General features: G+C 42.5%; 2 protein-coding genes and 1 long non-coding RNA gene across 6 annotated transcripts; 1 reads left to right on the plus strand and 2 right to left on the minus strand.

The window, feature by feature from the left end:
- The first annotated feature begins 16,337 nt into the window (after positions 1 to 16,337).
- Positions 16,338 to 55,840, plus strand: LOC129522055 (nucleoside diphosphate kinase 6). Of its 3 annotated transcripts, XM_055344134.1 has the most exons (8): positions 16,338 to 16,488; positions 22,964 to 23,010; positions 23,823 to 23,944; positions 50,818 to 50,914; positions 52,699 to 52,801; positions 53,974 to 54,013; positions 54,637 to 54,797; positions 55,075 to 55,840. In XM_055344134.1, the coding sequence occupies exons 1-8, from the start codon at positions 16,362 to 16,364 to the stop codon at positions 55,239 to 55,241; spliced, it is 864 nt and encodes a 287-aa protein (XP_055200109.1). In that variant the 5' UTR covers positions 16,338 to 16,361; the 3' UTR covers positions 55,242 to 55,840. The 3 variants fall into 3 exon arrangements, with proteins under 3 accessions (XP_055200109.1, XP_055200111.1, XP_055200110.1); XM_055344136.1 differs by lacking the exons at positions 16,338 to 16,488; positions 22,964 to 23,010; positions 23,823 to 23,944 and adding an exon at positions 48,628 to 48,747; XM_055344135.1 differs by lacking the exons at positions 16,338 to 16,488; positions 22,964 to 23,010; positions 23,823 to 23,944 and adding an exon at positions 48,666 to 48,803.
- LOC129522056 (uncharacterized) lies at positions 32,658 to 48,632 on the minus strand. Of its 2 annotated transcripts, XR_008666887.1 has the most exons (5): positions 48,594 to 48,632; positions 48,194 to 48,316; positions 33,936 to 34,000; positions 33,335 to 33,510; positions 32,658 to 33,080 (listed from the first exon to the last, which is right to left on the minus strand). It is a non-coding gene; the product is annotated as an uncharacterized LOC129522056 (long non-coding RNA). The 2 variants fall into 2 exon arrangements; XR_008666888.1 differs by lacking the exon at positions 33,335 to 33,510.
- A 13,363-nt stretch (positions 55,841 to 69,203) lies between the features above and the next one.
- CAMP (cathelicidin antimicrobial peptide) lies at positions 69,204 to 71,221 on the minus strand. Its single transcript, XM_055344463.1, has 4 exons — positions 70,965 to 71,221; positions 70,231 to 70,338; positions 70,022 to 70,093; positions 69,204 to 69,405 (listed from the first exon to the last, which is right to left on the minus strand). The coding sequence occupies exons 1-4, from the start codon at positions 71,160 to 71,162 to the stop codon at positions 69,265 to 69,267; spliced, it is 519 nt and encodes a 172-aa protein (XP_055200438.1). The 5' UTR covers positions 71,163 to 71,221; the 3' UTR covers positions 69,204 to 69,264.
- Between the last annotated feature and the right edge of the window lie 79 nt (positions 71,222 to 71,300).

A 71,300-nucleotide genomic window follows, 5' to 3' on the forward strand; every position in this document is an offset into this window, starting at 1 on the left:
CATGTGTGTCTGAACAGTATGTAGAATTGCCAAAGGATTGGGGTGGGCCCTCAAATGATCCTGGTGGAACAACAGGGCTGCCATGGACAGGCAGGAATCCTGGGAATGGGGAGTGAGGATCAAGGCCAAGAGTCATAGCAGAAGGGGAAGCAGATCTGTAGGCCCCAACACTTTTATGCAGAGCATTGGGTCCACAGAGAGGTCCATAGACAGAGGTGCTGAGGCTGGGCAGGTAGAAGGCGAGGTGATGAGATCAGATGTTCTGCAGGAGACATGGGTCTGAGGAATAGGAGGACATTGGTTCTGCACGCATTGAGTCTAGAAGCTGCACAGAGGGAGGTGCCTAGGTGGCTCCATCAGTTAAGTGTCTGCTTTTGGCTCAGGTCAAGATCCCAGGGTCCTGGGATCAAGTAACACATCAGGCTCCCTGCTGAGCAGGGAGTCTGCTTCTCCCTCTGACCTTCCCCACTGCTCGTGATATCTCTCTCTCTCTCTCTCTCTCTCTCTCAAATAAATAACAAATAAAATAATTTCTTTAAATAAAAAAATTTTAAATAAAAAAGAAGCCACATGGAGGGCTGTGAAAATGGAAACTTTCTGTGTTCATTTAAAAATCCTGTGTTTGGTGCCCTTGGGTGCGCTCAGGAAAAGGCATGTGACCCATGGACCTTGAGGTTCTCACATGTCCGAGCCCGTCTTGGGTGTGGTGCTGGGCAGGTGGAAGACAGGTGGCTCCTGTGGTATCTGCCATGCACACCCGGGCACCCAGTGCAGACCCAGGCAGGGAGAGAGACAACTGGGGGAGAGCTATGGTAGTCTAACAGGAAAGCTGAGGGCCCCAATGCCGGGCTGGGACTCTCCTGATTGGGAGAGTCTGGAATTGTGCAAAGAAAATACACAAAGACAGTTCATGGTTTGTCACTTTGTTCATCCACCAGATGTTTCAAGAGCTTTAACAGTTTTTTGAAACTTCCCACCTGACTGCCACTGTTCTAAGCATTAAATCTTACCAGTGACCAATAAAGGCATTTCTATTCTATTTTCTTCCTAGAAGAAGGATACATTGAGGCTCAGAGAGCTGAGGTATGTGGGATATTTAACCTGCTGATCCTCATGGTACAAGCCAACTAGGATCTGGGACTTTTGGGGGATATAATCCCTTTCCTCTTTTATCTTTTTTTAAGATTTTATTTATTCATGAAAGACCCAGAGAGAGTCAGAGACATAGGAGGGAGAAGCAAGCTCTATGCAGGGAGTCCGATGCAGGACTCGACCCTGGAACTCCAGGATCACGTCCTGATCTGAAGGCAGGCACTCAACTGCTAAGCCACCCAGGTGTCCCCCTTTCCTCTTTTAGTACAGCTAGCATTCTCTGCCCAAGACAGTGAATTCACCTGATTACCCCTACAACTGTATAACCACCACTATAATCAGGTACAGAACAGGTCCATTACTGCCCCAAATTCCCCTGTGCCCTTCAGTGCTGACTTTTGATCAACAGAAGCCCTTATTGAAGTCCAATTCATCAGTTATTTCTTTAATAAACTGTTCTTTTCCTTTTTCAGGTACATCTGCCTACCATAAAGTTACTTTTTTGCTTGAATCTTTGTTGTTTTGACCATTCATATTTAAGTCTATAGTTCATTGTGAAATAATGTTTCCATGCATCCGATTCCCATCTGACATAGCACCACATGTGGAAAAGGTGATTCTTTCTCTATTACATTTGATTGACACCTTTGTAGAAAATCAGGTGATTATATAATATATGTGGGTCTATTTCTGGATTCAGTATTATGTTCCATCAATCTATTTAAGCAATACATTTATTCACTTCCTCACAGAGCCAGGGGAAGATTATCCTAATCTGGTTAGGGACTGAGATGACAGGAGGCAGATTTGCCATATTTTAAGGCTCCATCTACTTCTGGATCACCTGGTGACTTGTGGAGTGCACCCTGAGATGTCCCAACTAAAAGTGTAGTGCATTTATAAGGGTCCCTATGCTTTGTTTGGTCTTGAAATTTGATGTTTTCCTCTTTAGTCTTGAGACATAGTGATCTATTTTAGAGGCCTTCTGTCCAATTTCTATTCCTCTACTCAATATAGTCCAAGAATTTGGCAAATGCCTCAAGAGGAAGGAGAACCCAAATCATATGTTGGGGTTTCATCCTCCTCCTCCTTTCCTTGGAATATTGGCCACCCGAATCCACAAATTGCCATCCACAAATTTCAATCTTGCCACTTTTTATGCTTATTCCCCTGACCCTTAGCAAAACACTGCCCAGACCTCTGTGCACCGGGGTTTTCAGGCTCCCTCATGCTATTAACAGCCTTGTGCCAATAGACAAAAATCAGATAAAGAGTTTTGGCTCTCATTCTGGTTCACTTCCTTTTGACATCTGCCCACTCAAAACCTAGTTCCCTAGGCGGCTTTCTGATGATGTCATACAAATTCATTTCTTAAAATCTTATTTCCTTTTTAATCTCGTTTTTGTGGGAGCATGAGCCTTCCACCAACCACTCTGTCATAGCCAGAAAAGGGTGTCTGGATTCCTGGTTTAAATGATGTCTATATACTCATGACTCCCATGTTTATATATCCTTCCCAGGCATCTATGTGAGTTTAAGACTATGTCACCTGTTGTCTTCTTAGCATTTATACTTTGATGTTTAAAGGCATCTCAAACTTCCAATGTACATTTTCCCTGTGTCCCCGTGTGTAACTGTCACTTACATTCATTCTCTTGCTCAGGCCAAAAATCTCAAAATTTTTCTCAATTTCCTTTGCTTGTGACTCTCACCTTCTCTTGTAGTACCCCATCTTTTTCTTCACATCACAGCTCAAATACTACCTCCACATGAAGTTTTTCCTAAAATTTAAAACAGAAGTTTTTCCTAAAATAACACTTCCCATCAAGTCTGGTCCTTTTTGCTATTTTGTTTTCATACCCTTAACAGCATCTATAATTCACTTGTAAATAAATTAAGTATATTTATTTGTTTATCTCTTTATTGTCTCTCTCCCTCAAAGGAATATAATTTCTTTGATAAAAGGAATCTGTCTAACTCACTTCTGAACCAACAAAGTCCAGGCTTGTTTCTGGAAACATAAGACTTAATTATAACCCGATGAATGAAGAAATGGATGAATCCATTTTAAGCTGATGAGAACTGCAAGTACTCTGAATACCACGGTTGCTAACAACCATGGCTAACACATGTCCTGATGTAAGGACAAATACAAATGAAAAACAAGGCTTAATTTTCCCTGTTGAAGATAAAGGAAGAGATTTCCTTCCCTTTCCTTTTAGAGCATTAACTTTAGAAATTTTGCAATTGTAAGTTCTTTCTCTGTCTCTCCAAGGTGTATAAAATCTTTTTAGAAGCTAAATAAGAATCTTGCTAGAGTACACGTACTGCGATGAGCACTGAGTAATGTATAAAATTGTTGAATCACTCTATTGTACATTTGAAATTAATATAGCACCATATGTTAACTATACTAGGAAACAAACAAACAAATAAATAAGACTCTTGCCAGCTTTATGACCCAGGAATGTCTTTTTCAAAGACCTGGGAGCCATCCCTTTAAAATGTAAATATTCAGAGAGATAGCACCCCTCTCTCTCAGTTTCTGTGGGAGGGCAGGAACCTACCTTTAGTGGGTACCTTGCTCCTGGTTGAAAAACCATCTCCTGTCATGAAGATAAGAGTTTATTTTTCCTTTGTATAAAACCAATGAACTGACACAGATGGTCACCCCATTATCAGATGAATTCAGGAAGAACTATGTAATAAATCATGCTGTCAATTCTTCTTGCCGGATGACTAATCATTTATTGTCTATCTTGGGAACATGTACAGAATGGGTTGTAGCTGCTTGATCATCTAAAACAGTGAGATTCCTTTCTGTCTGTAATCTCTCTGCAACTGCCTGTGATCTCTATCATATTCTGGCTTGATGCTTATTCAATAATGAAATTTCTTTTTCTTCTACCTTTGTGTAAAGGTTTCCTGGGTTGAGAGATTTTTTTTCTCTAAGATTTTATTTTGAAGAAATCTCTACACCCAGCATGGGGCTCAAACCCATGACCCCAAGATCAAGTGTCATATGCTCTTCTGACCCAGCCAGCCAAGCACCCTGGGAGATTTTGGTTTTAATTACATTTCTCTGATGCTGACAAAGCTAGGGAAAAATTACTCCTCTTGAGGGAATGTGAATTTTAGACATATTCCAAACACGCTCATTTTGTCTCAGAAGCAATCAGCCAAAAGGCAAGATAAACATGAGTCACATCCAACATAAATGAAGAATGAAGTAACAATCAGAGATCCATCTATAAGTTGGAAGAGGTTTAGTTGTGTTTCATATTTTCCTATCCTTTCATGAGAAAAACACAGTAGAATTAGATATTTTTTTCTTGATAGAATTAGACAAAATATCCAAGAATGTATAATATGTATTGCTGTGCAATCCCTACTTATTTCCTGTCTTTCTGAACAGATCTACATTTTCCAGAAAAATATTTGATGGAACATGGAGTTCAAGATGAGGCCTCCACAGGGCTTTCTCAAGTGACTACTGCCAGTTACTGAACAACTCTATGAAGAAAATCGACTTTTGCTATTCTGGGGTAAGATGGGCAAATTAGGAAAGGGCTTAATTATAGACAACTGGTAGAAATTTGAGTGTTAATGAGTGGTTGTTTCTGGGGAGAGAAAGGAAAAGCCTAAGGTTGGCAAAACAAGTCTGATTATTTATGCCTGGTGTAAGGGGGTACAGTGAGACTTGGTAGCCCCGCCCACCAAGATGGGCCAGTTTTTCAGGGCTTTGTGACTTCCTTTGGTTCACAGTCACACACAGGATGTGGTGTGTGTGGCAGCCCATGGGCATTTAGATGACCCTACCTAGGTGCAAAGGGAAGTGATACCTCTATGCTATGGAAGGGGAAGATGGTTTTGCCATATTTCTCCATATGGCATCTACTCCGCTGTTTTTTTTTTTTTTTAAGATTTTATTTATTCATGAGAGACAGAAAGAGAGACGCAGAGACACAGGCAGATGGAGAAGCAGGCTCCATGCAGGGAGCCCGACGTGGGATTTGATCCCAAGACCCCAGGATCACAACCTGAGCTGAAGGCGGAGCTAATCCCCTGAGCCACCCAAGCTGCCCTACTCCGCTGTGAAAATTTAATGTCACTGTTTTCCTGGTGGGAAATTCTGACAACCCATAACAAACTGATGTTTAAACTGTCTTTTGAGCAGCGCTTGGGTGGCTCAGTTGATTAAGCATCTGCCTTTGGCTCAGGTTATGATCCCAGAGTTCTGGGATGGAGTCTCACGTCCGGCTTCCTGCTCAGTGAGGAGCTGCCTCTCCCTCTCCCTTTGCACCCCACCCCCACCCCGGCTCATGTGCGTGCTCTCTTTCTCTCTCTCTCTCAAAATAAATCAACAAAATCTTCTTTAAAAACTGTCTTTTGGAGATGCCTGGGTGGCTCAGCAGTGAGCATCTGCCTTTGGCTCAGGGCGTGATCCCGATCCCGGGATCGAGTCCCACCTCGGGCTCCCTGCATGGAGCCTGCTTCTCTCTCTGCCTCTGTCTCTGCCTCTCTCTCTCTCTGTTTCTCATGAATAAATAAAATCTTTTTTTTTAATCTTTTTTGGAGCTACCTATGATATTCTTTTTTTCTTAATATCAGACTTTAAAAATTATAATTGTACTTTATGACTGATATACTTTCTTTCATATAGAAAAATAATTTGAGAACTCATAATTTTCTCTCCGTAATTAGATGTTTCCATCTATCTCAATTTGCTTAGCTTCACCCTCCTGGTAAAAGAAAATCAGCAATTCTTGCACCATATGGGTGGAAATGCCCACTGCTAATGTGTATGATCTCATAACCTTAAAGAGTCCTGTTAAACACGTTTCACCTTTCCTACCTTTCCTAAAATTAATAAGGATTTGGAGAAAACGTGACTCTCTGAACTTGCCCTAAGCAATTTGGCAAGTTTCTTAGGTCCCCAGTAAAAGGACTAGATTAGCTCCATTGATAGTCCTTTTGGAAATGGAACCTGTGATTCGTCTACTGACCGCATTGAGATGTGTATCATACATACACTGTTGTCTCCCCCTCTACACCCCCCATGGCCCACCCAAGTTCACCTGCGACTGTAAAGCAAGAGGGCTTCCCAATGTGCTGTTATCTTCATATCCCAGGCATGGGCATCTTTTCTCTGAGTAAGACTTTCTGGTACTCGAGAAGTACCACATGAACTTGCTTGGCTGCACAGACACGTAGCAGGGAGATGGGAGGAGTTTCTGAGGGTACCCCTGAAGTGCTGGGACATGGGAGTTGGTGGGTAAATGCTGCAGCCTCACATACTGAACTGGGATGATTCTGAGTTTGTTCCACACAGCTTCTCAGAGATTCCCTCAATGGGAGTGAGCATAAACCTGTTAGTTAATGCCACAGTGGATGGCTTTTCTACCTTTCTTGTCTCATTTCCCACTTCCTCTTTTTTCCCCCTGGTGGCCATCTTCAAAATCAAGCATGCTGTTTAAGTCCTTGTCTTGGGATCTCCTTTGGGGGAACCAATTCTAAGACCATTGGTATAGTAACGGGTCAAGTATAGGTCAGATAATAGTGAGGACTGTTTTGCTAGTGTGGAGTGCCATGCCGGGAATGTTAGAAAGATATGTGGTGAACTGGGATGAGGTACAGATGGAAAGTGAAGCACTGAGTTATGCATTAGTTCTAGATTTTGAACAGTAATGTGAAGAAAATTATTGGAAGGCCCTAGAGTTGAGTGAGTGGCCAATCACAACCTAAGGACATGCTCTGAGAACAAGAATCCCACCATGGCAGCATTTAAACAGAACTTTGTTTTCTTTCTTTCTTTCTTTCTTTTAAAAAAGATTTAAAAAAATAAAATAAAATTTAAAAAGATTTATTTATTTTGAGAAAGAGAGAGCACAAGCAGTGGGGAGAAACAGAGGGAAAGGGAGAAGCAGGCTCCCCACTGAGGGGGGAGCCCAACACAGGGCTTGATCCCAGGACTCTGAGATTACAACCTGAGCCAAAGGCAGACCCTTAACCAACTGAGCCACCCAGGTGCCCCTGGACCCTTCTTTCTTGTAGCAAGAAGGCAGACTGCTAAAATTAAGGCCAGGATTTAATTATAAGGGCAGTGGAATTAAAAGGATGTCAATGCACAGACCTTACAGGTCTTCTCTGCTAAATTAGGACACTAAAGCTGAAGGAGTAAGACCCTGATACCAAGCATAGGAACGTATATTTGGATCTTCCTGAGACCACTGAATTCTAGATTCCCCTTAAAAACTTCTAGGTCTAAAAAAAAAAAAAAAAAAAAAAAACTTCTAGGTCTATAGAAGCAGTCACCTTACCTTTATAAGAAGAGACCAGGCTCTCATTATCCTGAGGCTATACAAAGGCCTCCTGAAGTGGCTGCCTCATAAGATGATGTCTGCCCACCTCAAATTCCACTTCTGCACCCTTCATGACCCCTAGGCCAGTAAATAGGTTCAGATCTCAGCAGAGCCTTGGTGAGGAAATAGCTGATTTACCAAATGAGCTGTATGCTGTGTCTCATTTGTATTGATGGGCACTGGGGGAACAGGTGCAGAAGAGCATAGTGAAGGTTTTCACTTGCCATGGAAATGGCTGGGCACAGAAGTGTTTATGGATATGAGAGTACTCACAACGACTCAAGATAGTCATTGTAAAGACATATGACACTGGCCCTTGACCCCACTGGGAGAGCTCTTTGAAGATTTGACATGATGTTGCCACAGTAATGAGGCAGAAATGCTGGAATTACCTTGGCAAATCATGAAAGTCAGAGTTTCTGCAAAGGGATGTATAAGAATTGAAATATCAGAGGAGCCTAGGTGGCTCAGACAGAAGAGTGTGTGACTCTTGATCTTGAGGTTGGGAGTTTGAGCCCCACATTGGGTGTAGAGATTACTTAAATAAATAAAACTTCTTTTTACAAAAAGAACTGAATTATTGTGTAATTCCAGAGACCCACTAGAATGTTCCTGAAGCTGATTATGATTACTATAACCCACCTGAGTATGGTCCTGGAGAGGGTTCAGAGATCACTCCTCTACAAAAGCAATACAGAATGTGTTAGCAAAATAGGTATCAACATCACTGAGAAACTCAGTGGTGAGCTTTTGTCCTCTGAAGGTCCTGGTGAGGACAGGAAAGTGACCAAGAAAGTGGGCTCCCTAGTGTCAGTGGGGACAATAGAATTCCATATAATAGGAGCAGCTCACTGTCAAAGCAGTATGTCTGTCCTGTCTCCACCAGGAAAGAAGAGCAAAAGCAATTTTCAACTACCTGGATAAGAAAGCATTCACCTTCACTTTCTTTCCGTGAGGCTATGACAACTTTTCTGTTCTATGTCACAATATAATTGGAAGGGATTTTGATTATCATGACATGATGGCATCATGTTAATTGGTTCTCAGGAACAAGACACAGAAAATTCTCTGGATTATCAGGTAAGACAAATGGGCACCAGAGGATAGGATAAACCATCCCTCTTTTCATATCTAACATATTTAATAGGGCTGTCTACACAACAGTTTGCCTTCATTCCTAGATTCTTCAGAACCATAATTCCACCGAGGCTGCTGGAACTAGCAATCTCCCCAAAACTTCGTGTTTCCTTCAGGAGCTACTTTGATGTAGTAATATTAATTTTCCTCTAAACAGTTTTGGATTTCATCAAACATTATCTCTTTGTTAAGTTGACATGAGGAGGGGGATAAAAGCGTTCTTATTTACTTCTTCCTCCTTGGCAGTCCCATTATGCACTATTTTTTGGTGTTTCTATTTCATTCTTTATATCATAAATGCCTGAGTATCTAAAATTTGTGAAGAAAAGTATATGGAATTACACATTCAGGGAAATTGATTCCTCAAAGGAACCATAATTCTCTCTGGAAAGTGAAATTAGATTCTCTACACTCATTTACTGTGTCTGAGGATATCTGCTTCCCATCACTCTGGAAATCACTGGAAAGTTTCTCTTCTAGTTAATTTTGACTGTCTTATTGGGCATTTTCATTAACGGCTATTAATCATTTACAATAATACCTTGAACAAATCTTTGTTGGGGAATTAGCATGATATTCCCTTGAAGCCACTGTCATTCCTGCTGCAGGTGGCATGATAATCACAGCTCTGGAAAGAGATGAGGTCAGAGATTCCTGAAGTTACAATGCAGAGTTTAGCTGCTCCTTACCACACACCCTTTTGTCTATAAAGCTGATAATTTCTGGCTTCGTACCTGGGCTTTTATAATCACTCTTATCCCATTGCACATCCAAATCATCCCCTCATCATCTTCTCTAAGCTCAAAGGGATCTCAGACATTGCAACATTAAAAGTGCGGTATGAGTCATGCCAATCACGGCAGCCAGTGCTGTGTTGTTTACACAAGAGATTTGTCAAGTTTTGAAGAATGACAGTATATATAGATTTTAGAGAGACTGTCTCAATTTTTTAAAAAGATTTGATGTATTCATTAATGAGAGACACACAGAGAAAGGCAGAAACATAGGCAGAAGGAGAAGCAGGCTCCCTATGGGGAGCGTGACGCAGGACTTGATCCCAGGACCCCAAGATAACAATTGAGCCAAAGGCAGATGCTCAACCACTGAGCCACCCAGGTGCCCTGTATCCTCAATTTTTAATTAAGTCCAAAGACCTTATGGACAGCAACACATTCACCCAGACTTCACGTAGGCTGGTGTGTTCATGCTGCATTGTACTTTGTTTCAAGCAATCTGCCATCACCTTAGCGTTCAACATGCATTCAATGACTTACTGCCTTAGACAAATAACATGTTTTATATAATAAACACACACATGTCATTTCTCCTGGAGCACTTTTACCAAACCAATTCCTTTGGAAGTTAAACTTATATGCTGAGTCATTGTCTTTCATTTAATAATAATTTGATATTTTGTTATATTTCAATTTCTCAGTTTTGGATTCCTGGCTCTATATTTTTCTTGCATGTTTATTTATCTTCAGCTCCTTTTCTCTTATTCAGGGCTGCTACCCTGCTTTCCCTCCTCAATATAGATACTTCTGTAGGCTTCTCTTAAACTTTTGAGATATTCTTATCACTGTTTCATTATTTATCATGATTTATTACCTTGTCATTATTTATTACCTACTCTTTCATGTAGTGTTAGTGAAGCACTGATTCACTGGAAAAAACATCCTACAATAGAAACATAACAGGGCCACAGGATGCAAGAGCACCTGGCTTTAGGGTCTCAAACAGAACAGGTTTGGCCACTCACTGCTAGCAAAATCCAAAGGCAGAGAGACGGGTGGTGGTGAAACAAGAAAGGAACTTCTTTCAGTGAGACCTACACGGGGAAGACAGCAGATTAGCATCTCAGAGACTATCTCTAAAGTGCTGGAAACACTTCCAGGTTTATATTAGGGAAATGTGGGTCAATGGGTACTTGCAGGTGGCCAGTGAAGGTCAGGTCGATCACTATCTTGGGGTCAGTCACCATCATTGTTTTGCTGGCTCAGGGCAGTTCTTACTGCTTGCGGGGGTAGTTTCAGTTCCCATGGGGGATGCTTTGCACACAGCATCTTTGGCCTGAATTAAAAGATAGGCTGGAAAGAATTTTATCAATTAGAAAGTACAACTGAAGTCAAAATGGAGGTGCTTGAAATCCTCTTTCAGACACATATTACAAGTATCTCTCTTTGACAGAAAACCAAGACCTCTTCATATTCTGATTCTGTCTCTATTATTAGCAGCCTGTGCAGTTTTAACCATCATCCATCTGCTCACTTCTCTCTCTCCTCCCAACCTCTCATCCACTTCTTTGAAAAGCTTAAAAATTTGAATACCCACTGTCTTCAAATATCTTAAAATATACTATCATTTGGCAAAACCGAGGCTTCTTAGCTCTGTGCCTCGTGTTCTATGTCCCAAACTTCAACAATTTTCTGATTCAGAATCTCTCATCATGTTAAATATTCCATTAAATGTGTGCTTTGGACTGGGATAAATTCCTATCAATAAGCACACACATTTGGGCATTCCTGTCCTATCACTTTCTGAGAACACAGAGAGAATGGGATATTCTGCAGGATGGGTATACTCGGAAAGGGGTTCAGATATGCTGGACCCTTCTGCTCCTAACTACTTTGATTTCATTTAGGGTACTTTTCTAGGGATATCTGTTTTGTTTTGTTTTGTTTTAAAGATTTTAGGGATGCCTGGGTGGCTCAGCAGTTGAGCGTCTGCCTTTGACTGGGGGCAGGGGTGGGGGGGGTGGGGGGGGTGGGGGGGTTGATACTGGGATGGAGTCCCACGACTCCCTGCATGGAGCCTGCTTGTCTCTCTGCCTGTGTCTCTGCCCCCCCCCCCGTCTCTCATGAATAAAGAAATATAAAAAAATTAAAAATAAAGATTTTATTTACTTGAGAAAGCTTAAGAGAGAGAGAATGAGCAGGGGAGAGGGTTAGAGGGAGAGGGAGAAGTAGACTCCCTGCTGAACAGAGAGCTTGACTCCGGGCTTGATCCCAGGCCCCTGGGAACATGATCTGAGCCAAATGTAGACATTTAATCCACTGAGCCACCCAGGTGCCCCAGGGATACCTGTTTTATTTACTTTTTATTTTTTAAAAAAGATTTTATTTATTTTTTTTAAGATTTTATTTATTCATGAGAGACAGAGAGAGAGAGAGAGAGAGAGGCAGACACAGGCAGAGGGAGAAGCAGGCCCGGTGTGGGGAACCTGACGTGGACTCCATCCCGGGTGTCTAGGATCACGCCCTGGGCCGAAGGCGGGGCTAAACCGCTGAGCCACCCAGGGCCCCCTGGGATACCCGTTTCAAAAGTATTTTAGTGGCAGCCCGGTGGCTCAGGGGTTTAGCACCGCCTTGGCTCAGGGCATGATCCTGGAGACCCAGGATCGAATCCCGCGTTGGGCTCCCTGCGTGGAGACTGCTTCTCCCTCTGCCTGCTTCTCCCTCTGCCTGCGTCTCTGCCTCTCTCTCTCTCTCATGAATAAATAAATAAAATCTTTAAAAAAAAAGTATTTTAGAATTCTACATTTTCCTGTGTCATCTTTTACAAAAATGTCTGCTTTTATATACAAATATTAGAAACTTTATAATTTTTCTGCTCATATTAAAAGGAATAAAATCTTTGCGTTCTCATACTTCGATAGCATGTACTGGGAGATTCTTTTTTGTTCTCTCTGCCTCAGAGCCCGATAAATTAAGGATACAGTAAGTGTCTCTCACACTCAAAGTGCTTGTGATCAGCGAGAATCCACCCATTTTCTTTTCTTCAGTATATAATTGAACATGTAACGATGTAAGTTTGGAGGAACAGAGATTCAAATGATCCTTTTGGATAGTTTTTAATTGTTATTTCTGCCCCTAAATATAATTTCCTACCCCTGCTATTTTTTTTTTCCCTCTCTTCCCTATTCTTCATCAATTTCTTCAGGGTGTGGGTGGTTTGAATGAGTTAGCCGCTGAATGGAAGTGAAGAGGTGAGTTGGGTAGCTGTTGGGTGGGTGGTGACAAGGAAGTATTTAATGGTGACAATCACTTATCATGGAAAGAAGCCTGAAAGGAGAGGCTCTTTGTGACTCAGCTGAGAATTGGTCTCTTTCTAATGCTTGGTTTACTAGAAATAACTCACATATGGTTGTATCTGTTTTTTTGCATTTCTGGATATGTTAAAGCCTGTTTCTGTGCTTTGCTTGGACATCACTCATGTCTCCCTACTTCGTGGAAGTGCTGTGATTCAGCTTTTCCATCCTCTTCGCTTTGGTCTGGAGTTCCCTGTTTTGCCATCTGGTCTGGTGAAACAGCTTCCCTCCAGTGGACTTACATGTGTACCATCTGACACCATCTCCAGAGGAGACTAAGCAATCTGATTGCTTCCTTTTCTTAGAAGATAAAACTCCCAATATTGGCCTCTCACCTTTGTTTTATTGGTGTGTTTTCCTATTCCTTAATTCATTTTCAAAACTATTTGTTGGTTTATAAAGATCTATTTATTTCTTTTAAGAATTTTATTTTTAAGTAATCTCTACACCCTACGTGGGGCTCGAACTCACAATACCAAGATCAAGAATCACATGCTCTATGGACTGAGCTGGCCAGGTGACCTGATTTATTTCCTTATATTTACTCATGCTCTTATTGGACTCTATTAATTCTAGGAAATTTCATTTAATTTTGTCTTAAGACAACTATCGCTCATTAGTGAATGTTTTACTTGGTTTCTTTCTTTTTCTTTTTAGTTTCAAGTTTTTATTTAAATTCCAGTTAGCTAACACACATTGTAAATTTAGTTTCGAGTAGAATTTGGTGATTCATCACTTATGTACAACACCCAGTCTTCATCACAGCAAATGCCCTTCTTAATCCCCATCACTTATTTAGCCTACCCCCAACCCACCACCCCTCCAGCAACCCTCAGCCTGGTCTCTATAGTTAAGAGTCTGATTTATGGTTTGCCTCTGTCTCCTTTTTTCCCTTCACTGTTCATTTGTTCCCATGCAGGGAACCTGACGTGGGACTCGATCCTGGAACTCCAGGATCACGCCCTGGGCTGAAGGCAGACACTCAACCGCTGAGCCACCCAGGCATCCCAAATCCTTTTTTTTAAAAGAGAGAAAGTTAAAAAAAAAAAAGTCTAAGTGACGTGGGGGCACCTGGGTGGCTCAGTGGGTTGAGCATCAGGCTCTTGGTTTCAGCTCAAGTTGTTGTCTTAGCGTTATAGGATCAAGCCCCAAGTCAGACTCTATGCTCAATGCAGAGTCTGTTTGGGGTTCTTTCTCCTTCCTTTTCTCTCCCCCCCTGCTCCTTCCCTCTGTCAAATAAAATAAATAAAATATTTTTTAAAAAATCTAAGTGGGCACCAAATATAGAGGAATTGAAAGCAAAAATTTTGAAGACTATCATGGTAGACACTGTGGTCAATCAGAACAGTACTGAGAAAGTAGAGGCACCTGAGTGCTCTTGATTTCAGCTTGAGTCTTTATCTCAGGGTTGTGAATTCAAATCCCAGGTTGGGCTCCACATTGGGCTGCACACTTACTTAAAAAACAAAACAAAAAACCAATACTGAGAAAGTATACTCCACCTCCCAGAACTAGGTGGCATGTCCCTACTTAAGGCCATTCATTCAGGACTAGGACCTACAGAATAGTTTATGATAACCAGTAACCTCTGAACTTTTCCTGTAAAGCTGGTGTTTTGAGGGACTTTTGTTCCAAGTGGTAGAAAGAGTTGGCACTCCATCCTAAGATTCCTCAACTCCACTAAATAAGGCTGAACATGGCAGATTCCATATAAGGTAACTTTCCACTTTAAGATTCTGAGTCAGTATTAGAAACATTCTAAATTAAAGGTTTCAATAAAGTGAATACATAGTTTTGACTACTGATAAAATAAGTAACTGCATATGCAGATGTGGCAATTTTTAGTACTCTGTACATATCCAAAGCTGTCCTGAATACGATGATTGCCTACAGATAAAAATACAGGAATTCAAATTTGGGCAGGACACCTCTCTACACTGCTAGGTCCAGGTTTGGCAAAAACTAGATTTGGTGTGCCTGGGTGGCTCAGTTGGTTAAGCGTCTGCCTTCCGCTCATGTCATGATCCCAGGGTCCTGAGATTGAGCCCCGAACCCCTGTTGGGCTCCCTACTCAGCAGGGAGCTTTTTTCTCCCTCTCTCTGCCTACTGCTCCCCCTGCTTGTGCTCTCTCTCTCTCTCCCTCTGTCAAAGAAATAAATAAAATCTTAAAAAAAAAAAAAAAAAGAACAGCTAGATTCTGGAGTGGTAGTGGACAGTACTTACCACCCTCAAAAAATTAAAATAGAAACTGACCAGATTTAGGCATTACAGAACTTGGAGTTGGAAGAAATAGGTATGAGTTGTGACCACATTCCTAACTTCAGAGTCCCCTCTCTTCAGGGCACCTGGCTGGCTCAGTCGGTGGAGTGTGTTGACTTGATCTCCAGACTGTGGGTGTGAGCCTCACACTGGGCATAGAGTTAACTCTAAAATAATAAAAAAATCTTTAAAAACAGGGACGCCTGTCTCAGCTGTTGATCACCTTTGGCTCAGAGCGTGATCCTGGATCGGGATGGAGTCCTGCATCGGGCTTCTTGCTGGGAGCCTACTCCCCAACCCCCCCCCCCAAAACCACCACCACCCCATCTGTGTCTCTGCCTCTCTCTCTCTCTATCATGAATAAATAAAATATTTTTTTAAAAAATCTTAAAAAACAAAAAAGTTCATTCTCTTCTACTGCCAGGCATCTCAGTCTTGAAAAGACATTTACTCCCTCACCCACCCACCCCCACACAAATCATTTCATTATCAACAAATTGGAAATAAAAAATATCTCGTCCAGCCTGTTTTTCACAGCAACTAAGGGAGTCACAGCAGGTAAAGTGGACATACTAATTTGCAAACTTTTGAGTAGGAAATGGATTATATTAGTTCTTATTTGTTTTTACACAGGGAGGGTCTTGGGAAGAAATGACCTAAATATATAATTTGCCTGGAAAATGTATAGGAAAATGTATCAAAACCTGCAGACAAATAATGTCAACTGCCTTGTTTTATAATATTTTCAATAATGCAAGTAAGCTGTTGGTAAATACTCCATGGTTTTCTTTTCAGTACTGTTATTGATTATTAAATATTAACACCAAAGTAATAATATGGAAGATTAAGAAATGAAAGTGAGGGGATCCCTGGGTGGTGCAGCGGTTTGGCGCCTGCCTTTGGCCCAGGGCGCGATCCTGGAGACCCGGGATCGAATCCCACGTCGGGCTCCCGGTGCATGGAGCCTGCTTCTCCCTCTGCCTATGTCTCTGCCTTGTCTCTGCCTCTCTCTCTCTCTGTGTGACTATCATAAATAAATAATTAAAAAAAAAAAAAAGAAATGAAAGTGAGTATTGTTTTGTCCCTTCCTGTCTTTTGTTGTTTGTTGAATTAACACGTGACACCGAACTTCCTAGAGACTGCCCTTCTTACCTCAGAGATAAATATCAACTTTTAAACGTTTTTGATGCCTGTTCTTTACCAAATGATCCCCTACAGATAGCATTTACTAGCTCTTTTTCTGGCATCTTCTAAAATTCCTTTTTTTTTTTTAAGATTATTTTCTTCTAATGTCCAATCATTCTAGGGAAATAAATTAAGCAATTTAATTGCATCAGACAAAATTCATTCCAAATGACCTGAGGAAAGAACAAACTTGAAGGATTTAGACTTCACTTCCTGGTCAGTGAGGGATCTCTGTGAGAATGTGGCCTTCACACGGAACTTTCTCTATCCTACCATCTAAGGCTGCATATTTTCATAGCTCCTCTGCCACCATGAAGGAGGTCGTCCTTGTTTTGGTCATCTCCGTGTGGGCTGCCTTTGCAGTTGGTGAGTTACATATCCTTGCTCTGCTCACATTTTCTGTGGTATATCCAGGGTTACAGGAAAATCAGAGGTATCTGTGGAAGTGCTGTTCAGTTTTGTTTAATTCTAATCTCTTTCTGTTACACATGTACAAACTGAAATCCAGAGGAAGAAAGTATTCCCTCAATGTCATTGGTATCAAAGCTGGGAATCAAATCCAAACCTTCCAAACCCAGGACCACTGAACTTTCCAATACCTGATTACTATGGAAGCATTTAAACCAAAGGGCAGTCGTCACTCTGGAAACATTCATTTCCAGAGTCTGTATATTTACATTTCTCAAACCCAAAAGAATTTGATTAGGCTCTGTGGAAATAGAGTCAGATATTATTTTGGTCAATGGCTGGTTTTCGAGTAAACAGTGTTCATCCATAACTATGGGGAATCTCTGAGGGCCTCAGAGTAAACAGTATTCAGGCTTAACTGTGGGGAATCTCTGAGGGCCTCAATGTGGTACATTCTGATTGGGTGGGGGGCGAGGTACAAGTGGTGAAAGAGTTCAACGAAGGCAGAAAAAAAGACATCAAAGTTTATCAGATACACCTCAAGGAAGCATCAGGCAGACAGTGAAGGAGAGACTGCCAGGAGGTGGTGGTGAGGGGCTATAGTTACAGGGCAGAATGAGGAGGTATGGGGATATACCCTCCCTTTTTTGGTAATTTTAGGAACTGTGTCTGGTTGTAATTGGTCACTTAGGGCCTATGGCTATTTCAGGTGGATTGCTTAATGAGCCTGTTTGCGTCAGCTTGGTGGTCGGTGGTCACTATGGGCCCTCTTGCCTTCTTCAGATTTCCATTGCTCAAGCCTGTTGCCTAAGAGTGGCCTCTACACTCAATACACTCAACAGGTCCTTTTTCCATCTGGATTCTGAAACTCTCATTTACCTTCAATTTTTTACTTTTTATTGGTGCTTTCTCTCACTTACAACATTTTTTTCAAGCCTCTCTCGTCTTTTTTTTTTTTTTTAAGATTTTATTTATTTATTTACGAGAGATACAAAGAATGGCAGAGAAATAAGCAGAGGGAGAAGCAGGTTCCCTGAGGGGAGCCCAATGCAGGACTGGGTCCCAGGACCCTAAGATCATGACCTGGGCCAAAGGCAGACACTCAACCACTGAGCCACCCAGGTGCCTCCCAAGCCCCTCACATCCTAAGACGCTCTGTAACAAATTGAAAACTATTCTTCATGCCTCTCATATCTTATGGGGGAAAATATTTTTCTTTTTCTATTGAAGGAAAAGCTATTTCCTTCTATGCCAACACTTTTGACACCAAATATGTGGGTTTTCCACACCAAGCAATCCTCCCATTTTCTGTAGATACCAATTGGGTATTCCAAAATTTAATACAATTAGGACGCCACTACCTGGCATTCATCTAAACACCACAGGTTAAGAGACTCAGTCCTACAAGATTGCCCCTACTTCAGATAGCAGTCACAAGACTGGACCTCCAGTACTTCTAACTAACTAGCTATAAGTCAGGAGTTCCCTTGACCTCCTCTTCAAGTTCAATAATTTGCTAGAATGGCTCACAAAACTCAGGATAGTGCTTTACTTATTATCACCAATTTATTATAAAGGACACAACTCAGAAACAGCCAAATGGAAGAGATGCAATGAGCAAGGTGTGTGGGAAGGGGCACAGAGCTTCCATGCCCTCTGGGTGGTCACCCTCCCAGCACCTCAGTGTGTTCAACCTGGATGGGATACTCTCCAAACCTCTTGGTCTAGGATTTTTATGGAGGTTCCATTATGAAGGTGTCAACTGAGAAAAAGAGGGAAAACTGAAAAAGAACAAAGGCCTCCATCTGAGGTCTCAGAATTGCAATTTGGCAAGCACGGTTTCCAGAGTAACCAGAAAAGTGTCCTGCTCACATGGGAACATAAAAGGTTGTTGTGAGAAAGAAGGAGGGTAACTACTTGACATAGATACAGGCGAGAAAAGAAAAAAAAAAACTTAATTCAGTGCTAACTGGTTGAGCTGACTTTGATTACTACCTAGTTGATTATTTTATAGGTGTTATCAAACAAACTTCCTCTGGGGATGCACTAGTTAATGTTTGTCTTCATAAAGGTCATATAAACAGTTTTATGGTCCAAGGACCAGTTTGTTCTGTTGGTTTTATAAGCAACTGTTTGCAATACAATGACCACTTCTGGCTCAGTTCAAGAGTTCAGGAATTAGAAAGAAAAGGAGAGCTTCAAAATGGAGTGTCTCATGTCTAGAAATTTTATAGAATTCCACGAAGGCTCGACTGATTGAATCAATGGCCATTGGTGATTAATTCAGTCTCCAGCTCTTCTTGTCTCCAAAGGCTGAGGGGTGGGGCTGAAGGTTCCAATTCTCTAATCATGTTGTTTGCTTCTCTAGCAACAAGCCCCATCTTCTTTTTTTTAAAATTTTTTTAATTTTTATTTATTTATGATAGTCACATAGAATGAGAGAGAGAGAGGCAGAGACACAGGCAGAGGGAGAAGCAGGCTCCATGCACCGGGAGCCCGACGTGGGATTCGATCCCGGGTCTCCAGGATCACGCCCTGGGCCAAAGGCAGGCGCCAAACCGCTGCGCCACCCAGGGATCCCAACAAGCCCCATCTTCAAGAGCCACCTCATGAGCATAAACCCGATGTGGTGGAAAGGGGCTTATTATGAATAACAAAAGACACTCCTCTCCTCATCACTCAGGAAATTACAAGAGTTATTGGAGTTTTGTGCCAAGAATTGGAGACTGAGACCAAATATCTATTTCTTATTTTTTTTCTATTTCTTATTATATCACATCTCCTCTTTCCTATTACACTTAATCCTCTCTAAAGAAATCCAGATTTATTCTTATACTTTCTCATCTTTCACTTCATCTTCATTCCCACTGCTACTGAGAACACCACCCACTGGCATCAGCCCTCCTGCAGGCACACCATGTGACCTTCTGGCTAAGTGTTGGGCCGACCCTTTGTGAGGAACATACCATTACTCAACCAAGGTAGATCACTTCATCTTTCTTGAAAATAATTCTGTCCGTTCCCTCCCATTTTTATGGCCTTATATTTTCCCTCTGTTTCTAACCTGCGTACCCATATCACTCATGTTCAATTGATAAAACACTTCATACATCACGTAAATGCATGCCCTTCTCACAGAAATGACTCTTCCTTAGTGAAGGTTTTCATCATTGTTCCCTGAAAGAATGTTTATATTCTTCCTGTTTCCTTTGCCTCCAGCTTGACTTCCTTTAATCTGTCATCCATACTGCTTAAGAATTGTCCTTTTTTAGCACAAATCTTATCTTAAATCTGCTATAATAAACACAAAAATTAGGGTTTCCTAATGAGAGAGTAGGCAGTTAGTGATATATGAGCAGGGAACCAGACTTTCTGACCAGTAAAAAGATAAAAATCAAGAAACCACCAACCATCCCCAGAACACAAACAGCTAGAAAAAGACTCCAGGGATACGCATGCAGTCTTCCCCAAAACCGCTGCACTACAGTAACCTGTAGTTTCATTATTATTTACATTGCAGGCTTGACCCCCCCTTGTGGAGGATTGCTGTCAGAACAGATCTGACAAGGACTATATAGGACCCAAAACTCCCCCTGCTGACTGGTAGGAGGAGTCCCTTAGGTGATTGGACACAACCCCTGTGGGAGAGCTCCCTAGTTGACCCCTAACCTATGCAAACATAGAAAAAGAAGAAAAACACCCCTAACTCTGGTGCAGTTGTGACATCTGGGTTCGCCTGCTCTAGCATTTTGACAGCGTATTTAACCTTTAACTGCCATTCTACTCTTGCTTACTTGAGAGTTTGACTCTGAATTCTCTCTAGGCTGAATTTAAGACTTGAGGTTGGTGCTGAGTTAGGGAAGGGACCCGCTGATGACATTAGCAGCCACTTATTTACATCCAATAACTACATACCATCTGCTGAGAGTGGGCCAGAAACTGGGCTAGACCCTGGATATATGGCAGGCATGGTCCCTGGTCCTGCAGTGGGACAGAAATGTGGCTGGAGAGATCCATCAAGTGCTAATGCATTAGTATCCAGAATATATAAGGAACTCTTACAATGCAATAATAAAAAGACAAGGGCAGCCCCGGTGGCGCAGCGGTTTAGTGCCGCCTGCAGCACAGGGCGTGATCCTGGAGACCCCGGATCCAGTCCCGCATCAGGCTCTCTGTGTGATGCCTGCTTCTCCCTCTGCCTGCGTCTCTGCCTCTCTCTCTGTCTCTATGAATAAATAAATAAAATCTTTTAAAAAATAATAAAAAGACAAATAAGCCAATTTTTTTTTAAATAGGCAAAGTAAAAAAAAAAAAAAGCCAAAGCAACTGAACAGACATTTCTCCAAGGTAATGGTTAATAAGTGCACGGAAGGATGTTCAACATCATTGGTCATTAGGGAATATTATTCAAAACCACAGTGAGATACCACTTCATACCCACTGTGCTGGCTATAATAAAAAAGGGAGAAAACAAGGGTTGGCAAGAATGTGAAAAATTAGAACCCTCGTACATTGTCCCTGGGAATGCAAAATGGCTCGGGTTCTTTGGAAAATGGTCTAGTAGTTTCTCTAAAGGTAACCATATGACCCAAGAATTCCACTCTTAGGCGTATACGAAAGAGAAATAAAAACACATGACCACACAAAGAATGTGTATAAATAAATGTTCCTAGTAACCCTACCCATAATAGCCTAAAAATGAAAACAGTTTAAATGTCTATGAATTGATTAATGAATAAGTGAAATATGGTATATACATCCAATGGAATATGAAATTTAGCCATAAAAAAGAAGTACTGATGCATACTGTAACATGGATAAACCTTTCAAACATGGTGCTAAGTGAAAGATACAGAAGACTATGTATTGTATGATTCTATTTATATAAAGTGTCCAGAAAGGATGGAAAGTAGATTAGAGGTTATCTGGGATAGGGGAATGGAGGGGTTGTTGAGGGAAGAATGAAAAGTGACTGCTGATGGGTACAGGGTTTCTTTCTGGGGTGATGAAAATGATCTAAAACTGTGGTAATGCAGCCCAACTCTGTGAATATACTAGAAACTACTGTACACTTCAAATGGGTGAATTCTCTGGTATGTGAATTATATCTTAATAAAGCTGCTATATGTAAACAGCTGATAATGTATCATACATATTATATATAATAATCATGATATCAGGTAATTATATATAATAAAGTATTATATACATATACAGTTGATCCTTGAATAATGTGAGGCAAGGGTCACTCCCACATACAGTCAAATGTCTATGTATAATTTTTGGCCCCCCAAAACTTAACTACCAATAGCCTAATGTTGACTGGAAGCCTTACCAATAACATAAACAGTCGATTAATATAATATATATTTTGTATGTTATATGTATTATGTATTGTATTCTTTTTTTAAGATTTTATTTATTTATTTGAGAAAGAGCATGGGCAGTGGGGAGCAGAGGAAGAGGAACAAGCAGGCTCCCGGCTGAGCAGGGAGCCCCATGCGGGGCTTGATCCCCTGACCTGAGCCAAAGGCAGATGTTTAGCCAACTGAGCCAGCCAGGCGCCCCTATCTGTTATATTCTTAAAATAAAGTAAGCTAGAGAAAAGAAAATGTTATTAAGAAAATCATAAGGAAAATACATTTATAGTACAGTGCTGTATTTATTGGAAAAAATCCACACATAAGTGGACCTGTACAGTTCACACGTGTTGTTCAAGAGTCAACTGTATATGAATAATTGCAAAGACAGCTTTGGATCAAGAATATATATGCCCTTGAAATCAATATAACATTGTATGTTAATACACTACAATTTTAAAAAAGAAAGAAAATATATGGGGGCAGCTGGGTGGCTCTGCCTTTGGCTTAGGTCTGGTCCCCGAGGGTCCCAGGATGGAGTCCTGCATCAGGCTCCCTCTGCCTATGTCTCTGCCACTCTGTGTCTCTCATGAATAAATAAATAAGATCTAAAAAAGAAAGAAAGAAAAAGAAAGAAAGAAAGAAAGAAAAAAGAAAGAAAGAAGGAAAAGAAAAGAAGGAAGGAAAGAAAAGGAAGGAAAGAAAAAAGGAAAGAAAATATATGGAAGCCTTAATGAAACTCAGCATCTTCTAAAGTATTTCCATCTAACTATTTCATGGTAATTTGTCATTTAGAGAGTGTTTTCTAAAAACAACTAAGAAGGATTATAGAAGTTGTTATTTACCTGTGGAAGGGCAGGGATTAAGATCTCCATTTTACATGAGGGACAGGGCAGAAGTTTCCCATTTCTTCACTTCTTTAGAGGGCAGCATGCATCACAGAGGAACCACAGCCCCTCCTGATGGGATCTGATGCTTTCTTTGTACCAACCAGGGTTTCCCTCATCCTAGCTTTCCCCCCTAAGGTCAGAAGACAGAGGAGCAACTCTTGTGAATGTGTTTTTGTCTTCCAGATTTCCCTCTTCCTACAGGCGCAGGAGCTCGCCTCCAAGAGACAAAAGTAAGCTCTATCTCCTTGGTTCCCAAGAACAAGAATGTTCCTTGAAAGCCAGTTTCCTTGATAGCCCCAGATCTTTCTTTTGAGAGGTGGAGGCAGAGGGGGCTTGTATGGGAATAACACCACAATAAAATTTGGGTCATCAGTTACGTAGCACATTTCATATGTTCCTGAGCCCTCTTCCCATGCATTATCCCAATCAGCTCATACTCTCTTGTGGGATAGAAGCCGAGTATTTTTTTTTTTAATTTTTTTTGAAGCCGAGTATTTTGAATCATTAATGGGTGTTGAAGTCATGGCTCAACTTCACATCTGTCGTATGCTGGCAATGGACATTCTTTTAGTCAAGATATGCCAAAATGTCCATCCTGCCTCTCACATACTAATGCTTCACAAATAGTCTCTCTGTCCCCTTCCTTCTACATCCCACCTCTGCTGTGACAAGCTTGATGCCACTGTTGTGTGAAACACCACATACAAGTCACTCAGTAATGTTAATAAGAAAAGTCTAACCATAAAGATATTCTCCTTTCTGTAATCTAATGATCGCATTTTGTGGTTGCTTGGGCAGAGATTTTCATCCTAATGAGGAACTTAGAGCTCAGACTAGGGAGTTCACAGCTCACATGTTAGGTGATGATATATATTATATTCATATTGTTGCGTAAGTGCCAGGGGCCAAACACTGAAGCTGCTAAAGACTGTCCTCTAAATGCCTGATCTAGCATTCCTTCTTCAATTCCCCTACCCTACTACCAGTGACAATGGTCAGAGGACCTAGAGGAAGGCATCTCTAATCTGTGTCTCACCTTCAGGTGAAGTGCAGTGAGAATATAAATAAGTGCTGGATTTTCTCTTACATCAAGCCAAGTGAACCCATATGTGGCAGTGACCAGGTGACTTACAGCAGTGAATGCCATCTCTGCTCCGAAATTCTGTAAGTCTTGATTTTTATTCTCCCTTCTCTCAGTCAGGGGGCTGAAGGTAGCCAAGATAGGAGTAACCTCCTCAGAATGCTTCCTCCTGGTTAGATCTTCCCTCCAGGGACTCCTCCACTATTTGCTCCTCCATTTCTTCCATCCCTCCCTATACTCCCAGAAGTGATGCCATTCACACAATTGCAGAACAGACACCCACTGAGGGGAGAGTGTTCTTCCTGGCCTGGGCAAGTATTAGGTGGAAAGTTCTCAGTATCAAGTAGCCACAGCATTCAGATCACATGACCACAGATGAGGGTTACCCTCGGCCAAAGAACAAAAAGCCTGATGAGGAAGAGGAGGAAGGGGATGGGTGAAAAATCCTTCCAGCAGATGGCTTACTGATCCTTGAATGGGTATTATTCTCTCAAACAACTTTCTTTAGCTTCCAGCTTTCTTTTAGCTTTCATGCTTTAGCAATATGCTTAAATCTTTGGTCCCATTACATGTTAGAAGATTTGAGTGACACCCACGTGAAATGCCCAACCCTTCGTCTGAGAGGAACAGTGGGGCACAGAGCTTTTTATCAAGGAGGCTGACTTACAGAGGTTGAAGGAGGATTCCTCTGACATCTGCTTTCTCCTTTAAGGAGAAAAGCAACACCCTTGGGTAACTAAGATTTAGAGGTTAAGTCCAATATTTTAAGAGAGAGAAAAGCAAAGACATGAGAGTAGATAAAACTTTCATTCTGTCCTTCCTCTGGTCTTCTCCTTAAAAGAAGAAATGATAATTCTGGTCACAATAAGAGATGTCAAGCTGGGCAAGATTGGATTTTCTTGAATGCCTTGCTGCATAAATACCAAAATTTACATTAGAACTCACAAATTTACACTAGAATTAAATAACTTTAGTGTCAGCCCCAATCACCCTTACAGACAGCTGACAATCAGAATGCACAGTCTGGGGAACTTAGAACATCGGACTCGGGATCCCTGGGTGGCTCAGTGGTTTAGCGCCTGCCTTTGGCCCAGGGCGTGATCCTTGGGGTCCCAGGATTGAGTCCTGCTTCAGGCTCCCTGCACGGAGCCTGCTTCTCCCTCTGCCTGTGTCTCTGCCTCTCTCTGTGTCTCGCTCATGAATAAATAAAATCTTACAAACAAAAAACAAAAAACATCAGACTCATAGAATGCTAAAACCAGGAGATCCTTGAGAGATAGCTTCCAAAGAACTCACATTGACCAAATATTTGGAAATGTTTTCTTAGTAGTTAATATGGGAATTAAAAGATTTTAATGTATAATAACTTAGTTTGGATTGATACCACATTAATTACAAAAGTATTTTACAAGTTTTGTTCCTGGGGCACCTGGGTGGCTCAGTTGGTTAAGCATTTGCCTTGATCCCAGGGTCCTTGGATGGAGTCCCATATTGAGCTCCCTACTCAGCAGGGAGTCTGTGTCTGCCCCTTCCCTCTCTCCACTCATTTTCTCTCTCAAATAAAATCTTTTAAAAAAATAATTTTTTAAAAAATAAAAACTTTGATCCTAATAGCTCCTATTCATCCTTCTTTGCATATTATTATCATGCAAATTATACCTTAATATATGTATGCCCAACAACATAGATTCATAATTATCACTTTATGTGGTTGTCTCTTAGATAGGAAAAAATAATTACAGATAAAACACATTTATACTATTTTCCTATGTAGTTAACTTTGTTGGTTCTCTTTGTTTCTTCATGTGGATTTGAGGTTCTGTCTGGTATCCTTTCACTTCAGCCTGAAGGGACTGTCTGCAGTATTTTGAAACAACAAATTCCCTCATTTGGGTTGTTTCTTCATTTTAGCTGTTGTGAACATTTATGTAAAGGTATTCATTTGAGTACCTGTTCTCAATGTTTAGGGTATAAACCGTGGAGTGGAATTTTTCTGGGTCTTATAGTAATTATATATGTAACTTACTGAGAAACTACCAAATATTTTCCATAGGGACTGGACCATTTTACATTCTTGCCAGCAACATTAAGGGTTCCAATTTCTTTACTTTCTCCCCAACATTTTAAAATATCCATCCTTGTGGTTGTGAAATGGTATCTTATTATGGTTTTAATCTACTTTCCCTAATGACTAATGATGTAAGCATCTTTGCATGTACTTGGTGACATCTGTATACTTTCTCTGGAGACATGTCTGAATCTTTCGCTCCCCCCTTTTTTTTTTACTGCATTATTTGTCTTTTTAGTTTTGAGTTGTAAGAGCTCTATATATTCTGAATTCTAGATATAATTTGCAAATATATTCTCCCATTCTGTAGATTGTCTTCCACTTTCCTGATAATGTACTTTGATGCACAAAGTTTTGAATTTTAATCAAATCAATGTATCTTTTTTCCCCTGCTGCTACTGTTCTTGCTATTAGAGTCATACCTAAGGATCCACTGTAAAATCCAAGGCAGGAAAATTTACCCATATGTTTTCTTCTAAGAGTTTTATAGTTTTGGCTATTAAATTTAGGTTGTAGATCTATTTTTGAGCTAATTTTTGTTATGGTGTGAGGCAGAGGTCCAACTTCATTCTTTTGCATGTGATTATCTAGTTGTCCCAGCACCATTTGTTAAAAAGACTATTCCTTCTCTCACTGAAAGGCCTTGGCACCCTTGTCAAAAATCAATTTGTCATAGATATTTGAATTTATCCTGCATTCTCAGTTTCATTCCATTGTTCTATATGTCTATCCTAATTCCAACGCCACATAGTTACTGTATCTTAGTAGTAAGTTTTTGAAATTGGGATTTGGAGGTCCTCCAACTTTTTTTTCAATGGTTCTGGCCACTCAGGACCTTTTGCAACTCCATATGAATTTGAAAGACAACTTTTCTGTTTCTGGAAAAAAAAAAAGCCATTGGTATTTTAATAGGGATTACATAGACTCTGTAGATTGCTTTGGGTAGTATGGACATTTCAACAATACTAAGTCTTCCAATCCATGAGCATGGGAGAGCTTTCTATTTATCAAGACTTCATTAATTTCTTTCAGAAATGTTTTGTAGTTTTCAATGTACAAGTCTTTCACCTCCTGAGCTAAATTTACTCAGAGGTATTTTATTTTTTTGGATGCTATTGTAAAGTGAATTGTCATTGTTTATTAAGTAGGCTCCATGCCCAACGTGGGGCTTGAACTCACGACCTCAGGATCGAGAGTTGCATTCTCTACCAACTGAGCCAAACAGACACCACTATAAATGGAATTGTCCTATTAATTTTATTTTCAGATTGTTCACTGCTGCTAAATAGAAACAACTGATTTTCATGTTGTGTTTCATGTTTTCACTGAACCCTGAAACAGTGAATTTACTAGCTTTAGTAGCTTTTATATGAATTCTTTGGGATTTTCTATATGTAGAATTATGTCATTTTCAAATAGTTTTACTTCTTCCTTTCCAATTTGGATCTCTCTCCCTACTCCAATTTTATTGAGGTAAAATTGACAAATGAAATTTTGGATGCCTTTCTTATTTTTGCTCTGGCTAGAACTTTTGGCATAACGTTGAATATTAGTGGTGAAAGTGGGTATCCTTGTCTTGTTCCTAATCTTAGAAATTTTAGTCTTTCACCACTGAATATGATATTTGCTATGGGTTTTTCATAAATGTTCTTTATCATGTTGAGGAAGTTCCCTTCTATCCCTTGTTTTCTGAGAGTTTTTATTATGAAAAGGTGTCAAATGAGGGTTTTGTTTTTTTTTAATGTCAATTGAGATTAACATGTACTTTTTACCTCCTTCATTCAATTAATGTGATGGTATTGCATTGGTTGATATTTTGGGGTTGAACCACCCTGAGTTCTTGGGATAAATCCTGCTTGGTCGTAGTGTATAAATCTTTTAATATGCTGTTGGATTCAGTTTGCTATAACTTAGTTGAGAATTTTTACATCTATATTCATAAGGTACATTGGTCTATTGTTTCATGTGCATGTGTGTGTGATGTCTTTGTCTTTCCTATCATGATAATTCTAGCTTTACAGAATGATTAGAAAGTTTTTTTTTTCCTCTTCTATTATTTGGAAGAGTTTGAAAAGCATTGGTACTCACTCTTTAATGTTTGGTAGTATTCTAATGAAGATACCAGGTCAAACTTTTATTAAGAGGTTTTTTTTTTTTTAATTTTTATTTATTTATGATAGTCACACACACACACAGAGAGAGAGAGAGAGAGAGAAAGAGAGAGAGAGAGAGAGGCAGAGACACAGGCAGAGGGAGAAGCAGGCTCCATGCACCGGGAGCCCGATGTGGGACTCGATCCCGGGTCTCCAGGATCAGGCCCTGGGCCAAAGGCAGGCGCCAAACCGCTGTGCCACCCAGGGATCCCTGTTCATAGTATTCCTAATCATTTTTTATTTCCATAAGGTCATAGTAATGCCTCATCTCTCATAAAATTTATACTGTAATTTTATGGTATTATTTAATTGTATTATATGTACTCTGGATTTCTACTTAAATATTCAAGATTATTTTTTAATAATAAAAAATAAATTTTTTAAATTTTTTATATTCTAGAAAATACATAATTTTATATATCCAATATCTTTGACAAATACAGATCTCTAACAATAGGTATTTTAAAATATTTGTTATGTAAGAACTCACCATATGGGGATCCCTGGGTGGCTCAGCGGTTTAGCACCTGCCTTTGGCTCAGGGTGTGATCCTGGAGTTCCAGGATCGAGTTCCAGGATTGAGTCCCAGGATCGAGTCCAGTATCAGGCTCCCTGCATGGAGCCTGCTTCTCCCTCTGCCTGTGTCTGCCTCTCTTTCTCCATCTGTGTCTCTCATGAATAAATAAATAAAATCTAAAAAAAAAAAAAAAAGGGGGATCCCTGGGTGGCGCAGCGGTTTGGCGCCTGCCTTTGGCCCAGGGCGTGATCCTGGAGACCCAGGATCGAATCCCACATCGGGCTCCCGGTGCATGGAGCCTGCTTCTCCCTCTGCCTATGTCTCTGCCTCTCTCTCTTTCTCTCTCTGTGACTATCATAAATAAATAAAAATTTAAAAAAAAACTTTAAAAAAATAAAAAAAAATAAAAAAAGAACTCACCATAAGCAGAGTGTTTCCTTCTCAAATTTAATTAAAGATTATCAAGTGAAATTTATTATTTTTCATAAAGATTTTATTTACTCATTTGAGAGAGAAAGAGAGAGCACAAGCAGGAAGAGAGGTAAAGGGAGAGGAAGGGGGAGAAGCAGACTTCCACCAAGCTGGGAACCCGATGTGGGGCTCAATCCCAGGACCTGGAGATCATGAACTGAGCCAAAGGCAGATGCTTAGCCATCTGAGCCACCCAGGCACCCCTATCAAGTGAAATTTAGTTATAATTTATAATACGCCTTAAGAGAAAAATAATCATTTCAAAATATAATTTCTTTCAGATACAAAGGGCTTAATATAACTAAACTGTATGATGGACCATGTGTAAGTAAAGTCACTTTCATTTTTCATTTTTAGGAGTAAACCAAATATACTGATATTATAGAGTTTTAAATGCTTTGTTATAAAAAATTTCTAGTTTATAAATTTATAAACTAGATACAATAAAATATATGTCTATCATATCAATCCAATGAAGTATAAAGTGTCTGCCACATTTCCTTCATTTCTTTTTTCTTTTCCTAAGTATATTAACACATGTCTTGCACATCATGTCATATTACTAAGAAGTGTGGACATTTCCTTACATGCCCACAATGCTGTTATCACATCTAATTAGTTCCCTGTCATCTTCTAGTATGTATTTCACGTTTAAATTTTCCCAGCCATCTCAAAAATAGTATCCTCTGGGGGAAATAAAAGTATTTTAGCCTAATAATTTAGTAATAAAGAACAACCAGTACACCCTTTATGTTCCTTGCCATACCAAATTTCTGGGATATTGACAAAATATACTAGTTGGAACTAATAAAAGTTTATTTTGTGAGTGAATGGACCAGGTCTTGCTTAGCTCTTGCCTAGGTATTTTGTCTTTGACTCTAGGATAATAGGCCAAAGCAAGAACTCAGCTGATGCCATAGAGATCATTGTAGAGTTATGAGGCACAGAAATAAGACCAGGGAAAATCATTTTGGAACAAAATAAAAAGAATGTAGAAGGCAAATCAGGTAAAAGACTATTATATATTTTTGTAATAATTTTATGACAGTATTTTCTGATGCAATCTCAATGACAAGTTGACAAAGCTCAACTGATATACAGACCAGCATACACATTACTCACTTGGGGAAGGTCTATAACCTGAAAGTTCTCTAGTTGCACTAGAGGAAAATCGTACTTTTGGGCACTTCCATGATGGGGTAATAAAAGAGAACTCATGTTCCCTCTACCTCTGTCAGATTCCTTTGACCTGGGCTAATTCAGAAAAAACCCCAGATGAATCCCTTCCTCTTATATCTCAATCACAGTCCTCTCCATATAAACCTCTGGTCCTATGTCTTTTTCAAAATTGTAACTTCAAAGAGATGCTTTTAATCTTAAGGATATCAATTAGATGGTGTCTGAAAGCTGTCTGCTGGCAGAATTTCTTTTTGCTCAGAGAGATTGGTCTTCTGTTCCAAAAAGACCTTCAGCTGATTGGAGGCCCATCCACACTGTGGCAAGTAATCTGAGATTAAATGTTAAATGTTCTTTTAAATTAAGTGTTTTATTTTAATTCTAATGTAGTTAACATACAGTATTAAATTAGTTTTAGGTATACAATATAGTGATTCAACAATTCTATACATTGCTCAGTGCTCATCATAAGTGTATTCTTTAATCCCCATTAGCTATTTCACCCATCCTCCCCCCTCACCTCTTCTCTGGTAACCATCAATTTGTTCTCTATAGTTAAAAGTCTGTTTCTTAGTCTGTCTCTTTTTCCTTTGCTTTTTTGTTTCCTTAAATTCCACATATGAGTGAAATCATATGGGATTTGTCTTTCTCTGACTTATTTTGCTTAGCATTATGCTCTTTAGCTCCAATCATGTCACTGCAAGCAGCAAAATTTCATTCTTTTTATGGCTGAGTAATATTCCATTTTATATGTATACCACATCTTCTTTATCCATTCATCTATTGATGGACACTCAGGCTACTATAATTCAGCTATTATAAATTATGCTGCTATAAACAGAGGTCTGTGAATCCCCCTGAATTAGTGTTTGTGTATTTTTGGGGTAAATAGCAGTAGTGCAATTACTGGATCATAGAGTAGTTCTATTTTTTAATTAACTCTTTGAGGAACCTCCATTCTGTTTTCCACAGGGACCGAACCAGTTGGCATTCCCACCAACAGTGCACAAGGGTTCCTATTTGAATCCTTGCCACACTTGTTGTTTCTTGAGTTTTTTATGTTAGCCATTCCAACAGGTGTGAGGTGATATTTCACTGTAGTTTTGGTTTGCATTTCCCTGATGATGAGTGATGTTGAGCATCTTCCCATATGTCTGTTGGCCATGAGATTAAATACTAAATGTTAATCATACACAAAAATACTTTCCGAGAAATATTCAGAATAATGTTTGACCAAGTATCTGGGCACCATGGCCCAGCCAAGTTGACACATAAAATCAATCATCACAAAGCCTGTCTGTGAGGCACTGGTTGGAAAACAGCTGTTCTCCAATACAGAGCACCTGCCCCAGGGACCATTATGTGTATAAGCAATGAACTTTTTATTTTGTTCAAGTCTGTTTCATGTTTGTCTGTTTACTAAATGGCACTCAAGCCTGCCTAAGACAAAAATGAAGGCACTATAATCATCAATCCGAAGGCAGGCTTAATCACAAATTGTTAACACTATTAAGGGGATACTGCAATTGTGCTGGATGCAAGATCAGTCAACAATAACACATCACTCAAAATAGAAACAAAAGCTATGAAATATCTGAAAAATTAACTATATAAGAATAAAAATACTCGGGACTTCCAAAGAAAAAACTTTAAAACTCAAAGGATATTTGAAATCATATGAATAACAGAGAGGCAGTCCATACTCCTAGGTTATAACTTAAGTAATATGACTTCGTTTTTTCTAAACTATTCTAAAAATTCATTTCATTCCCAATCAATATTTTGTTGGGCTGATGATGTCTGATAAGTAAAGGACATTATGGTAAGTTAGTAGATAGCTGACAGAACTGGAGGATATTTGCCATTCCCAAAAACAACAATAAGTTAATATTGAGAATGTGTATGCAAATAAGCAGCAAGAAAATATAAGGTAAACCAAAAGGAAAATAGGCAAAGGCTATGGTTTTATACGAGAAAGATAAAGACTAATTAGCATAAGAAAGATGTTCAAAACCTCATGAGTAACCAAACAAGTTCAAATTGAAACAAGAGAACAATCTGTGGGCAGCCCCGGTGGCGCAGCGGTTTGGCGCCGCCTGCAGCCTGAGGTGTGATCCTGGAGACCCGGGATCGAGTGCCACATCGGGCTCCCTGCATGGAGTCTGCTTCTCCCTCTGCCTGTGTCTCTGCCTCTCTCTGTGTGTGTCTATGAATAAATAAATAAAATCTTTAAAAAAAAAAGAGAGAGAACAATTTGTACTTGTTATATTAGCAAACACCAGAAAGCTGGGTCATGTCCAATGCTATAGCTTCATAACATGTGTTAACAGAGAAGACTGTTATAGCCACTCTTTTTTTTTTTTTTATGATAGTCACAGAGAGAGAGAGAGGCAGAGACACAGGCAGAGGGAGAAGCAGCTCCGATGTGGGAACCCGACGTGGGATTCGATCCTGGGTCTCCAGGATCAAGCCCTGGGCCAAAGGCAGGCGCAAACCGCTGCACCACCCAGGGATCCCCTGTTATAGCCACTCTTGAGGACAAATCTACCACTTCTTAGGCAAAGTAAGAAATTAGATACATGCATATCTCCTGGGACAGCATTTCCAAACCTAGGAAATCACAAAGCAATTCTCTCATAACTTTGTAAAGTGACATACATGTTTACTGCAGTGTCATTCATGGTGGCAAGTGGCAGGTTTGGGGGGCAGCCTGGGTGAGACTAGTCCAGAAATAAACTAGTAAACTGTGGAAGGTGTCTTCATGGAGTTCCATGCAGCTCTCAGAATAAATCAGATGTACATTCAGCAGCATGAGTAGGTCTCAAAATATTGCACTGAGAGAAAAAGCAAGAGACAGAATAATTCAAGTAACTCAATAACATTATGTAGATTAAAAATAAACACAAACCATACATAGTTTATATAAACACATAAGCAAAAAAGAGACACTAAGCTCATTAAAATGGGTGGCTATAGTGTGAGGAGAAAGGGAATGAATGAATGAATGAACAATGGCCCCTCCCGAAGCCCTTTACCAAAGCGCAATGGAAACGGTTTTCAACGAGATTGTAAAGAAAATAACAATAACCTTAGGGGCAGCCTGGGTGGCTCAGTGGTTTAGCGCTGCCTTTGGCCCAAGGTGTGGTCCTGGAGACCGGGGATTGAGTCCCACGTCGGGCTCCCTGCATGGAATGGAGCCTGCTTTGCCCTCTGCCTATGTCTGTGCCTCTCTCTCTGTGTCTCTCATGAATAAATAAGTAAAATCTTAAAAAAACAAAAAACACAATATCCTTGATGGGAGGACTAACACTTATCATTGATTGACTGCCAATCAATACACTGATTAAGGTATGTGTACCTTGTACTGTGCCACATGCTTTGCCTGTATCTCCTCCGCCATGTTTCTACAGCCCCCACCATGAGTAAGGTGTTGCTATTAGCTACATTTCATACTGAAAGATGGAGAGCTCTACAGAGGGATGTGACTTGCCCAAGACCACACAGCTAGGAGCAGGCAGGGCTGAGTCTTGGACCTGGCTGGTCAGCCTTCAGACCATTCTTTAACACCTCTTTCTATGCTGCCCATGGCACCTCACATGGCTCTGACCAGACTCTGTTATACACCAACTTCAGTGCCTCTACCCTCCACCTTTTCTGCCTCATGGTTCTCCTGGGGTTCAAAGACTCACATAGGCATCTGCATCTTTAGCTCTCCTCTTCTCTTCCCAAGTCCACTCTGTGCTCTTGTTCTTCACTGAAATTAGAATGTCTCTAGTTTGCCTTCTCATTCATAGAATAATTGTTTAGCATTCCTCCAGCAGGACTATGGGTGTGGTTATCAATGTGGTGGGTTTTCTCTTAATTTTCCCAAATTTGATTTCTCTAAGCAGATAATTCCCTTGCAGGAAAACTCCTGAATTTACCATGAAGAATTATAGATCTGTCTGAATCCCCAGATGATTAAGGGAAACATAATGGTTGTCACTTCAAGTATCATCCTGTGGAGGAGAATGCTGATACTGTAAGAAACCAATGGTTAGATGATCAAACTCATTGAGATTTGCTTCTTCAATAAATGATTCTCAGTAGAAATTCTGGCTGGCAAACATTTCTCTTGGTTATTAAGAATCTCTTAAAAATATCAACTATTCTGTGTTCTCATCCCAAAACTACATAACTTATGCCACAGATTCCATCTGTTCTCATACAGATTGTGAGCAAATGACCCCAGAAATCTAAACAAGACAATGGGTGCCTTAAGAGCAGAGCAGCTATATTTACAACCTGAGGGCTCTGGTCATTATTGAGATGAATATGTGTCATGTGAGTAACATGGTTTTCAATACACCAGGATCTGATTTGAGTAATTTCAATCAGACCATAAAAGAGAGACTTTTATCCAAAGAAAATGTGTTAAGCACTTTACTTGAAGTACTGCCTGGCCACGGTAAGGTTTCCAAATAGTTTACAAGCACTAACTTATTTAAGCCTCACTACAAACTCAAGAAGTATATCCTCAGTTTATAGACAAAGGGATGGAGGCTTAGAAAGTTGCACACATGGGACACCTGGGTGGCTCAGCGATTGAGTGTCTGCCTTCAGCTCAGGTCATGATCCTGGGATCCTGGGATCAAGTCTTGCATTCAGGCTCTCTGTGGGGAGCCTGCTTCTCCCTCTGCCTATGTCTCTGCCTCTCTGTGTCTCTCATAAATAAATAAATAAAATCTTAAAAAAAAAACACTTATGATCCTAGGGAAACACATATAGTCACATGCACACATTAAACTGAGAAGGATGAGGAAATACATGCCTGTGTTAATATGTTTATTTCTTAACATGGTTTAATGCTTTTCTTCTTTCCCAAAATTATAAGCTGCAGACTAATGATACCACTTAGAATTTAGGACTAAGAACATTTACTCAACACAATCTAGAAGTTATAGTCATTTAATCCAATTTCTCCTCAATTCTTACGATAAAGCATAAAAAGAATAAAAAGAATAGAATGAGATTGTTATCAGAAGTTCTGAAATGAACCCCAGGCAACACCCAGTAAGAAAGAAAAGCCTCCCAAACTCAGAAATTCTGATGTGAAACTAGAATTAGGAACTATGTGACTGAATTATCTTCTTGAGGTCCCATGCAACAAGAGATCCTACAGTTCTAAGGAGAAAACTGTTTATATATGATGGCACTGGTTGGTCAGTGTGAATATGTCGTTTCCTCAGATATAAGAGATCTGAAAATGTCTATAGAAATAAAAGAAGTGGACAGAGATTTAATATGAGGATGAAATTTTTTTAAAAGATTTTATTTATTTATTCATGAGAGACACAGAAAGAGAGAAAGGTGGTGCTAAACCACTGAGCCACCCAGGCTGCCCAAGGATTAAATTGTTAAGGGGCAAAGAGGAGATGAGATTAAGGGGCAAAGTAGAAATCTCCACTGAACTCATGCTAGTGGGCTTGAATCTGTTCCTACATGACCTGCATACACGCATAAAATGACATTTGTATGATGATAATACCACAAAGGAAGAGGTGGGCAGAGTATTATATAGAAGCAGAGTTTTGTACAACATTAAAATTAAGTTGGAATTAATATGAACTAGAGAGGGATGCCTGGGTGGCTCAGCAGTTGAGCATCTGCCTTTCGTTCAGGTAGTGATCCTGGTCTGGGGATCAAGTCTCACATCAGGCTCCCTGTAAGGAGCCTGTTTCTCCCTCTGCCTGTGTCTCTGCCTCTCTCTCTTTTGGTGTCTCTCATGAATAAATAAATAAAATCTTAAAAAAAAAAAAGAATTAACATGAACTAGATTGTTATATGTTGTTAATTATAATCCCCAGGGTGATCACTAAGGAAATAACTAAAACATATAGTAAAAGAGGGGTGCCTAGGTAGCCTGGTCAGTTGAGCATCCAACTCTTGATTTCAGCTCAGGTCATGATCTCAGGGTCATGGGATTAAGCCCCATGTTGGGCTCCATGCTGAGTGTGGATCTGGCTTTTGAGATTTTCTCCTCCTGCCCCTCCTACTCGTGCATGCTATCTCTAAATAAATAAATAAGACAAGGGAATTAAAATAGTACTCTGAAAAATATTTAACATACAAGAAAAGGCAGCAATGGTGGAACAGAAGAACAAAAAAGACATAAGACAAATAGAAAACAAATTGCAGGGGATCCCTGGGTGGCTCGGCGGTTTAGTGCCTGCCTTCGACCCAGAGCGTGACCCTGGACTCCCAAGATCAAGTCCCACATCGGCCTCCCTGCATGGAGCCTGCTTCTCCCTCTGCCTGTGTCTCTGCCTCTCTCTCTCTCTCTCTCTCTCTCTCTCTCTCTCTCTCTGTGTGTGTGTCTCTCATGAATAAATAAATACAATTTTTTAAAATAAATAAATAAATAAAAATAAAAATATGTTAGGGAAGAACTTTAAAAAAAAAAAGAAAACAAATTGCAAAATGACCAGAGGACAATTCTACTTTATCCACAACTACATGCCTCTCTCTCTCTCTCTCTGTGACTATTATAAATAAATATTAAAAAAAAAAGAAACAAAAATTTGGGGATCCCTGGGTGGCGCAGCGGTTTAGCGCCTGCCTTTGGCCCAGGGCGTGATCCTGGTGACCCAGGATCGAATCCCACGTCGGGCTCCCGGTGCATGGAGCCAGCTTCTCCCTCTGCCTATGTCTCTGCCTCTCTCTCGTTCTGTGACTTCATAAATAAATAAAAATTTAAAAAAAAGAGAAACAATTCTACTTTATCCACAACTACAGAAATGGATTACACGTTAAAATCAAAAGCAGAAATTGAGGGATCCCTGGGTGGCGCAGCGGTTTAGCGCCTGCCTTTGGCCCAGGGCGTGATCCTGGAGACCCGGGATCGAATCCCACGTCGGGCTCCCGGTGCATGGAGCCTGTTTCTCCCTCTGCCTGTGTCTCTGCCTCTCTCTCTCTGTGACTATCATAAATAAATAAAAATTTAAAAAAAAAAGCAGAAATTGACAGAATGAATAAAAACACGACCCAATTAGATGCCATCTATAAGAGACACACTTTGGATTCTAAGACACAAATAGACTGAAAGTAAAAGGATGAAAAAAGGGCAGCCCAGGTGGCTCAGTGGTTTTGCGCTGCCTTTGGCCCAGGGCATGATCCTGGGGACCCAGGATCGAGTCCTACATCGGGCTCCCTGCATGGAGCCTGCTTCTCCCTCTGCCTGTGTCTCTGCCTGCCTCTCTCTTTCTCTCTGTCTCTCATGAATAAATAAAATCTTTAAAAAAAAAAAGGATGAAAAAAAAATCACATAAATAGCAACAAAAAGAAACCTAAAGCGGCAATACTGATATCAAAGTAGAATTTAGACAAAAATTATTACTAGAGATAGAGGATAGTTTATATTGATCAAAGAGTCAATCCAGCAAGAAGACATATAAACATTTTTTGCAGCTAAAAATAGAGCCTCAAAATACATGAAGCAAATTAAAGAGATAGACAATTCCACAATAATAGCTGGAGGTTTCAACATCCCATTTTCAATCCTGGATAGAGCAACTAAGCAGAAGATTCAAAGTAAACAGAAGGCTGGAATTATCAAATCTCCACAGACATCACAGATCTAAGTATAGAACATTCCATCCAACAACAGAATTACATATATTCCTCAAATGCATGTAAAATATTCTCCAGGACAGACCATATCCTGGACCATTAAAAATGTTCAATACGGGAAGCCCTGGTGGCACAGCAGTTTAGCACTGCCTGCAGCCCAGGGTGTGATCCTGGGGACCTGGGATCAAGTCCCACATCGGGCTCCTTGCATGGAGCCCGCTTCTCCCTCTGCCTGTGTCTCTGCCTCTCTGTGTGTGTGTGTGTCTCTCTCATGAATAAATAAATAAATCTTTAAAAAAAAAAGAGTTCGGGGATCCCTGGGTGGCGCAGCGGTTTGGCGCCTGCCTTTGGCCCAGGGCACGATCCTGGAGACCCGGGATCGAGTCCCACGTCAGGCTCCCGGTGCATGGAGCCTGCTTCTCCCTCTGCCTGTGTCTCTGCCTCTCTCTCTCTCTGTGTGACTATCATAAATAAATAAAAAAATTTTTAAAAAAAGAGTTCAATACATTTAAAAGGACTGAAATCATCCTACGTATTTTCTTTGACCACAATGGACTAAAATTAGAAACCAATAGCAGAAGGAAATATCTAAGACAGACCTAACACAACTATTGACAAATACCTAGCAAACCTATGTATATACTTTCAAGACAGTAATCTCACTCCTAGGAATATAGGACTCTGAAGACACACCTCTATACGAAAGTATGTAAGTGCAAGATTATTCACTATAGCATTGCTATTGCTAATAACTGAGAACCCTCTAAATGTCCATGTATAAAAAAAATTTAAAAATAAAAAATAAATAAATAAACAATAAATGTCCATGTATATGGGAATGATTACATACACAATAAAGAACAATGCAGCTGTGAAAGAAAGAGAAAGAAAGAAGAAAGAGAAAGAAAGAGAAAGAAAGAAAGAAAGAAAGAAAGAAAGAAAGAAAGATCTATGAGCTGATACAGAGTGTTTTCCAGGGCACTCTGAAAGTGGACAAGGCAAAATGTCCAGGAGTGTAATGTAACATTTGTGTAACAAAGAAGAGGATATGATAAACTACACTTGTATCTGCTCATTTGTACAAAGGGAACATAAGGTAAACCAGAAACAAAAAAGAATGGTTACCTGTAGGGAGTACTTGGGGAAATGATGGAAAGAAATGGGTAATAGGAACAAGATAGTAAGAATGAGGGAGGAGCAGCACTTCTCTGGGCATTTTTGTACAGTTCCCTTAAAATCAGAGTTGTTTCACATACACAAAAATAAACAATTAAAATCAGCCAGGATGTGGAGGACTCAAAATGGAATATAAACACTAAGGATGGGCAGCCCGGGTGGCTCAGGGGTTTAGTGCAGCCTTCAGTCCAGGGTGCGATCCTGGAGACCCGGAATCAAGTCCCACGTCAGTCTCCCTACATGGAGCCTGCTTCTTGCTCTGCCTGTGTCTCTGCCTCTGTCTCTCATGAATAAATAAAATCTTAAAAAAAAAAAAAAAACACTAAGGATTGCACTAGCTGTGTTATAAATAGCATAACCACACTGAAAAGGGTAGGGAAGAAAATAAACAAGCTAAGTAATATTGTGGAAAGGTATCTTGACTGGCTACTGTAAGGCTAAGGACAGTAAGAACTCTATATAAATGCTGTAATTCAGTTGGTAACTGTTGAGGGAGAAGATGCTGGATTTTGTAGAGGACATTAACAGATTTAAGATGAGGATTACTTTTTTTTTTCTTTATTTATGATAGTCACACAGAGAGAGAGAGAGAGGCAGAGACACAGGCAGAGGGAGAAGCAGGCTCCATGCACCAGGAGCCCGACATGGGATTCGATCCAGGGTCTCCAGGATCGCGCCCTGGGCCAAAGGCAGGCGCCAAACCACTGCGCCACCCAGGGATCCCAAGATGAGGATTACGTTTTAAGGGCACATGTGACACAGGCAATTGGGAGTGACTGGAGCTCCAAAGAATGTCAGGGAGAGCGTCATCCACCCTTGACTAATACATCGCAAATCTTTACTCCTGCCTTAAGAATCAACTCCTCCAGAGACTCCATTCAAGACAATTAGAACTCCAAATCAAAGAGCAGTAGAGAACAGCTCATTCCTTCTTTTATAACTTGCCCAGAGAGGTTTTCACTTATCAATTTGTAGAGTCATATTTAGCCATTCAGTAAGGGACATTTCTTTATTGTAGTTGCCAACAAGCTATCCTTGTTTACAATATAGTCTACTGTAAGACCATTTTTGGTCTTTTATGACATTTATTTACTTACTTAAATGGCTTAGCCTTTCCTCTATGGCCTCTAGACCATATGTTGATTGGGAAAGTCTCCTCAACATGAAGGATATAAATATATTTCCTAAACTTCATTCCAACATTTTCATCATTATATTTCACTTTTACTCATTTAAAGCCAGACAGAATTTATAATGTATGTGGTTGAAGTGAAAGTCTAGGTGTTTCCTTCCAGATGAATTCTCAGCCTTATGAGCATTTATTTCTCTTTCCCATGGAATCACCAATGACTTTTGTATGTACCTATACTTCACTATTTGAGGAAAGTGGATTCATAAGAAATATAAGTATTTTGTAAGACAAGTCTATACCCAACCATTTTTCTTTTTAAAAATGATTTGTTTCTCATTTATTCTTCTATACACAAGACCCTCATTCTGAAAGTTTTGTCCATGACTGACATAATCCTACTCCAATGCCATAATTTAAAGACTATTTATTCATGAGAGATGGGGGAGGGGTGGCAGAGATACAGGCAGAGGAAGAAGCTGGCTCCATGCAAGGAGGCTGATGTGGGACTTGATCCTGGGACTCTGGGATCACACCCTGAGTGGAAGGCAGACGCTCAACCACTGAGCCACCCAGGCATCCCCCAATGCCACAATTTTAATTATTATAGCTTTACATTTAATATCTAAGCATGAAATCATTACTCCTACTTCTTTTTTTAAAGATTCTTATTTATTCACAAGACACACAGATCTCTCATGAGAGGCAGAGGGAGAAGCAGGCTCCCTACAAGGAGATAGACACAGGACTCCAATCCCACACCCCAGGATCACACACCCTGAGCTGAAAGCAGATAGATGCTCAACCACTGAGCCACCCAGACGTCCCTCATTATTCCTACTTAAGATTTTCTTTTCTTGGGCAGCCCCGGTGGCCCAGCAGTTTAGCGCCACCTTCGGCCTGGGGTGTGATCCTGGAGACACAGGATCGAGTCCCATGTCGTGCTCCCTGTATGGAGTCTGATTCTGTCTCTGCCTCTCTCTCTGTCATGAATAAATAAACAAAGCTTAAAAAAAGATTTTATTTCTATTCTATTCTATCTTTAAGATTTTCTTAAATATTCTCCAATCTCACTCGGAATATTGCTTGTAATATTTAAGCTGCATACTAAAAAATAAAAAATAAAAATAAAAGCTGCATACTTAAGATTTGTTCACTTTGCTGTATGCATAACTGCATAGAAATTTTGAAATAAACATATTTTGATACTTTTTTTAAAGATTTTATTTGTTTATTCATGAGAGACACACAGAGAAGCAGAGACATAGGCAGAGGGAGAAGCAGGCTCCACCCAGGGAGCCCGATGTGGGACTCGATCTTGGATCACACCTTGAGCCAAAGGCAGACGCCCAACCACTGAGCCACCGAGGCGTCTCTTTATTTTTTTTCATTTTGAGAAATCTCTGCTCTTTTCACTCTGCCTTTAAAAAAAATAATAAATAAGGTTTTATTTATTCATGAGAGACAGGGAGGCAGAAACACAGGCAGAGGGAGAAGCAGGCTCTTTGCAGGGAGCCTGATGTGGGACCAGATCCCAGATCCTGGGATCATGACCTGAGCCAAAAGCAGACACTCAACCACAGAGCCACCCAGGTGCCCCACTAACTCTGCCTTTTTAATAAACTTTGTGTTTAGTTTGCTTATTTTTTCTAACTTGTAGAGATGGATGGAGGCTTGGATGATGGATTTTTCAGCCTTCTTTCCTAATATATGTATTTTAGGTTTCAGCAGTATTCCAACTTAAAGCAAATTATACCTAAGTATAATGAATATACAGAAGTCACATAAGCATAAGCAAGATAAAGCACCTCCTCGGTCCTGTTAGCAAATGTTTTCTATTACTACTGTCTGTTGCCCTTCATCTCTTTTGTTTGGGCACCCTGGTGAGGGGAGGGGGGAAGGTTGGGAATGAGACAAAAAGGAGAAGGGACTCCAAGCATGGAATTTTTTTTTCCCCTTCTGTCCTCTCCATGGGAGATTTGTGGCTGTTTCTTAAAGTTTGGTTCATGTTGGAACACTGGATCCTGGGAATCCCATCTAGGTCAGGGCCTGGAATTTGGGGAAATAGCTGGTTTCCTGTACGGTTCCTGTCTTTTGTTCAACTAGATTGTTAGCTGGTTTCTGGGCTTCTCCTGGAGTCCCAATGATTATGCTAGGGAAATTGGGGGAATGGTAATGCTGGCTATGGCTCTTATCTCCTGGGTTGATAGCCATTGTATTACCAAGGTTTCTTCTGCTGTGTCCTAGGGCAAGGGCTTTACTGAGCCATCCATCTGTGCCTGAGAGCTCTACCAGGAAGGACAATTCTCTTCCATCATGGCTCTAGGATGACCTGCTGAGTCTACTGTGTTGGTACAGAAAGGTATGGTCACAATGACTGACTTTCATTGCCTGTCTTCAGAGATTTGAAGGCTTATTCAGGCTTGCTGCTGGTCTACCACATCTTTTATTTAGGGAAGTGTTTCTGGCTTTTTTTTTTCTCCTGGCTCTTTAGAAGTCCTATTGTTTCATGTTCTGTGTCTGGTGGATTAATTTGCTGGCATTCATTCACTATGTCCTCTGACCTATGCAGTTTGAGTTGCTGCAATTCCCCTGTCTATGGCCCACAGTAGACTGAAGTACTGGCTTGTCATTTGTGGAGTTGGGGTTGGGGTTCTGGGGTTCCAGGATCCTGGAGGTTAGCAGTATGGGTGAGGGTTTAGAGGTTAGAATCCATGGGTCAGGATTTAAGGATTAAATGTTGAGATTAGGGCAGGATTACCAGGTTAGAAGATAAATGTCAGGATCTCAGGATCTAGAAACCAGGTCTAAGGTTAAAGGGTTAGAAGTTTAGGGACTAGGGCTTGGGCTAGGGTTAGAAAGTTAAGGTTAAAATGGTGATTAGGGAACTAGGGTGGGTTAGATGTTAGGGCTGTGGCAAAAGTCTAAGGTCTAGCACTTGAGTTTAAGGATCAAGGGCCAGGGCAGCCCCGGTGGTACAGCGGTTTAGCGCCGCCTGCAGCCCAGGGCGTGATCCTGGAGACCCTGGATCGAGTCCCATGTCAGGCTCTCTGCATGGAGCCTGCTTCTCCCTCTGCCTATGTCTCTGCCTCTCATTCTCTCTCTGTGTTTCTATGAATAAATAAAATATTTAAAAAAAAAAAGGATCAAGGGCCAGAGTTAGGTGTCAGAAGAGAATGAGTCAGGATCAGAAAAGGTAGGCTAGGTTACAAGTTAAGAGTTAGATCACCATCAGTGGCAAGGTTAGGGGCCAAGGTATAGGATTTAGAATAAGAGGCTCGATAGTAGGATTTAAAATTTGTTAGGGTTAAGGAAACAGAGTAAGGGTAACTTCCTCTTCTTCCTTGCTGTGGACAGATTCTCCAGGAAGACAGAAGGCATCAGGTTCTATGGTTATGTAAGCCCTAAATCCCAGGGGATACATGTCAAGGTTTCACACTAACTATTCCATTGCACACCCCATTTGACCATGGAAACACTGGGTTGAGGTTCAAGGGATGAGTAGGAGAGAGGCCAATCTCTTTCTGCGGGTACTTTCCCATATTTGAAAGTCAGACTCTGGAATCCCCTTCACTTGGCTCAGGGGAATCCACGCACACGCACACACACACACACACACACACACACACACACACACACTCAAGTACCCACACATGCAGGGAGGAGGCAAGTGGAGCTGGAGAGCTATTAGCTAGATTTTCCTCTTTTTTTTTTTCTTAAGATTTTATTTATTTATTCATGAGAGACACACAGAGAGAGAGAGGCAGGGACACAGGCAGAGGGAGAAGCAGGCTCCCCCACGTGGGACTCGATCCTGGGTCTCCAGGGTCAGGTCCTGGTCTGAAGGCAGCGCTAAACCGCTGAGCCACCTGGGCTGCCCAGATTTTCCTCTCTTTAATAAAGCCAGAAGAAAAGGTGGGCTAGAGCAACAAAGATAGGTACAGGTACTGAGGAAAAACAGAGAAGGTTAATAGAAAGAGAATGCTGGGAGAGGGTGTTGCTTTAGATCATGAAATCTGGCCAGGCCTGAGGAGGTGACTCAGTGTGGAGTGACTAGAGCAAATATTGGTAGAAGGGGTTTTAGGCAGAGGGAGTAGCTCCTGTGGAGGCCTTGAGGTGGGAACAAGATGGTGGAATGGTAGGAGTGAGGGAAGAGTGGTTCGTGAAGAACAGAGGTCAGCAAAGGCCAAGTCACATGGTGCTTTAAGGGCCATGGTGAGGAGTTTGGCTTTTGTTCTTAGTAAAGCAGCAAAACATGGCAGTGCTTCAGGCAGTAGAGTGATGTGACCTGCTTTATGCATTAAAAAGATCAATATGGAAAAAAAAAAAGATCAATATGGGGACACCTGGTTGTTAGTGGAACGTGCAACTCTTGATCTCAGGGTGGAGTCTGAGCCCCTGAAGGGTGTAGAGATTACTTTTAAATATATATATATATATATATATATATATATATATATATATATATATATATATATATAAAATAAATAATATATAAAATATATATATTATATATTTTAAAGATTTTATTTATTCATTCATGACAGAGACAGAGACATAGGCAGAGAGAGAAGCAGGCTCCCTGTGGTGAGCCTGATGTGGGACTTGATCCCAGGACCCCAGGGTCACAACCTGAGCTGAAGGCAGACGCTCAACCACTGAGCAACCCAGGCATCCCAATATATATTTATTTTAAAAAGTAAAATTAAAATAAAAAGATCAGTCTGATGGTTCCATGAAAAACAAGCCACAGAAGGCTTGAAGAGGTGACAGTACATGAAGAGATGAGGCTGACTCAGGCTAGGAGATGGCCAGAGGTGATTCAATTTAGGGTACAGCTGAAGGTTAAATGGACAGAGGTTTGCTGAAGGATTGTTGAGCACAATCTGGCAAAAAATGAAACCAAGAATCATGCCTGAGTTTTTGGAAAACTGGGTAGCTAATGGCAGAAGTGGAGCACAGGAGATTAAAAGTTCTTTATAACATCTACAGCAAAAGAAAAAAAATACACACTTCATCTAAAAAGCGAGTGTGAAGGTATTTAAATGTATTTTTTTAATGGAAAATATTTGTTTTAGCAGTTGTGAGCAGAGATGGTGATTCAAAAATCTATCAGGATTTTTGTTCTCTAAAGTAAATGCTCACTCAGTTATGATCCACTTGGTTTATGAATATTCATTAGCTAAACGTGACTAAACAATCCTTGGGTCTTATTCTGATTAAACAGGCCAGTGAGTAAACTGGATATGAAATGGGTTCCAAGTATTTTTAACAGTATCCAGGATTCACTTACTCTTTTGGCATTGCTAATATTTGGGAGTCTAAATACTACAATACAGACATTGCCCCCAAAACAACATTCAACTCACGTTGCTACTTCAGGAGACTGAAACTTTCAGGGCTAATTTAGACTAGAGCGGATTCTGATTAAAAGGGAGGTCAGAGATTCTGACAAGGGAAATAACAGACCTGGCCTAGTTGAAGGTGGTGCTTACAAAGGATACTGATAGACATTATTTATCCAGAGACAGCCTGACACCTAAATCTCACCTGAACTCTAAAGGTATTCTGGGGAACCCATAAGCAAGTGAAGTTGTATTATTTTATAATCCATTCAGTTGCTGCAGGAAAGAATACTGGCCTCTTTGTTGGCTGCCAGCTGATCAGCAGTCTACCCACAGGAAACAAAAGCCACCATTTTCATAAAATCGTTTTTTCTTTCTTCCTTCTCTACTCTTTCTCATATATAAATACTGTTTTTGCTTTTGCTAGATTTAATTAATCATTGTTTTCCCTTATATACAAGTGGGTTTTTTTTTTATGTTTATGTATTTATTTAAGTAATCTCTACACCCAACATTGGGCTTGAACTCACAACCCTGAGATCAAGTCACTGCTTTTTCAACTGACCCAGCCAGGCATTGCCTTTATAAACAAGTCTTTAATTATTCTTTGACAGGGGAAGGATTGGTCTTTGACCTTGTCTTCTCTCTGCATACTTTCCCATCGTCAGTTCTTCACTGACGTATTTCTATCACCCCTTTGACAATTCCCAAACCTAACTTTATCCAACTACCACCAAGCTACTTCTGCTTGAATGTCCTACCATCACTCCAAACTCACATCCCAAATGAATTCACTTTTTTCTCTAAGCCAACCTCTCAACCAATTGCCAAACACACAGGTTGAAACCAAGTTATTCTCAACTTTACTAGAAAGCAAATATTTCTTGGACTGGTTCCTTGGGTCCAAGAGGAAGATTTCCTCTAAATACTCCTGATCTCTTCCCATAACTCTCCTCCCTTGGCTGAAGCTTCAGGGACATAGAGCCAGATTAAGGGTAGCTTGACCCTTTCTTCCCTTATTTTGGGAACCAGCTGCCCACAGGTTCTGTTGCTCTTTTTTGGAAGTTTCACAGGAATAGGCTCTGCCTTTTGACAGAGGTGGAGGGATGTTTCATTCAAAGGAATGTTAGGATCTCATGATTTGGCAAAGAACAGAAAAGAGATCTGGTGAGGAATGTGGAGAGTAAAATATCACATACAAGTTGAGGCTACAATGGGACCACCACTTGAAGCATTTCAAACACTTTTCAAGTTGGCCATGTTGAAATGCAGGCCACTTTGTTCACAGGCAAGTGTTTTTCTAACTCTGATTTTATGTACAGGCTGGGATGAAGGAGTATTTTAGCAAAATGCCAGTCACATGGTTCAGTAAAGCCACTGTCCTTAACACAATCTCTATGGTTGAAGCACATAAGGGCTAAGGTGTGGGCACTGACCTTGGCCTTATTAGCACAGACCCACTGCCTTCCCTTCTGAGGCATCTGCAAAGCCTAAGCAGCAGGGAAGACCTCGGTGAGCAGGGTCTACTGAGGCACAAATTTAACTACAGGGAAGTCCTTCCCCATACATGCCTTTTAGACACTGGGGTAAAACAAGTATTTGGTCCTTTACTATGTCTTTTAGCTAGTTCGAGGGGCCAGGGCCTTTAAACTTCAATTAAATTCCACATATGCGGGACACCTGGGTGGCTCAACCATTTGGCACCTGCCTTTGGCCAGGGTGTGGTCCCGGAGTCCCAGGATTGAGTCCCCCATCAGGTTCCCTGCATGGAGCCGGTTTCTCCCTCTGCCTTTCTATCATGAATAAATAAATAAAATCTTAAAAAAAAAAATTCCACATATGCTAAGGAGCACAAGTGTATGAGTTCCAGACTTTGTTAGGCCCAGCCCAGCGGACAGAATGGAAAGGCTGTCCCAAATTCCATCCCTTATATCCTGAGCTAGACTCAAGGCCAAAGGACAAAACCAGAATTCATGTGTTTTTTTTTTTTCCCTTCATGGTTTACTCCCCACTTGCTGGTCTGTCAATAACTGACTATGGGGCAGCCTGGGTGGCTTAGCAGTTTAGCACGCCTTCAGCCCTTGGCCTGATCCTGGAGACCCGGGATCGAGTCCCACGTCAGGCTCCCTGCATGGAGCCTGCTTCTCCCTCTGCCTGTGTCTCTGTGTCTTCCATGAATAAATAAATAAAATCTTAAAAAAAAAAAAAAAAAAAAAAGGAAGAAGAAGAAAGGGACATGTGCCTTCACCAGCCAAGCAGGACTGGACTTTCCGAAAGACATCTTGTGGAAACAAGCTACCAGAATCACAGACCTCCCTTCCAACTTTCCAGAAGTGCAACACCTGTATACCTGGCATTAGAATCAGTTAATTCATATACGTGTGTGTGTGTGTGTGTGTAGAGATATAGATGACAGTTATGGCTTATTTTCACTCTTCTCAAATTCAGTGACTCCAAGAAAAAATTTCACCACCCTTCTTCAACCTGCCACACTATCCCATCTCCATACTTAGACCACACACCAGGAATACCCGCAGTCCTCCCCTCACTTTGCATTGCTTCAACAGGCTGCTGGAGAACCCACCCACCCTACCCCACATTCCTTAGCGACATGTCCAAGGCCCTTCCAACTAGCTTCCCTCACCGCCTACGGAAACCTAAAGCCCAGGTAAGAACCCTCGGTCACCACCTCCACCTCAGCTGTGCTCCCTCGGGTCTAGGTATCGCCTGAGCGCGAGACTTGGGACGGCTGCCACCGCCCTCCACGTAGCTCCGACAAGTACCGGGCAGCAACCACGAGCCAGGCACTACCCTAGAGAGAAAAGTAACAGAACGAGTCGAGCAAGCTCCGTCCCACTGCCAGGCGGCCCCCTCCCCCGCGCAGGGCCGCCCAGGAACGCCCGCCTCCCTCCCGCCTGAGGGCGCCCAAGCCGGCGCGGAGGGGCAATTTCCGCCCGAGACGGCCCGTCCCTTCGTACAGCCCGGGGCAGGCGCTGCGGAGAGACAAGGGCCACCCGCAGCACCGGCGCTCAGGCTGCAGGCCGTCAACCCTCCGCCCGGCCACTCCCACTGCGCTGCCTCCCCCTTACCTCACACACCACGCCTCCACTTCCGGCCGAGTCCGCGGCTTCCCGGCAAGGACCCCCGGAAGGGCTGCCCGGCCGAACGCCCGAAGGACCCCTCCTGGGTCGCGTAGGCTAGCTACCGCGGTGCCTGGTGGCCGGGCGCCGCATGGAGGACCAGGTGAATCCAGACCTGAACTCCCGCGGGGCGGGGGCCAGAACAGCTCAGCATCCGGGGTGCGCTGAGGCCCTGGTGCAGGGGACAGGAGTCCCGCGGCTGCAAGCCTAGAGAAATGAGGGGCAGCAAGGAGATGGATTGGTGTCAAGAACTGGGGCTGAGAGCCTGGGGTGTTGGGGAGCTGGGCCTCAGGTGTCAGGGGAGGGTAGAGGACGGGGAGCCGAGGCAGAGTTAGGGGGTTGCGGGTCCCCGTGGCGCCTGGGAGGATGAGGGGCTTGGCCCCCGCCCTCCCTGAAGCAGAGGAATGGGCGCCTCAGGTGAGGGGGCGAATACCCTGGCAACTTCTGAAATTTGTGATTCTCTGATAAAGCAACTTTGAAGTTGAGCGAGTTTCTTGATTTGTCAACATTTGTTGTAAATCAAGGGCCAAGACAATCATTACTTGGCTGGCATTCAGAAAGGAACCACATCCCTTCCCCAGAGGGCCCCTGGCAGCTTGGCCTTGCAATAGCTGGATGAGGCACATTCATTCATTCATTCAACAAATACTGTTGAGATTCAATTATGTACTAGACACTCTGCATAGGTGAGCATCTTTTAATGCTTTCATGGAGCTTACCTAACGAGTGAAGACATAACTGAAGAAAAGGTCCGAGAAGCCATAATAGGGGAAGTGAGCTAAGATCTAGTAGATGGATAGGCAGTAACCAGAGGAAGCACATTTTGGACTGTGGAAATGTCTCACATGATATGATGAGATTTACATTTTTAGTACACTGGCTGCTGTGTGGAAATTGTAGAGGCTGGCAGGAGTAGAAATTGAGAGGCCATCAAGGAGGCTGTTGCAGAAATCCAATGAGGGTTGATGAAGTCTTGGGCTAGGGTGGTGGCCCTGGAGAAGGAGAGGATTGTATGGATTTGAGAGACACTGCTTAGGTAAAATTGCCAGAACTTGGTGATAACATGGATATGGAAGGTGAGGGAGAGAAGATGTTAAGGCTGTCTCTCCTTAGATTATGGTGAAGATTCCTTTTGCTTTCTGTTACTCACAACCTGGGATATTAGGGAGAGTGGGTTGGCTGGACTTAATTTTGTGGTTTGAGGGGAGCATCCAGCTGAAAGCTGTAGAAAGGACATGAGTAGGGGAGACCCTAGCACTGCCTTTAACATGATTGTCAGGCTACTTTCAGCCTAAAAGAAATGAGTGTTGTCCAGACTATTCCTGTGTGTCTTCATGAAAGTCTTCTCCATATCTGTTGGCAAATTTAGGAGCTCCACTAGGTAATCTTTTATACTTAGTCCTTAGTCCTGATCAGATGATCAGTTTCTCACATGTGAATAGAATTTCACAGTTGGGAGATACCCCACATTCTCTTGGTCCAGTTTAAGAAATACTTTTATGTTCCTTATATCATTTCCGTGATTATTTATTGAGCTCTTATGCTAGGCTCTAGAAATACAAAGATAGACAGAATAAGACTGTATAGGTTCCATTAGTCAATTAAACTGACCTTTGTCCTAGGCACTGTTTCAGCTGCTTCAGATACAAAATGGTTACAAGTGGTCCTTGACCTTGGAATTGCATGTCCACAGGCCTTGCCATTGAGGACAGCCGTGTATATTAAAGAATTGATTTGAGCAGGGGAGATCCTGATCTCTATGTAAGATTAGATAAGAGATGGTATGTATCCAGCAGACTTCTTTAAGAGTATCCTGGCAACATCCCAGTTCTTGTCCATCCAATCTTCCACTTCTAGAATTGATGGGAGCACCCTATGGGATAGAAAGCCTTATGAATGGAAACAGTTACTGTACATTTGGGGCCAGGCTGTTTAGCAATGTAAATTGTAAATCCTCTAAAACACAATGAAAAGTTAGAAACTGAAGGGACCATTGGCAGAGACAAGTAATGTTTAATCTTGAATTTCTCCTGAATAGGTAACTCCTTTGTATGTAACCACCATAGGCCTTGAAAGTGAGATGGCTGTTGGCTTGCAAGGTTGCATGGCTCCAGAGTAGGGAGGGTGGGGATCGTAGCTTGGAGGGGTCCTTAATCCAGCTTTCTGATGGCAGGAGTGAGATGACCTCGATCTTGCGAAGCCCTCAGGCTCTCCAGCTTACTCTGGCCCTGATCAAGCCTGATGCTGTTGCTCACCCCCTGATTCTGGAGGTAAGAAGGAATCCTAAACCTCTACTGTATGCCCTGGGCACTGCTTCTGTTTCTGGGGCTGCAGAGCCATTTGTGAAGACTGACAGCACAGTCCTATGAAAGATGCTATGGAAGCAAAGCTAGGACCTGTGGACTCTGACTCTAAGAATACAAAAATCTACTGGAGAATTGGGGCAGATAAAAAATATAAGGGTCCAATACAGTAAGAAGAACCAAACCTCAAGACAATGTATGTATATTAGTTTTCTCTGGCTGTGTAACAACGTACCACAAACTTAGCAGCTTAAGACAACATTTCTTATCTCACAATTCTAGAATTTAGAAGTGCAGTAGGCTTGCCTGGATTTTTCCTTAGGGTTTCACAAAGCCGAAGTCAAGGTGTTGGCTGACTGGCTCCTTAGCTGGAGGATCTGGGAAAGAATCCACTTCCAAATTTGTTCGGGTTGTTGACAGAGTTTGATTCCTATGGTTATAATACTGAGGTCCCCATGTCCTTGCTTGCCTTCAGGCAAGGACTGCTCCCAGATTTTAGAGACCACTCACATTCCTCATCACATGGCTCACTCCATCTTCAAGACAGCAGTGGTGTGTTCAGTGCTTCTCATGCTTAAATCTGACTTCTCGTTTAGCTGCTAGCCAGATAAAAGTCTGCTTTTTAAAAGTTCATATAATTAATCAGGCTCATCCTGATAACTTCCCTTTTGATTAAAGCAAAGACAACTGATGGAGTGGCTGGGTGGCTCAGTTGGTTGAGCATCCAACTCCTGATTTCAACTCAGGTCATGATCTCAGGGTCATTGGACTGAGCATCATTTTGGGCTCTGTGCTCAGTGGGGAGTCTGCTTGAGATTCTTTCTCTTGCCCTCTTCCTCTCCCCTCCCCACCACATACTCTCACTCTCTCTCTAAAATGAATTTTTAAAAATAAATACACCAAAGTCAATTGATAGCAACCTTAATTACACCTGAAAATCCCTTTTGCCATATGATATAACATAATCATATTGCATCATATTCACAGTCTTGGAGAGTAGGGTGCAGAACCTGGGTGGAACTAGGGGAGGGTCATTGTAGGGTTCTGCCTACAATAGTTGGATAAGTACTAGCTGAGCAATTCTGCTAGGTAAGCACACTGTGGTGCAGAGGAAGACCAGAGCAGTCAGAAATGGTGGCCTGCAAGTGTTGGGACCTGGCCAGGCTCAAAGGAAAGATGGGCTTCAGTTAGTGTTCAGGAGGGCAGGTGTTCCGTAGAGGGAGACACTGAAACAGGAACACATATGGTGGATCTGAGGGCCATAGGCAGGCTGGGGTGATGGGACTAGAGAATTGGAAGAGGTGGAGGACAAGGACAGTACAACCTTGAACACTGGGCTAGAGTAGTTGTACCTCATTCCATGGGTAAGGTTCTGACCAGAGTGTGATATATATTTTATGGTGTTCTTAATCTGTCAAGTGTGATAGTTTGGAGAGAGTGGGACAAACTCAAGGCAGGACCACTATCAAGATATTTTTAGGATGGTTCGAGAAGTGGGTCATGTGGGCTGTAGGAACAGAAGGGCAGAGATGGCACTTCCTGCCCCCTGCACCCGAGGCTCATGCTCTGGCCATGTGACTGAAGGTCTTTACCTCACTCCACCTTCTTTCTCTTCCTACCCAACTATGGGACAGACTCTCAAGTCCTGGGCTCTGGTGGGTCCTCATGGTTCTTTTGATCAGTCTGTGTCTCCTATTCATTCCAGAGGTCCCTTTGACCAATTTTTATCTTTGATGTGGTTGTTTATCCAGGCTGTTCATCAGCAGATTCTGAGCAACAAGTTCCTTATTGTACGAATGAAAGAACTTCTGTGGAGAAAAGAAGAATGCCAGAAGTTTTACCAAGAGCATGAAGGTAGGATCAACAGTCCTTTGAATGGGAGACTTCTCTGTCTCAAGATGTGTGCAAGAGAGATTTTCACCTGGATGCACAATAGCAGCCTGTCCCTGACCTACCAACTGTAATACTGTGGCCATTCTTCTGACGTCTCGCTTGATACACAAACTTCTCATGATCATCAATCTTCGGAAAATATTTTCCAGGGGTAGTCTAGGTGGCTGTCAATTGAGTGTCCAATTCTTGATTTTGGCTCAGGTCATGGTCTCTGTGTCGTGGGATCAAGCCATGGGATCGAGCCCTGTGTTGGCTTCATGCTCAGTTTGGAGTCTGCTTTCCCCTCTCTCTCTGGTCCTCCCCCCACTTGCACTCTCTCTTTCTCTCTCAAATAAATAAATACATTAAATCTTTAAAAAAAATTTTTTTTCTAGGAGGGTTCCACTTCATAGTCCTAACCAAAAATTTAGTTTTATGTCCTGATGATATCAGTAGTTAGTAGTTAGTGCATGTTTACTATTTCAGACCTTGTCCTAGTGCTCATGATTTCATTGAATTTTCCCTAGAGCCCTATGGGGTGTAGGTATTGTTATGTCTCCAGTACAAAGATTAGGAGCCTGAGTTAGGAAAATTAATGACCTACCCAAAATTGCACAGGTTGTAAGTGGCAGTGCCTAGATTCAGACCCAGGTATGTCCTTATTCTTTTCTCTAAAACAGTTTTTATTGGGGTGCCTGGGTGGTGCAGTCGGTTGAGCATATGACTCTTGGTTTTGGCTCAGGTCATGATCTCAGGGTCATGGGATTGAGCCCCACATCAGGCTCCACCCTCAGTGTGGAGGCTGCTTCAGACTCTCTCCCTTTCTCTCTCTGCCCCTCTCCCTTGCACTCTCTCTCTAAAGTGGATGAATAAATAAATAAAATCTATTTCAAAAATATTTGAGAGAGAGAGAACATGAGCAGAGAGAGGAGCAGGGGAAGAGGGGCAGAAGGCCAGAGAGGCAGAGAGAAGCAGACTCCCTGCTAAGCAAGAAGCCCAAAGTGGGACTCGATTCCAGGACCCTGACTGAGCCACTCAGGTGCACCAAATCTTTTTTAAAAATAAAACAATTTTTGTTATTTTGAGTAAGGAGGCAGAAGTACAAACGTTCTCTTGGGCACCAATGTCTTGATGAAGTTACTCTCTCCTTGCAGGGCGTTTTTTCTATCAGCGGCTGGTGGAGTACATGGCCAGGTACTTCTAATTTTCGTTTTGGCATCTTTATCCACCAAGATTTATCTCTCGGGGCAGCCCAGGTGGCTCAGCGGTTTAATGCCACCTTCAGCCCAGGGTGTGATCCTGGAGACCTGGGATCAAGTCCCACGTCAGTCTCCCTGCATGGAGCCTGCTTATCCCTCTGCCTGTGTCTCTGCCTCTCTCTCTCTGTGCGTGTGTGTCTCTCATGAATGAATAAATAAAATCTTTAAAAAAATTATCTCTCCTGCTCCCTAAATTTTTAAGTTTCATTTAGCACTCTTTAAAGTTGTAATCAGTGTTAAGTGTCTGAAGATACATGGACTTGAGGCCATAACTAAGCCAACACTGACCTGGTAGCCACTTGTCCCATGATGGTTATTGGTCCAATGGCTAGAGAAGAGTGTTGTTGAATGCTACTGAGCCACTATGCTGACCTCTGTGGCCTTTCTTGTATACACGGAGTGGCCTTCCATCACTTACTACTTGAAGCAGCATCAGTACTTAGCTAGAAAGGCAAGGTAACTCTCAGGACATAGTATGCCTTTATTCATGCCCTGCTCACAGTGTGCCCTCCTCGACCACATAGCCAGATTCCTGATATGTGCTCCTTTTGTACACAGCGGACCAATCCGAGCCTACATCCTTGCCCGCAAGGATGCCATCCAGCTCTGGAGGACCCTGATGGGACCCACTAGAGTGTTTCGAGCACGTCATGTGGCTCCAGATTCAATTCGTGGAAGTTTCGGCCTCACTGACACCCGCAACACGACCCATGGCTCTGGTGAGTCCGCCTCCCCTGTCCTTGGCCACCAATAAGAGAGGATGGTTTGGGGTTGGTGGTCAGGCCATATGTTGGAGTTAAGGGGTAACCCTGCCATAAACGTTCCTCCCAAATACATTTCTCTTCTTTTGTGGCCATCTCCACAGACATGGCCTCAGGACTTAGGGTCAGGAGGCAGAACTAGAGGCTCGGGTTTCTGAATCTGTTTATAACTGTCTCTTGCCTCCAACTAGCACACCTTATGAGCACTCCTTCTCTTTCTTACCTCCCCTTACAGACTCTGTGATTTCCGCCAGCAGAGAGATTGCAGCCTTCTTTCCTGACTTCAGTGAACAGCGCTGGTATGAGGAAGAGGAGCCCCAGCTGCGCTGTGGCCCTGTGCACTACAGTCCAGAGGGAGGCATCCACTGTGTAGCTGGACCAGGAGGCCCAGGACCAGCCTGATGCAAGCCTGTTGGTCTGCGAAGACTGGCTGCACTGCCCAGCCTTTTCTCAGAGACCTAGGACCAGGGAGGCCTGGGGATCGTAGCGCCATCTTTGCTGGGCACCACACATACCTGAGGATCTAGCTCCTCACTTCCACCTGCTCTAGAATCTAGCTATCTACCTCTTTTCCAGAACGTTCATGGGTGGTTCAGAGCAGTAATGGCTCCTCTTTTCTCTAAGAACTATTCATCCTTTTCAAGGAGGAGTTTGCCTAATTGACTTGCCTGAAAAATGCAGTGACTATAAGCACCATTTGGCCTGTCTTCCTCAATAAAAATCAGTGTTCTACTGAATCTTCAAGACTAGGAGCACTATTCTAGGTGCTTTCTCTCTTTCTCCTTAAGTGGAATAATTAAACCTGTCCTGGGAATGCCTGGGTGGTTCAGTCTGTTAAGCATCAGACTCTTGATTTTAGCTCAGGTCATGATTGATTGGGTCGTGGGATTGAATCCTGCATCAGGCTCTGTGCTTAGTGCAGTCTGCTTGAGATTCTTTCTCTCCTCCATCTGCCACCCCTCTTGCTCTCTCTCTCTCAAATAAATTTAAGAAAAAAACTGTCCTGGAGCCAAGTTTCTGGTCTATGCTAAATGGAGAGAATTGTGTGAATGTGAATTCACACATGTGTGTAGCTTGTCCAGTGCATAAAGGAACCCAGTGACAAAGTTGAGTGTGGGCCCAAATGCATGCTGTGCACCAGGAGTAGGACTGCATCCTAGGGGAAGGGGCAACTTTTATTTGAACAAGGATGTGTCTGCCCAATAGAAGCATGTTTTTATGACTCACTTTTCTGTTTTGCACAAAGCCACTAAAGTTAGCCATGTCTCTGTTATAGATGAGAATGAAAGTTAACCATTGCTACATTACAAATCACCTCAACATTTAGTGACTTAAAACTGTAGTTTATTTTTATGTGTCTCTGGATTGGCTGGGTGATTCTGGTGGTGTCACTTGGACTCACTCATGTGGCTGCATTCAGCAGGTGGGTCAAATGTGGTATTTTATCCTGAACTGCTTCATAGCATGATTGTTTCAGGGTTCCAAGAGGACAGGCCCCCATTCATAAGCTTATCAAGCTGCTGCTTGTATCATGTTTGTTAATATCTCGGCCAAAGCAGGTCATGTGGCCAAGCCCAGGGTTCAAGTGTGTCGAGACTATAAGGGGGGCATGGATACTGGGAGGTGTGAATCATTGCCGGGGGGTGGGGTGCCATAACTATGACAATTTACCATACAGGGAGTAATGAGGAACCTTGAATTTATATAGAATTTGTGAAAAATATTTGCACAAGCTAACAAAGCAGATAAAGAAATAGAGAAGGAAGGAAAGAAACAAGGATGTGTGGATCAGGAAAGTCGAAAGAAGAGTTTTTCGGGAGAATGAAGCAATGTTGAATATTGTTGTGAAGTCCAGAAAGATGAAGCTTTTAAAATACCCTCTAAATGTGGCAGCATGGAGGTCACTGTGACCTTGGTGAGAGCAGGTCCTCTGTGCCAATAGGGGGGTTACCTTGCGTGGAAGATGATGGGCTGAAGCATTTCTAGTGTCATACTACCTTTGGGCTTAGAGTGAAATATCTAGGAGTCTTAGAGAATCTTCTCACATCCGAATCTATAAATGTATCTGCATATGTTCCCACCTTCTCTTCTCTTCCTGTTACAATATAGGAAGCATCCTGCTTCCCATTAAGCCAGTCTTTCCATGTGCTCTGAATCCCACCTTGTTCTTTTGATTTTCTAGTCTCTACTGCACTTTCACTTTCTCTGCTGGGTCCCTTCCCTTTGAATTCAAACATGTTTTGGTGTCTCCCATCTTTCAAAATCTTTTTAACTCCACTTTCCTCTTCAGCTACCTCTGTTTCTTCATCTCTATACAAACAAACCCACACAAGTTGTCTGCTCTAACAGGCTCATCCCCCTTTTCCCAGCAGCCCACTCCAGTGTGGCTTGCACACTAACCACTCCAGAGGAGACTGGTTTCCTCATGCTTTTATCACTGTTGCCCAGTTCAGTGCCAGACATAGGTATCATTGTTTTGTAAATAGCACATAGTCTGGTCTTTGACATTGCTTAGGATCCCTCCATCTTTAAAATCTTGAAATCCTATTTTTAAATCATAGTCTTCTATATTCATCTCTCATGTCTTCTAGACCTAGACTATTTGCTCATTCACTCTCCTATGTAACTTTTTCATATATTCTCACTCCAAACCTCCAATAGCCTCTTTCTTCTTCCTCATTGCCCAACTGTTAACCCTGCCTTCTCTTTCAGGAAGTTAACAGCCAGGAAAGAAACTCCTTAGACTTCCAAGACCTTACTGAGCACCTACCTGCGTCTGTGCTCGTGTACTCTGCATCCCTCCTGTTAGAATAAACAATAGACAAACCTTCCAACCTCCTATTTAAAGCTTTCCCCATTTTGTGCAGGACATCTTATTGTCTGCTACCTATTCAAGGCATTGCTCCAGTAATTATTGCCTATGCGTCCTGCATCGTCAGGAGAGAGATGTTACAAATATGCTGCAGTTCCTCTCATTAAAAAATAAATAAGTAGGGGCTCCTGGCTGGCTCCGTTGGTAAAGCATGTGACTTGTAATCTCAGGGTCATGAATTCAAGCCCCACTTTGGGCATGGAGTCTACTTAAAATTTAAGAAATAAAAAACAAATAAAAGCAAATTTTCACACCACATCTCCTTCATGCCACTGTCCCATATCGCTTCTCACCTTTAGCAAAACTCTCAACAGAGTAACCTAGAACAGCAATGAGCAATGATTTTCAGTCTAGACAAAATGGTGTAGACCCATTTATCTTTGCTCCTCCCTGAGGAGCTGAGTACAACCATAAACCTGAAAAGAATGCAAAAAACAAAGGGAACTCTGAAAAGTTCTCTGAAGTAGAACTGGTTTGTGACTTCCAGACTAGAGGAACAACACAGCAGCAGGGCATCTTAGGTCTCCCCACACAACAGAACAAGGTGAGCAAGACTAGGCATTTCCCAAATCCTAACCCAGCAACAGATGGCAGCCCACATGGCCTATTCTTTCCCATGACTAAACAGACTAAATAGAAAGTCCAGCTCAAAACACCCGGCAAACTGACAGGAGGATTGATCAGGAGTACCAGCTATCAATAACTAGGGGAAGTACTCTACTTCCTATCCAAGTCTGTGGCTACCCTCCCCCATGGAAAGATAATAAGCTGATGGAGTAACACAAGAGAGACCAAAACAAGTGCCCAAAGTCCAAGTTCTGTGACCAAAGTTAGACATCTAAGTCAAAGTCAAAAGTAAGTTCCAAGATCCAAGTCAATCCCATGTCTGAGTTCAATGTCCAGAACAAGTTGAGTCCCAAACGAAGGTTCCAGTCTAAGACCCAGGTCCCCCAGTCTAGGTCTATGGTTCTGGTTCAGATCAACATTCCAGGTCCAAGGTCAATGTCCTAGTGTAGGTCTGATGTCTAGGTATGAGGTCTTGACATGAGGTCAAAGTCTCAGTTTAGATGTTGACATTCAAGTAACAGTTGCAAGGGCTAGATCCATCACTGAAGACTGAGGACAGGTCCAACATCACAGGCAAAGAGAGTTCCACAGATGAGATTTGATGTTCAAGTCCAAGGTCCAGTTCTATGTCCAAGGGCCAGTTTGAGATCTAAGGGCCAACTCCAAGATCTAGGCCCAAATCTGAGGTCAAGGTCCAGGTCCAGAGCTTGAGAACAAGGTCCCTAAGTCTACATTTAGGTCAAGGGCCAGGTTCAAGATCCATGTCCCATTTCCAAAGCCTAAGACCAATATAAGTATCCAAGATCAAACACAGATCCACACCCTACATTCAAGCCCAAAGGGCAGATCCAAGTTTAAAATGTTCAGTGTTCAAATCTGAGATCCACGATACTATTTTATATCAATATAGAAGTCCATGTTCAAGGACCAGGTTTATTTTTTTTTAAAGATTTTATTTATTTATTCATGAGAGATATAGAGTGAGAGAGAGAGGCAGAGACACAGGCAGAGGGAGAAGCAGGCGCCATGCAGGTAGTCTGATGTGGGACTCGATCCCGGGTCTCCAGGATCAGGCCCTGGGTTGAAGGCGGCATTAAACCGCTGAGCCACCTGGGCTGCCCAAAGGACCAGGTTTAATGTCAAGACTAACTTACAGACCAGTTCCACATCCAATATCTACAACAAAGTTCAGGAGCAGGTCAGTGTTCAGTTCCAAAGACTATAAGATCCAGATCCATGGTCCAGGTCCAACATCTATGTTCATATTTGAGGCTTAGGTCCAAGGTTAGTGTTTAATGTCAAATCTAGGTCCAGATTCACAGTCTAGATTCAAGGCCCATGTTCAAGGTTGAGGTACACTCAACTACTTCCAAAGTGCAGGTTCAGGTCAAGACCCAAAGTCTGGATCCACAATCAGATCCAATGCAGAGGTTCAAGGACCAGATCCAAGGTCCAATTCTAGGCCCATTTCCCAGGTGTAAGGTGAATCTAAGATCCAGATTAAATCCATGTCTAAAGTCCAGGTTGAGTTCCAGCTACAAGATCTAGATCTAAGTTCTAGTTCCAAGGTTAGGTATAATCTATTTTTTATAAAAATGAATGTTTGGGATGCCTGGGTGACTCAGCAGTTGAGTGCCTGCCTTTGGCTCAGGGCATGATCCTGGAGTCCTGGGATCGAGCCCTGCATCCGGCTCCATGCAATGAAGCCTGCTACTCCCTCCACCTGTGTCTCTGCCTCTCTCTCTCTCCTCTGTGTCTCTCATGAATAAACAAATAAAATCTTTTTTTTTTTAACAAATAAAATCTTTAAAAAAAAATTAAGAGGACTGCTTTCACCATATATGTACAGACCTAGATTCATTCCATCCCATTTGGAATGCTAATTTTTTATCTTTTATTAGCACAAATGCCATAAAACTGCCTTTCTAGGGATCCCTGGGTGGCGCAGCAGTTTGGCACCTGCCTTTGGCCCAGGGCGCGATCCTGGAGACCCGGGATCGAGTCCCACGTCGGGCTCCCGGTGCATGGAGCCTGCTTCTCCCTCTGTCTATGTCTCTGCCTCTCTCTCTCTCTCTGTGTGACTATCATAAATAAATTAAAAAAAATAAAAAAAATTAAAACTGCCTTTCTAGTCCTTAAACATCTGTGACATTTCTCTGTAAACTATTTGGTAAAAGTTTGTCTACTGGTTTACATCTTTAACTGACAATTAAATAAATTCAGAATTTTTTTAAACTAAGTTTTGGTGGTGTTTGCTTTATGACCTAACATTTGGATTCTAAGAATATTGTTATTACCATTAGTATTTGCCATAATAAATAGCACTTCCTATGGGCCCGGGACTTTGCTACACATGAAAATCAAATTTAATCCTGCTATTATCATTTCGTAGATGAGGAAACTGAGGTGGAGAGGTTAAGTAACTTATCCGTAGTCACAAAGCAAGAAACAAAACAAGGTACAGGATATGCTCTTAAACCACAGATAACGCTGACTAATTAGGATGCAAAGGTTTATATCCTACTAAATCTGTCCTTAAAGAAAAAAAAAAAAAGCTTCCAAGCAAAGACTGATACTCTTGCTGCCTTGACTAGGTTTTTGGAGAAAAGAAGCCCATGAGAATTAAGCCCCTGACACAGATGCAATATCTTCTGGGGGGAAAGCTAACCCAATTTGGTATATAAACTAAATCTGGAAGCAGTCTAAGGCTGCAGAGCTACCACCAGGATATCCTGATCAGGAGATTCCCAGACACCCAACCCAATTGCATGACTCTCTAAGGACAAAATCAGGGGTGGCTAAATCATGCTGCTCCAGAGGAGCTACTGAATCCAACCCTACCAGGACCCTCACCCAACCAAAAGGTAGTATTCCCTGAAGTCTGGAGAGCTCTGCTCTGAGATCAGGAATAGAAGAAAGGGGTGGAAGTGGGTGACTAAAGGCAATTCTCTTTCTCCTCCCCCTCCTCCCCTCCTCTTCCTCCTCCTCCTCTCCTTCTCCTCCTCCTCCTCCTCCTCTCCTTCTCCTCCTCCTCCTCCTCCTCCTCCTCCTTCTTCTTCTTCTTCTTCTTCTTCTTCTTCTTCTTCTTCTTCTTCTTCTTCTTCTTCTTTTTGAGAGAGAGGTAGAGAGAGTTGGGGGACAGGCATGGGGGTAAAGGGAGAGAGAATCTCAGGCAGACTTCATGGAGCCTGAGGCAGGGGTCAGTCTCACCACCCTGACATCATGACCTGAGCTGAAATCAAGAGTTAGATGCTCAACTGACTCAGCCAGTCAGGCACCCCTCTTCCTTCTTTGTTCTACATTTCTAATAAATAGGACTCTTCATTTATCATATTTTTTTAAGTCCATAGTGTTCTGAGTAAAAGCCAAACTAGCTCCTCAGAGGAGCCTGCTGGGTTCCACATTCTCTGGTGATCTGCTGCCTTTCTGACTCCATCTATTCTCCACCCTTCATTTGCTTCACCAGAGCCACACTGACCTCCCCTCTTGAAGCCTAGCACTGGCTGGTTCCTATGTAATGAACTCCTTTCTCCCAGACATATCAGTGGTATGTTCCAAGAACCCAAAACTGGGCCTAACATTTGAGAGTTAATAAATATTTTTGAATGAATGAGTGATAGGAGCAGAGTTAATTAAGAAAGAACTAAAGGGTTAGATAGAAGACAGATAAAAGATTGACAACACTGTCAAAATCAAAGCCTCCTTCTTTTTTTTTTTTTTTTCAAAGATTTTAAGTTATCTGTACACCCAACACAGGGCTTGAACTCAAAACCCTGAGATCAAGAGTCACATGCTCCTCCAACTGAGCCAGCCAGGCACCCTCAAAGTCTCCTTTTTATAGTCTATGTTTTCTAACATCTCATTTATGGTCCTGAAATGAAATTTATATTTAATAAGTTTTGCCCATACAAAGACTATTTTTAAAATAATGTGCTTCCCTATCTAAAATATCAAAAAGGAATTTTAAAAAGGAATTTATAATAAAACATTATGCATTTCAATATGAATTTCTTGTCAGGACTGCATTAAGAGACATAATAAAGCAATCAGATGCTATAGGCAGGTCATTGTGGACATGACAGTTACAAATGCAGACAGACAAGGATGTGTCTTACTGATGACTGGCATGCACATATTTTATTGGTTATAGACACAAATGTGCTATGTAGGTGGTAATTCAAAGACTACAGCTAGCTCTGCCATTGGTGGTGTGATTTTTTTTTTTATATTGGTGAATAGTTCTTGATAAAGTTTGAAAGTATTTTCCCTCGATTTACAATCTTTGCAAAAATTACTTTATGATATTATCTAAAACAGATTTATATTCTAGATTCACAGCATTACAAACAGATCCAAGGCCTATGGGGAAAAACCAGCAGAAGGAGGAAGAATTGATACAGATTTAAGAGACATTTAAAAAAAATGGAATTTGTGGATCTTGTCTGGATCCTGATCCAAAATTGCAAAAAGACTTTTTTGAGATGTTCAGGTAAATCTGAACATGGACTGAGTGTTAGATGATATGAAAGCACTACTGATAATTTTGTGAGAGGTGATAATGATACTGTGGTTATGTAAAGCAAAATGTCCTTATTTAGTAGAGTTGCACTGTGATATTTTTAGAATGGTATGTCACATTATATGGGACTTGCTTTTAAAAATTCAGCAACAGGGATCCCTGGGTGGCTCAGCGGTTTGGCGCCTGCTGCCTTCGGCCCAGGGCGCAATCCTGGAGACCCGGGATCGAGTCCCACGTCGGGCTCCCGGTGCATGGAGCCTGCTTCTCCCTCTGCCTGTGTCTCTGCCTCTCTCTCTCTCTCTCTCTCTCTCTGACTATCATAAATAAATAAAAATTAAAAAAAATAAATAAAAAATAAAAATTCAGCAACAGGGGATCCCTGGGTGGCTCAGCAGTTTAGCGCCTGTCTTTGGCCCATGGCGCAATCCTGGAGCCTGGGGATCAAGTCACATGTCAGGCTCCTGGCAAGGAGCCTGCCTCTCCCTCTGCCTGTGTCTCTGCTTCTCTCTCTCCCTCTCTCTCTCTCTCTCTGTGTGTCTATCATAAATAAATAAAATCTTTAAAAATAAATAAATAAAAATAAAAATAAAAATTCAGCAACAAGAGAAAAAAAATATGGAGAAGAAGGAAAGGATGAATCAAGAGTAGCAAAACAGTTTAAATCCCGAAATGGATCCAATTGGATCCAAAATCTCAGTGTGAAGATTAATTTGAATCAGGTTATTTTAAGGCAATTTTTTTTTTATTATTTTTTTTTTTATTTTAAGGCAATTTTAACATAGTCCTCAGAATCATCAAAATGTATGAGCATAGAGAATAAGAAGACCAGATGAGGGATGCCTGCGTGGCTCCGCAGTGGGACGCCTGGGTGGCTCAGCAGTTAAGCGTCTGCCTTGGGCTCAGGGTGTGATCCTGGGGTCCTGGGATCCAGTCCCACATCGGACTCCGTGGATGGAGCCTGCTTCTCCCTCTGTCTGTGTCTCTGCCTCTCTCTGTGTTTCTCTCATGAATAAATAAATAAAATCTTAAAAAAGGGGGGGGGGGCGAGAGAGATTTTAATGCCACTTTTTTTTTTTAAGATTTTATTTATTGGGTCGCCTGGGTGGCTCAGCAGTTGAGCGTCTGCCTTCAGCTCAGGGCGTGATCCCGGGGTCTAGGATCGAGTCCCACATCAGGCTCCGCTTGAAGAGCCCACTTCTCCCTCTGCCTGTGTCTCTGCCTCTGTGTGTCTCTCATGCGTAAATAAGTAAAATTTATTCATTCATGAGAGAGAGAGAGAGAGAGAGAGAGAGAGAGAGAGAGGCAGAAAGGCAGAGACACAGGCAGAGGGAGAAACAGGCTTCCAGAAGGAGCCCGATGGGGGACTTGATCCTGGATCCCAAGATCATGCCCCAAGCCAAAGGCAGAAGCACAATAGCTAAGCCACCCAGGCGTACCTAAATAAAATCTTAAAAAAAAAAAGATTTTATTTATTTGTTGGAGAGAAAGAGAGACTATGCAGGAGCCGAGGGAAGGGGCAGAGGGAGAGGGAGAAGCAGACTCCCCGCTGAGCAGGGAGCCCCACAGCGGGCTCCATCCCAGGACCCCAGGACCCCCAGGCCTCACCACCAGAGCCAAGGCAGATGCTCAACTGAGCCATCCAGGTGCCCCTTAATGCCACTTTCTTGAGCCATAACCACAGGTGACCAGAGCCCTGGCCCACCTGATCAGGGCCATGATGTCCCCATGCTCGAGGCCGTGACCTTCATTCTCCCCGCCGTGATGAGGCTCTGCCTGGCTCTCCAGACCGAGGCCACAACCTCCAGCTCTGAGCTATGAGATGGAGAGGCTCCTGCGGGTCTTGGATCCCGGAGCAGTTAGCCAGGTTGGGGAGAGAGTGTGAAGGACTTATTTTTCCTTTATGCTCTCCGTGTTTTTTAGTGACTTTGATCCTCTCAGATTATCTCATCTCCAGCAGTATAATATCACGGTTGAATACACTGAATTTGCAATCCAAAAGAACTGATGGAAAATCTAAAACCCACCATTTCCTTACTTTAGCATCCTAGTTTCCCCATCAGCAAAATGTAAATGAGGGGTTCCTATGTCCACCCAACACACCTCCTCTCAGATACAGGAAAGGAGGCTTAAAAATCACTACTTCTCGGGCAGTTTAACTGGGATTTCCTTTGTAAATAAAGCTGAGTATTTCAAACTAGGCTGGTTCTAACAAATTCAGCATATTCTTATGTTCTGATTTAAATATTCATTAGGTAAAGAGATCATATTCAAAATCAGATTGTAATTACAGATGTTACACTGTCATTATTGTGAAAATACTATGGAATTATTATCCTAGGAAGGAATGGAATAATGTATTTAGGGACTGGATGGACTAAGTGTGTCTATGGGAGAAAGTGCGCCCCACAGCTCTGGCCTGAGGCAGCCTTACCCAGAAGCCTCTTCCATCTATCCAGACAAGGATAACCACGGCCACCTCTCCTGTGCACCCAACCCTCCCAAAGCCCTTCCCTCTCTGCATCCCTGGGACTTTGAATCCGGCACCATCAACCAGGAACACTCCTGGTGGGGGAAGTATTGATGGGTCTGAGCTCTGCTGTGCTCCTTGGGTGACATTAGCAGCATCCTGGGAGCAGACAGGGCAGAGGGTGGGGATATGCTGGTAGACAGGAAGGGCGAGCAAGACCTAGGATGGCTCTGACGCCGGAGTTTGGCAATGGGCAAGAAAACTGTCTTCTCTTTTACCAATTGTAGCTGAGGCTTGCCAAGTTGGACACTATTCAGATTTCGCAGACTAGTCATGTGAAATTTCCATTCCCTAGCACACAGTGTGGGTAATGAGATAAAGATTGTGCCATGGTTGGGTGAGACTGTGCTGTATTTAGCTCACCAAACTCTTTTTCAGGGAATTTAAATAAATCTGTCTATCCTGGGGAAGTTATTTGACGTTTTCCTACCTTGTGTGTGTGAGAGGTTTTTTTTTTTTTTTTCCTGTTTTTTAGTTTTGGCTTTACCCAACCAAACAACGTGGGGAGGTTACCCTTTATCTTGCTCAAGGAGGAGGTAGGGAAGGAAAAGAGCAGACATTGCCAGTGGCTAACTTTGGCAGAGGCTTCTAAGTGTCCCCCACCCCCTACTCTTAATGAAGCCCATGGGACTACAGGTTCAGCTTGAGAAATTCCTCTGGCTCCTTGTGAAACCACCACCTCTGGTTCGGCTGTCCAGTCCACCCTGGACCTCCTACAGGATTCTCCTCTTGGTCTACCCCCCTGCATACTAATGGTTTGTTTGGATTGCTTTTTTACCTCAGGTTTTTCTGGATTCTATAAGCTCCCCTAACTTGGTTTTCCACCCTAGACAAAAGATGCAGTACCCCCAAGCTCCTGAGGTGGTTAGCCAGACCTGCCCTTGGGCCCCGGAACCAACTGCAGGGTGACAGTACTATAACCAGACCACAGATTCCCCTCAGAACCACACTGGTGTACACATCCTCATCCTGGAAAACAGGATCTGGCCAAACTAGATGCAGGTGCTCAGTGTCTTTCAAATGCTACAAAGACCTTTGTGAACAGGGAGGATCATTGGTGGTCACAAAAACCATTAGGCTGACTGGCTCCAACATGTGGAAGAGGGAAAAAACACCTCCTACTCAACTGAGCACAGCTCCACCATGCTTATTTTGTAAAATCCATGAACCCATGTGCTCTAAAGCTAGAGCTCTTACTACGGGGCAGTTTGGCAGCAAAAAGATAGACATAAACCCATAGAAACATTTCAATATCCACCACGCTGATTTATTTAGAGGCTTTTATACCAATCAAAAGTTTTAAAGATTTATTTATTTATTGGAGAGAGAGAGAGTATGTGTGTGTGAGTGTACATGGGGGGGCACAGAGGGAGAGAAACTCAAGCAGGCTCCATGCTGAATGTGGAGCCTGATATGGGGGTTAATCTCTCGACCCTGAGATCATGATCCAAGCTGAAATCAACTGAACTGATTGAGCCACCCAGGTGCCCCCAATCAAGAGCTTTAAAAACAAAAACACACAAACAAAATTCCCAAAACTGGCATTGAGATCACAAGTAGAAAATATTGTTCATCTTCAGTGCAACACAGTGACATTCAGCACTAGGTGAGCAGATGCTGACAAGGCCAAACTCCACTCATCTTCCTCACAGGTGGCATCTGGCTGGTTACAAGGCACCAAGTAATTCACCTGACCTGCTATGCATTCTGGGGCTGCTCCAGTGAATGTGGCCCCAAACTTTGAGTTCCTAGCAGTGATTTTCACCATGAGATCACAGTTAGACAATACGCTTCCTCCACCTTGTGTTTAAAGACATTCCAGTCTTGAGCCACCAAAGTCATTCTCGGAAAAAACAGAAAATACAAGTTTTATACATCAAACCTCTCCCCTAAAGGGAAGAGAGGGACTACCATTCCTTGGATGCCTACCTACTATGTGCTCTGGAGGCAGCAGCCCACAGCTTTGGTGACTGATACAGGTCAACATTGACATCACTAGATGCTCTGATCTTGTCTGTTTGGGGTGGTTCCTCTCATCACAAACATCTGTGTGGGCCATCCTGCCCTAAAAAGACCAAACTAAAAGCATGGTTCCTGAGCTCATGCTTTTGCCCCCAAGCTAGCCACAAGGAGCAAAGGCCATCTAAGGAGCAGTTAGAGGACTGAATCTAAAGCAACTACAAAAATAATCTAAGCAGGGGCACCTGGGTGGATCAGTTGGTTGAGCATCTGCCTTTGGCTCAGGTCATGATCCCAGGGACATTTAGAAAAGTATAAAAACTAAATAAAGTACACACAAATATGAACACCTTTGATGGAAGAGGAAACCTATTTCCTAAAGCAAGAGCCTTTTCAGATCCTTGTAATCAGAGGTCACATCCCTTCACTAAGACAATTAACTCTGATTTCCAGGGTAATTACAACGATGGCCCATGACTGGATAGGGCATCCAGTAATTAATGAACAGTGGTTGTCACAGAAGGGAGGGTCAAGTTAGAGCCCACTCACTATGGGCCCACTTTGGAAAGTGAGAGCCATGAAAAGCAGAAAACCTTAATATGATCTGCTCACTAGGAAGAAGCAAGCATGACAGATAATAAAGTAAATGCTATGTGATATCCTGCTTCCTGTTGCTCTCAGAGCAGGACATGTATGTCTTATTTTAGGCTGACCCAGAAGCAGACCTAAGACAAGGATGCAAGTGGAAGTAGTTTATTTGGCAGGCAAATACAGAAAGCAACAGCAGGGATCCCTGGGTGGCGCAACGGTTTGGCGCCTGCCTTTGGCCCAGGGCGCGATCCTGGAGACCTGGGATCGAATCCCACGTCAGGCTCCCGGTGCATGGAGCCTGCTTCTCCCTCTGCCTGTGTCTCTGCCTCTCTCTCTCTCTCTCTCTCTGACTATCATAAATAAATAAAAAATTAAAAAAAAAAAAAAGCAACAGCAGGAACATAAGGAAGTGAGACGGAACAGGAACAGAAGCCAGAACAGGATGTGTTAATGAATAGGTCATTGCTGTGAGCAACAGGGGCACAACCAGCTGGGGACCTGGGAGATGTATAACACATCTTAGAGTGGGCCCACCCAAGGAACAAGGAAAAGAAAATATTTGTCTGCCAATTCCCACCAATCTTTGGTTGAGACTGCTCTCTGGAGTGCCAACTCCCCAGAACTTCCAGTCTGCCCCTAGCCCAGAGCCACAGGAGCTTCTAGTCAGCTACTGAATGGCAAGTGGGCAAGACATTGACAGTGTCTGAAACACCCATGTCTCTCCTAGCCAGAGCTCTTCAGCCTGCCGAGCATGATTCTTGCTTTTAATGGTACCAAATGTTCCCAACATTAAAGCTCCCAACTTAAATCTGCTACCCAGCTAAAGAAACAGTGATGTTTTCCAATGCCAGAAGAGATGCCAGGAGTGGTGTGCTTTTCCAGAGTTAAGATTTTCAAGGGGAATTGGAACTTTATGGGAATTATACCAGAAGGCTGACCATAGGACCCAGCCAGCCAGGAGACTGAACTGTGTCTCTGTGTTTAACAAAATGTCTGGCCCCTCCCTCAGCTGTCATCTCTATATGAGCAGGTACAGCTCTACAGCACCTCCACTACCACTACACACAGGGTAGATCTCCTCCATCACTACTGGGTGTTCAATGAAGATGGTGGGAGGCATGTAAAGGGCATGGAGAAGAATCCTGAGAATAGAGACACTGTCCTGGCGCTCCTGGCCCTGCAGCCTCACCCCTCACCCACCTTTGTGTTTTGCATGGGCAGGTGCATGCACACATGCACACACATGCATAAGTCCTCCCAGAATTGAGGCTTCAGTCATGGTAAGTGGGAGGAGGCAAGATAAGTAAAATTGAATCTTGGAGGAGGAAGTTGCTTTCACAAAAATTTATTTTTCAGGGTCCAGAAGCCTAAGCCAGGGCAAAGCAGGCCCTTAGGACTCCTCCTCCCTGGGCTGAAGATTCTTAAAAAAATCCTTGATTCTCTGGCCAATTCTCCTAATCTTTTCGCCAATCTTCTGCCCCCCTGTCGTGATGAGCTCTTTCAGCCGGTCAATTTTCTTGACTTGCAGGATCTGTGCATCAGAAGAAAGCAGTTTCTTTATGGGGGCTGGGCTGGATCCAGGGTCAAGACAAGACCCCTCCCCTCCTAGACACCCCCCTTCTTGGGCCACCCTAAGAACCTTGGGGTTCCAGTTCATCCTCTGGCTATAACCTTTAGAGTATGTGGTTGATTGAATCCCTACACCCATAGACAGATGAAGAAACTGTCCCAGAGATGGCAGAGGGCTTCCCAGGGTCTCACAGCTTAAAATCCATTACTCTAAGTGGCTCTCAAGCTTCAACAGGAGTCAGAATCCCCTGGAGGATTTGTTTTTTTGTTTTTGTTTTTGTTTTTTTTCCCTGGAGGATTTGTTAAACTCCAGGTTACTGGGCTCCACCCCAGAATCTGATTCTGTAGGTTGGAGTAGGAGCTGAGAATTTGCATTCCTAATGAATTCCCAGGTACTCAGGACCACACTTTGAAAACCTGCTGTTCTAGGGGATTGTAGAGCCAGTCCTGGAGACCTGAGGTTCAGGTTGAGGGAGAAGCCAAGGGTAGAAGAGGCTTTCTCTGCCTGATGCGAAGGTGGCTAATTGGCCATGCACCACCACCCCATCAACCCCTACAACCCAGAAGGGATCACTCACTGAATCACAGTTGAGGTCAAAGTAGCCCGTGTCCTCGTCCAGGATGACTGTCCCTTCACACTGTTTCACCAGCTAAGAAGAAGAGGCTCCAGGTCAAATTGGAACGCCCATGCCATAACCTCCCAGCCTCACCCCCGCGGCTGGAAACAGTCCCAGGAAGCCTCTTGTTCAGTTCCTTGGGGGGCATCTGCCAGCACCCCCAGCCTCACCCCATTGTCCTTGAAACCACACTGCTCCAGGGGCTGCTGTGTCGTCTTGGGACACACAGTCTCCTTCACCGTGAAGCTCACAGGCTTTGGGATGTTTGGATCCTCATCCTGGCAGAGGAGGAAGTGGGAAGACGAGAGTCAGGCTCATGCTTACCTTCTCTAATATGTCTCCCTGCCCACCCCACCTGCCTCCCAGCTAAGAGAACAGCTTTTTAACAACCCCTGATCTCTGCCTGGCACTGGCTTTGTGCTAAGGCACAGAGATGAGGAAGACAGAGCCCATTCCTGCCCTCACCAAGATGAGAGAGCATGAGCGGACCTCAGACAGGCTCTAATGCATAGCGTCTCCCGCTCAGGGGACCAAGGGAAAGCAGAGGCCTCCTGGAGGGAAAGATATTGCCACTGGAATCTCAAGGCCAAGCAGAGCCCGTCCCTGGGCAGGGAAGTCACACCCCAGAGCCTGAAATCCCACTCTTATCCCTGGAACTTCCAGAAGGCTGATGGGGAGTGACACCTTTTTATACAGTAAAGATTCTAAGGCAAGAAGCACTCATGCTGGGGGGCAGGTAGTGGCACACAGATCTGGGAAGTTTTGCTGGAAGAGGTGGGACTACACTTAAAGGGAGAAAAGCCATCTGGACGTGAGCAAAGCATGAACAAAGGGAGGGACAGTATGGCCAAGACCTGCTGGCTGGAGCAGAGCCTCTTTCCTCACTGCCCCCTCCTCGACTCACTCCCTTGGGCTGTGAGTTGAGCTGCAGGAGACGGTAGAGATTCTCCTCCGAGGACCGCTGGTTGAAGCCATTCACAGCACGGAGCACAGCCTCCCTGTAGCTAAGGGCCCGGGAGGCAGCCGGAGTGATCACCAGGCCCAGCAGCAGTAGCAACAGTGACCACCGCCCCAGGGAGGGGCTGTCCTTCTGGGTCTCCATGGTCCCCAAGTCTCCCTCCTCCCAGCCTGCAAGTCTCTCCTTTATGCCCAGCCTGGGCCTGATGCAAAGACCCAGTCAGGAGCCTTCCTGACCCACCTATCCCTGGCTGTCTGCCAGGATGTGGGCCGAGGCTTGCCT

This window comes from Nyctereutes procyonoides, unplaced genomic scaffold (assembly GCF_905146905.1).
Source record: "Nyctereutes procyonoides isolate TBG_1078 unplaced genomic scaffold, NYPRO_anot_genome, whole genome shotgun sequence".
Taxonomy (NCBI): Eukaryota; Metazoa; Chordata; class Mammalia; order Carnivora; family Canidae; genus Nyctereutes; species Nyctereutes procyonoides.

What these genes read in the sequence shown, in the direction of transcription:
- LOC129522055 (XM_055344134.1), top strand. Translation starts at nt 16,362, where the DNA reads ATGTGGCCTTCACACGGAACTTTCTCTATCCTACCATCTAAGGCTGCA. An exon ending in CTCGCCTCCAAGAGACAAAA is followed by an intron (nt 23,011 to 23,822) that starts GTAAGCTCTATC and finishes TCTCACCTTCAG; the next exon opens with GTGAAGTGCAGTGAGAATAT. An exon ending in CTGGTGGAGTACATGGCCAG is followed by an intron (nt 54,014 to 54,636) that starts GTACTTCTAATT and finishes TTTTGTACACAG; the next exon opens with CGGACCAATCCGAGCCTACA.
- CAMP (XM_055344463.1), bottom strand. Translation starts at nt 71,162, where the DNA reads ATGGAGACCCAGAAGGACAGCCCCTCCCTGGGGCGGTGGTCACTGTTG. An exon ending in GTGGTTTCAAGGACAATGGG is followed by an intron (nt 70,094 to 70,230) that starts GTGAGGCTGGGG and finishes TCTTCTTCTTAG; the next exon opens with CTGGTGAAACAGTGTGAAGG. An exon ending in TTGACCTCAACTGTGATTCA is followed by an intron (nt 69,406 to 70,021) that starts GTGAGTGATCCC and finishes TCTGATGCACAG; the next exon opens with ATCCTGCAAGTCAAGAAAAT.